This window comes from Acartia tonsa, chromosome 11 (assembly GCF_053477335.1).
Source record: "Acartia tonsa isolate MP-2025a chromosome 11, ASM5347733v1, whole genome shotgun sequence".
Lineage (NCBI taxonomy): Eukaryota > Metazoa > Arthropoda > Copepoda > Calanoida > Acartiidae > Acartia > Acartia tonsa.
Genome location: NC_137270.1, coordinates 3754797 through 3826885, shown reverse-complemented (window position 1 = coordinate 3826885; position 72089 = coordinate 3754797). Strand labels below are relative to the sequence as shown.

At 33.2% G+C, this 72089-nt stretch overlaps 3 protein-coding genes and 1 long non-coding RNA gene across 5 annotated transcripts; 3 read left to right on the top strand and 1 right to left on the bottom strand.

Annotated features, from left to right (window-relative positions):
• Positions 1-4881: 4881 nt before the first annotated feature.
• Positions 4882-6631, top strand: LOC145332472 (uncharacterized). The gene is made up of 4 exons (XM_080177473.1): positions 4882-4893; positions 5100-5341; positions 5847-5906; positions 6511-6631. Exons 1-4 carry the CDS (start codon positions 4882-4884, stop codon positions 6629-6631), a joined length of 435 nt encoding a protein of 144 aa, XP_080033599.1.
• A 4345-nt stretch (positions 6632-10976) lies between these two features.
• On the top strand, positions 10977-20370 carry LOC145332471 (uncharacterized). Its single transcript, XM_080177472.1, has 7 exons — positions 10977-11027; positions 11362-11447; positions 15629-15685; positions 16618-16701; positions 19242-19314; positions 19855-19909; positions 20237-20370. The coding sequence occupies exons 1-7, from the start codon at positions 10977-10979 to the stop codon at positions 20368-20370; spliced, it is 540 nt and encodes a 179-aa protein (XP_080033598.1).
• A 4654-nt stretch (positions 20371-25024) lies between these two features.
• On the top strand, positions 25025-26688 carry LOC145331927 (uncharacterized). The gene is made up of 2 exons (XR_013883958.1): positions 25025-25118; positions 26246-26688. It is a non-coding gene; the product is annotated as an uncharacterized LOC145331927 (long non-coding RNA).
• A 1354-nt stretch (positions 26689-28042) lies between these two features.
• On the bottom strand, positions 28043-53767 carry LOC145330991 (uncharacterized). 2 transcript variants are annotated; one of them, XM_080175582.1, is made up of 14 exons: positions 53649-53767; positions 50939-51034; positions 45398-45505; positions 44808-44847; positions 41610-41721; positions 40911-40968; positions 39550-39581; positions 39136-39190; positions 38716-38795; positions 38149-38280; positions 37439-37567; positions 37123-37165; positions 35763-35912; positions 28043-32947 (listed from the first exon to the last, which is right to left on the bottom strand). In XM_080175582.1, the coding sequence occupies exons 2-14, from the start codon at positions 51032-51034 to the stop codon at positions 32879-32881; spliced, it is 1104 nt and encodes a 367-aa protein (XP_080031708.1). In that variant the 5' UTR covers positions 53649-53767; the 3' UTR covers positions 28043-32878. The 2 variants fall into 2 exon arrangements, with proteins under 2 accessions (XP_080031708.1, XP_080031707.1); XM_080175581.1 differs by lacking the exon at positions 39550-39581 and having other exon boundaries at positions 39136-39222.
• Between the last annotated feature and the right edge of the window lie 18322 nt (positions 53768-72089).

The window sequence follows — 72089 nt, the reverse complement described above, 5'->3', positions numbered from 1 at the left end:
TGTGCAATGTGATCCTAATGAAAAAAAGTCAGTTAGGAATAGTTGAATTCCTTAGGATACAGCTAGCTTTTGGAAAATTATGTTATTGAAAAACTTCGTCGCTGGTATCATTAGAAAGAATCATAAACATAAATAAAGGTGTTTTTCAGTTGGAATTTCCTTTTTATATTTGACTAATTTTTGGGTTCAGATGGACCATCTAGATATATTACGTCTATTTTTGGGTTCAGATGGACCATCTAGATATATTACGTCTATTTTTGGGTTCAGATGGACCATCTAGATATATTACGTCTATTTTTGGGTTCAAATGGACCATCTAGATATATTACGTCTATTTTTGGGTTCAAATGGACCATCTAGATATATTACGTCTATTTTTGGGTTCAGGTGGACCATCTAGATATATTACGTCTATTTTTGGGTTCAGATGGACCATCTAGATATATTACGTCTATTTTTGGGTTCAAATGGACCATCTAGATATATTACGTCTATTTTTGGGTTCAGGTGGACCATCTAGATATATTACGTCTATTTTTGGGTTCAGATGGACCATCTAGATATATTACGTCTATTTTTGGGTTCAGATGGACCATCTAGATATATTACGTCTATTTTTGGGTTCAAATGGACCATCTAGATATATTACGTCTATTTTTGGGTTCAGGTGGACCATCTAGATATATTACGTCTATTTTTGGGTTCAGATGGACCATCTAGATATATTACGTCTATTTTTAGGTTCAGATGGACCATCTAGATATATTACGTCTATTTTTGGGTTCAAATGGACCATCTAGATATATTACGTCTATTTTTGGGTTCAGGTGGACCATCTAGATATATTACGTCTATTTTTGGGTTCAGATGGACCATCTAGATATATTACGTCTATTTTTGGGTTCAGATGGACCATCTAGATATATTACGTCTATTTTTGGGTTCAAATGGACCATCTAGATATATTACGTCTATTTTTGGGTTCAGGTGGACCATCTAGATATATTACGTCTATTTTTGGGTTCAGATGGACCATCTAGATATATTACGTCTATTTTTGGGTTCAGATGGACCATCTAGATATATTACGTCTATTGCTACAGGGAACATATTGAACTGGACAATTGTTGCTGCCAACCTAGTAAACACAGTGAGAAGTAATGTTGACAAAGATGACCTCTGCTCCTTTGCCAAGCCTGGTGCAGTTGTACCCAGTGCTATAAGGAAATGGATATTAAATATATGTGGATATATTGACAGGAGAAAATTTGTTGTCAATTCAAGTTGCTAATATGGGTCTCATTTATTGGTCAAGGGGATGTTTAAAAGGGAGTTGATGAAATGTATCGCTGTAAGTATTACTTTGTTAAGGCACATGAAAGTCTGGTGTAACATCCAAATAATATTATATCGATTATTAGAGAGGAGCAAACCTATGAACTTCACACGAGGACATGCTTGCAGTTTGGAGGTAGGATTTTGTAGTCACCCCTTGCCACTATAAAGAGTGGAGGATCTCTGGGAAATAGCTTAAAACCAACCTTAAAGACATTGATAAAGCTTACCTTTTAAATCAATAATAATTTTACGAAAATAGCAACCTAAATGAATTTCTTATGATTTTTCTGAGCGAATTATAAGGAAATATTAGAAATTGATTACAAAATAGATGTTTAACAAATTAACAGAAGGAAAAATTGAGTTTAGATGTACAATAGTTATTTATCGCATAGTATTATAGACAGCTTTCCGCGGATATTAAAATAAGAAATTAAGATTAAAACCAGTTATCCCCGAGAGACTGAAGGCACGGGCTAACAAAACTGGTATTAATTTTAATAATTGTATTTCATTATTCGCTAAACATTTTCTGTATTACGTTGGTATACATGATTTTTTAGTCTGTCTGAGAACCGGTTCTGATCCAGCGGATATTAATCGGTTTCGAAGCGATACGGAAAAGGTTTTCCTACACAAAATATTTTCTGAGTAGAAAAAAAAGAAATAAATCGAATTTAAAGTTGAGGATCAGAAATTGATCAAATGTTCAAGTTTTACTTCAAGTTTGACTCGTGCACTGAATTCCCCATCAAAATGGATATAGAATACGTGGATATATTGGAAGGGGAAAATATTTCTTTAATTTAGGTTGGTAATACAGAACTCAATATTTTAGAGTATATTAAAATCTGGTTAAACATCCATTAATAATATATCGATTTTCAAAATATTATTTTCTAAAGAAACTTACTGTCTGAACTCTAAATAATTTTATTTTGGTGATAAAATTACCCACCCAACCACCCCTCCCTCATTCTTTTCACTTTTTTAAGGTAATGTTGGATATAGAGTTGATGTGATTAATAAAAGATAATGTGCAAAAAAAAACAATCCACTGTATAAATGTACTAGCGGCTTCGCCCCTAGCCTCTAGGGGCTTTGCCCCAAGAGGTGATAAAAAAATTAAGGCGAAATTCGTTAAAGTACCAAGGAAATCTTCTACAAAACCTAAAGCACCAAGGAAATCTTCTACAAATCTTCTACAAAACCTAAAGGACCAAGGAAATCTTCGGCAAATAAAAAAAAAAAAATAATAAAAATGGGGGGGATTTTTATTTTTGGGGGGTTGGGGGTGTCCCACCCTCCAAGAAAATAGCTTAAAACCACCACAGGACCAATAGGTATATACCCTGAAGAGTAGAATCCGATCGGTTCAGTGGTTACCGAGATCTTAAGCTTCAGACGTACGGACGGACGGACAGACAGACAGACATCAAGCTACTTTGTATTATAGATATACAGAAAACTACCTGCCCTCCTTTTCCCAGGACCTTTTTCAGATGCTAGAAAATTGTTATTCCCAACTTTATTGGTTGCTTTTCACAGACCCACTTGAGAGTCGTCATAAGGTCCTTGAGATGGGGACAGTAAGTTATTTAACTCCTCCCCCCTCTAGTGTTTTTATTCTAATGTGCAAACGCTTTTCTGTCTTTAATGTGTAGTTAGTTATGTAATCATTGTACTCATTTCTGAAAAACCTTAAATTTTTACCTTTAAGCTAACGCTCAGTAAATATCGACAAAATTATAATAATTAATGAATGTATATCGAAATAGTTATTTCTCGCATCGTATTTTAAAGGCTTTCCGTGGATATAGAATGTAAAATAATGAGGTTAAAACTAGTTTTTTTCGGCATCGGCTAAAAAAACTGGTTTTAATCTTATGATTGTACATTTTTATATTTGTAGAAAGCTGGATATAATACGATGTTAGACATAGTTTTTTCGTATGGATAAGAACCGGTTCCTATCCACCGGATTTGAATGAATACGAGAAATAACTGTATAATAATTCATTCAAATAAGTTATTTTTGTCTCAGTAATTTAAAAGTAAAAATTAATAGAGATATTTGCACGTTCGAAATACGTAAATTATATTAGAATGTGGATTATTTCTTGGATCTTACATCAGATTATCATGTACTCTAATAAAGTGAAACTCGTAGCTTGCTAAAATACCGTTACCCTCAACCACCCCCTTACCCCATCCTTTCTACTCTAAAAGAACTGACCAATAAATCATGTCCATTTTAGCAACCTATATTGAAGATAATTTCCCCCTGTCATAATATCAATGTATATTCTAAATCCATTTATTAGACATAATAAGTAAATTTTATTTGATTAATAATTTTCTAGTCCTTATACTTATGTTAAAAATATAATTTATGATAATTTTTAAAGGAATTCTTTTCTTGAATATATTCGAAACCAATTAATATCCGGTGGATTAGAACCGGTTCTCATCCATACAAATAAAAAAACTATGTCTAGCATCGTAATATATCCAGTTTTCTACGAATATAAAAATGTACAATAATGAGATTAAAACCAGTTTTTTTCACCCCTGCCTTCGGCATCTCGGAGCTAAAAAAAACTGGTCTTAATCTTATAATTATACATTCTATATCCGCGGAAAGCTGTATATAATATGAAATAACTATTATTAGATTTAGAGAAAATTATTAAACTTCATATAACTTTGATACAAAATGTAATACCTTAATAAGTGTACGTACTCTATGACTAGTATATGTCTGTCTGTCTTTTAGTAACAACTTAAAAGAAGTATAGCTAATAAGGTTCCGTGATTTTTTAAACATGTATTATTTTTCATTCTGCTATATATTCTTAATTTTACCAACTGTCATTTTTTAAATAACAGTTTACTCTTCTTTTTTCATCCAACCCAAATTTGTCAATACAATAAATGTATAAGTATAGATGTATAATCTAAACAAATACCTGACCCAAGTGGAGGAACCATTTTCGTCTGCTAGCAAATTTTTTTTTTTTTTTTTTTTTGTAGGGATTTGCCTGTGTTCATATTTTTCCAACCAAATACAGAGTCGGCACCGGGTCCCCACCCCGTGGGCAAAGTTACATATACCTCGTGCCCCCTCTATTCTTTTAGTTTAAAGTCAATTCTGCGCTACTTAAGGATTTTCCTTGTTTTAGGATTAGAGTAAAACACTAGAGCGAGAAAGGATTAAATAACTATATCTCCCTATCGCAACCGTCTTGTGCAACCTTCCTATTGGGTCATTGAAAATCAACCAACAGTGTCGCTTATATTAACACAGCCAAGTATCAGAAAATAATTTAGAAGCAGACGAAAGAGGGAGTTAGTTGTCTCTATATACATCTATAATATAGATCTGTTGTTATAGGAAGCAATTTGGCAATTGGCAGCCAAGACATGATTAGCAGAGTGGGAAATCTGACATTGGGCAACAGCTGTGGCAAGTATGTCTGGGCCGGGTTCACGGATCAAATTCAGGAACAAAATTATTATTTATAAAGTGAATTTATCCTTATGTATCCAATTGCCGGTAAATTGATGTAAATCCCCAATGATGATACACAAAATTACCCCTTCTGTAGATTAAAATTAGTGGTTGAAATGTTACTTAATCAAAGTTGTTAAGCAAACAAATAATAAAACGTTATTAAAAACTTTGGGGACTAGTGTTATGAACATCCCATTGTCCCATTCCTCATGCATGTAAATTCAAATCAATAATCTTTGTTCAGGAAGGAGTATTCGTAGATTTAGATAATAACAACCTTGAGCTTCAAGATAACTGGAGACTAGGAGAACCTAACGGTGAAGACATAGAAAATTGTCTAGCACTAGATCTTGCCACAAGGAAGTTTGTTGATATATCGTGTGAGGCCGCGCTTTGTGGATTCTGTAACTTTGAAGCCTTGCTGAAACTCAAACTAAGAGGAGATTTACATAAATTGAATATTGATAGAGAATACTTTTGGACCAGGCACATCATTTAAACGTAAAATATTTTTCAAGCAATGCCTTTTTATACCTAGGGTCGGGCCGTACGTCCAAATGTACGTCCGTAACAGATAGCTCCTGTCTGTTATTTAGGTATGTCAAGTCATGAAACAGTTAGGTATAATTTATAAAGCATATCAATTCTAGAATCGTTACCAGCCCGTAGGTTTATTTTTATAAATATTATTTTTTTAACTATTTTGACAACAAAGCATCTCTATAATCAAGTAATGCAAATGTAAGTGTGTCTTTATAGAGTATCCCGTAATTACACAATTTTGCAACTAAATTACTTACAAATTTGTTTAGACTTTGGGCTAATTCAGTTATGACACTCTACTCTAAGTGTAAATGTTTGTTTATCTTACTATTTGATTTTAAATCTTTGTTTTTGTGGATGTTGTCATCCTTGTTTAATCTAAATTTGTTGATTTTCCTTTCCATTTTAATTGATAAAATTGTAAGTTGTAAGTGATGTTGATATTTAGAAATTTAGCAGAAAATAGATTCATTCTGGAAGGCATTCAGAGGAACAGAATTATCGCAAGGTATGATTATTTCCAATTGTGATACTCATCTCTCATGGACTAGGGATTAAGATTTCCCTCCAAAAAATATCCAACTTTTAATTAATTTCTAATGGAACTTATTTGCAGAATCACGGTCCCTGGTGACTCGATATTCTATTGTTAGTTGTGTCTGTCTGTTCTTTCTTCTGTCTTTTTTTTGCCTGAAATGCTGCTCTAGAACTGGTTCTCTTACTCGTATAGATCCATGCAATGTAAATATTACTAAATATAAGTAGAACAATGTTTTTTCGTCTGTCCTTTAAAATCGCTTGCACATTACTGCCCCTGATATCTTTTAAGCTATTTTTCTAAAGTGGTGAACACCCCATTCTCAAAAATTTTTAAGTGACAGGGGTGAAGCCACATCTATATATACTTTCCTCTTATTTTGTAATTTTTTCTTTTATAAATTATCTTTTTTTCTTTCCCTCTATTTCTCTTCATATCACTGTCTGTTTTTAATTTATTATTATAAACTTTCTATCTTATTACAACTAGACAAATGCCCTCTGTAAGTTTGTCAATTCGATGTTTTTTTGTGCTTCGCTACTTATGGATACTGTCATCGTTGTTTATTTTTAAGTGGTAACTCTACCTGGGAGCTGGTGAACACCCTAACCAACCAGACCCTACTGAGCACCCACATAACAGAAGAATCTCTGTATCCGTTTGGGAGTAGATCCTGGACTAAGGAATGGATATAATATATATCTTGGATGTTACACCAGATTTTCATGTTCTCTAATATAGTGAAACTCGCAGAGGGCTAAAATAAGAATACCTCCCATTCAACCCCTCTATCCAATCACCTGCCCTCATACTGGATGAATGAACTGACCAATAAATGAGATCTATGGTACAAAATAGATTGACGACAATTTTTCCCCTGTCTTAATATCCACGTATATTATATATCCATTGACTAAGGTGGAATCTAACGTTGTTCTGAACCTAACCCTGGATGCCTGTAATGAAACACATTACAATTGTAAAAATGGATTATGCATTGATAAATCATTAAGGTATTTATACATTACAGAGGTGAACTCTTTAAAAAAAATACGGGTCGCTGCATCGCTGCTTGAACAAAATTGTTTTTTTTTGTGAAAAATTCTCCAAAATCATACAAACAAGGATGACAACATCCATAAAAGCGAAGCACTGAAACTGTAGGACAAACGGACATTAACACTTGTAGAGTGTCAGAACTGAATGATCATAATATAAATGTATAAGAGTTAAAGCAAAATTGTAAGTAAATTTGTTGAAAAACTGCTTGATTCAGGATAATGTTTATGGACATACTAACATTATTAGAACTTGATTATAGAGTTGCTTCGCTGATTAAATTATACTTTGTTGTCCCAGGAATCAATATACCAAAAAACAGATCAATCGGATGATTAGATCACATAAAAATTTGTTGTTAAAAAAGTAAAAAAATCAACATGTTGAAAATAGACGTACGGACAAGCTATCCGTTACGGATGGACGGACGGACGTACGGAAGGACCGACCCTAATTATAGAAAAGCTTCGCTTTTAAAAATCTACAAAATAATTAAATAAAATCATAGGGTTATTAAAATAAGGTTTTTATTTAATTTTTGTAGATTTTTATGTGATTTGTAGGATTTTTAGAAAATTTATGCAGCGACCCTAATTTTATTCCACCTCTGCTTTCACTCAAACCTCTTTTGGAACACCAAACCTAACCCCTCCAGAGTTCTAGACCCTGCAGATGGCTCTTGTCCTTCTATCCTCTTCTTATAACTATTACTTTACCTAACCTAGCCTCAAATTCAATATCAAAACCACATTTCTGTCTAAAATGTTCATTTGTGTTCCACATACAATTAGAGGGCTAAACGGTCGTTTAGACGAAGTTCTTTATAGGCACTCTAAGGAGCTTACGTACGTTTGGACTTTTCATTATGATTTTTATAATATAATAAAGTGTTTCCTATTTATATTACTAGTTGCTTTGCCCCTAGCCTCTAGGGGCTTTGCCCCAAAAAGTAATTAAAAAATAAATAAAAAATTGTAGGTGCCCTCACTAATTTGAACTTTTAGAGAGAGAAAAGTTTTAGAGGTAATTTTTGTTTTTTGGGGGAGTGGGTGTCTCTTCCCTCCCAAGAAAATAGCCTAAAACCACCACAGAACCAGTAGGTATATTTCCAGAAGAGAAGAATTCAATCAGTTCAGTGGTTACCTAGATCTTAAGGGACAGACGGACGGACGGACAGACAGACATCAAGCTACTTTGTATGATAGATTGTCTAATAAATAAACAAAACTTGATAATAAATATAATCATGTAAACCGAAGGATATAACAATGGACGGTAAATAGATATACATCCCCAATTATTATAAAGAAAATTTTCTTTTCTGTAGATAAAATTATTGGTAGAAAAGTTTGTATATTACTAGTTTGTAATCGACAAATTAAAATACAAGAATAGTTATTTCTCGCATCGTATTATAAACGGCTTTCCGCGGATATAAAAAGTACAATTATGAGATTAAAACTAGTTTTTTTAGCCCCGAGGTGCCGGAAGCACCGGCTAAAAAAACTGGTTTTAATCTTATGATTGTACATTTCTATATTCGTAGAAAGCTGGATATAATACGATGCTAGACATAGTTTTTTCGTATGGATGAGAACCGGTTCCTATCCATCGGATTCGAATGAATACGAGAAAAGTAATTAAATGTATTAAGCAAACTAAAAAGATAATGTGGTTATAAAACTATGGTTACTAGTTTTATTTACATTCCAATGTCCTCATGTTCCATGTGTAAACCATTCTCGTGTACTATTTTGTACTATGTAATGATATATAGAAGAGCAAGTAAATATCGGGGCTCGGCGGCCGCGCTTTAGCCGCCTGTAAGCCTTACGGAAATCAATCTTTTACAATTTTAACAATCAGTTAAAAGTCTAACGAGACCCATATATGGGAATCCATCTTTTCAACAAAATTTTCTAAGCACCCAACTTGGTTTTAATTTGAGTCTTAGTCGCGGCTGACGCGCGGTTGCTGAGCCCTGGTAAATATACAGCTCTCCAACACTCAATAAAATATGCAATAAATTGTGTATAAGCAAACAATATAAATCAGAAACCATAAACATATTTTTTCCAGCATGGCTTCGAAACCGATTGATATCCGCTGGATTAGAACCGGTTCTCAGCCATAATGCAATATCATGTATATAAGAATCGTAATACAGAAAATTTTCCACGAATATTAAATTAAAAATCATACCAGTTTTGTAAGCACAAGCATAACAAACTGTATTTAATCTAATAATTTTTCATTTTGTTATACGTTAAACGATGTCTATAATACGATGCAACAATAAATAACTATAATGGTATCATGTATGTACTAGGTTTAAATAAATTATAGACAAGGATGACAGCATCCTTAGATAATAAAGCGGATCTTGAAAAAGCGTCTAGATAGACGAACATAGCATATAGAGCACCTGCGCTATTAATGTTAAAGAAATAGAATATAATTTGGAAAATATTTGACTATAGTGATGCATTGCTTATCATATTGTACCTAATCATTCTATGAATAGCCAAAACATTACTGTTAATACAAATATTCCCTCTGCTTTTTTTTGTAATTATTGAAAATAAGGGGGGAGGGTACAAGGACGTCCAAGCTTGACAGGTGGTAATCTAATGTATTTTTTAAAACTTTGAGGGAGATAAACGAGGGTTTTCAATCAGTGAGGGAGGGGACATTGGGCTGTTTATTTCACTAGCCATCAGTCTTATTCTTATTCTTTATTCGTTGGCTTTAAAACATTTTATCAAATTTTGGCTCATTTTTTAGTCTCCAAACACCTAACCACTAATTGTAATCTACATAAGAGGTAATTTTGTGTGTCATCATTGTTAATGTACATCAATTTATCGATTAATGGCTTTAGATCCCTGAATTACAAGTAACTTTTTTTTAGGGTTGGGCCGGATATCCGGTGTGGCCGGATATCCGGCCGGATAGTTTCAATGTCCGGTATCCGGCCACACCGGATATCCGGCCCAACCCAAACTTTTTTAGATGTGACCAAAAACAGGACTGTGATGACAACTCAGATGAAACAGATTGTGATTTGGTTGAAACTCCCAAAGCTTACATGAAGGCAAGTGAAAAGAGATTTTTAACCACTGAACCGATTGGGAAAGCCTTTCCCGGGTCCTTTGATGGAATTATCCTATTTTTAGGTTGTTTTATTGCTTTCCTCCCAAAGATTAAAATGACTTACATAATAGTAAAATTTATCAAAAATTAAGTAAATAATTATTTTTCTCGTATTCATTCGAATCCGGTGGATAGGAACCGGTTCTCATCCATACGAAAAAACTATGTCTAGCATCGTATTATATCCAGTTTTCTACGAATATAGAAATGTACAATCATAAGATTAAAACTAGTTGTACATTCTATATCCGCGGAAAGCCGTTTATAATACGATACGAGAAATAACTATTAAAGGTTAATTTGATGGTGTTTTGCATTTTTTTCAAATATTTACTTTTTTCAGAATTATGAATAAATAATATTTTAGTATGGCTTCGTAACCAATTAAAATTCGGTTTTCAGACGTACGGAAATATCATGTATATCATCATATTAGAGACAATTTTCCACGAATATTAAAATAAAAAATAATTCCAGTTTTGTTATCTAGGGCCTCCTGTCCTTAGAAACTTGATACAAATTATAAAAAAAATAGTTTCTTTGCACTTTTTCTTTAAAATATTTACCTGTTAATGTGTAAATGATTAAAATTTAATATTTAACCAATTCTCTAGAAATAAACTATATTGGAAAATACTTTAAGGCGTAATTTTGCGAGGGAGTTAAAATAAAAATATAAATCCATTAAAAACTTTTAAAAAGTGAAAGTGTTGATAATTAAAAAAAATATTATAACTTGGATGTTGCACCAGACTTTCATATACTTTGGTGATTGATGCTCGCAGCTGGCTAAAATAAAGATAACCCCTATCCAACCCCCTTTAAACCATGCCCTCTCCTCCAAATGGAGGTATATCTAATGCTTTACTTAAGTCGAAGGTAAACAGTAAAATAACCAGGATTTGGCAGCCACACTTCAACTGCGACTAAGCCTCAAATTTAAAGCCGTTTGGTAGATTTAAAAAAGAATTATGAAAGAAGGATTGGCATTTTTGGTTTAGGTTTAGAAATTTTTTTTAAATTGTATACTTTTGGTTACCGGTGTCATTCGAATCCGGTGGATAGGAACCGGTTCTCATCAATACGAAAAAACTATGTCTAGCATCTTATTATAAACGATGAAAGAAATAACTATTCCCTGTGGCTTACAGGCGGCTGACTTGCAGCCGTCGAGCCCTTAAAAATATCTTCTAACATAATTATTTTTTTGCAGGACAACTCCCCCACCCCACCAGTCGGCGATAACTTTCTTCAGATAAAAATATCAAAATTCATCCTTGCAATTAATGAAATTAAAAGGTAAGAATAATCAAATTTACCCCTTCTGATGATTGGTTGAAATATTGAAACAATCAATCAAGGTTTAATAAAATCTACAATGATTTGAAGCCAAAGATTTCAAGAACATGTCTTTAATTTAAATTACAGCCTCGGTGTTATAACTTATGCGTTCTGCAAGGGCATGACAATACATGTAGACGTAGTTTTGATTTTTAGGATCTTTAGTGATAAGACAATGAACAATATATTGATACAACGCTTCAATGATGAAACAAAATTACCCCTTCTTCAGATAGAAAATTATTGGTTGAAAAGATTGTACACTAATCAATAAGAATTAAATAAAGTACCCAAAGTTTTAGAGCCAACGAATAAGATAACCTGGTTATAAAACTTTGGTTACCGGAGTAATTTTAAGTCCATGCCCCTTCCCCCTCCCTCCTTTCCACTTTGCTTTTTAAAGTAGAATCACCACTAAAGTCAAAACGAATATTTATTTTTTCTGATAATTTTTTTCTAATAAAATACATTAAACAAATAGTTATAAATGTACAAAAATAGTTTCAGTGTTTAATGAAATAAGGAAAGTTATAATCATTAGCAAAAAAAATGAATACTTTCGCAATAGAAAACAAATAACCAAGTTTTATGGGGGATAATTAAAACCCAGGGCTCGGCAGCAGCGCTTCAGCCGCGACTAAGCCTCAAATTCAAACCCTTTTGGGTAAGATAAGATAGGTACAATATGTTAATATTATTTTATTTAATTGGTACAACATATATGAATAAATTACTATGCGGTTTCTTTGAATTCTTTGAGATATTAGTTTCTTGTGATGCACAATAACATAGTAGTAAATTAACAAGATGGCACCTGGCACAGGATTGACCGAACTACTTCTCCACCTAGTTCTGTGTCATAGACTATGCAGCTTAATTATTAATATAAACCCCGAACCACTTCATTATGCAATCTACATTTTCCTGGATATTTTGTCTACGGTAGACCATAAGTGTACAGCTTTACAGTACATTGTTTCTATTTGTTAAAGCAACACATATGATAAAAGAAAAAGATTCTGTTTAAAGTAAAATGCTTATATTTCAATCAAAATCTATATTTTTGTATTTTTTACCGATCCACTTCATTATGCAAATCAAAAGAAAATCAATGAGAAAACGTTTGTTTTGCCCTTTTCTCCACTTTTAAAAAATAATTCTGATAAAATAACAATTTTTTAAGGGATTTATGCATTAATTATAATGAAAAACAGTTTAAGGTAGATTTTATTGATTTTTCTAAATAAGAAATAATTGAAAAAAAGAAATTCTATCCCTATCACTTTAGAGGACAGCTGCCGACCCCCAGTCTTATGGATGAAGCTAAATACATGTAAAAAATATAAATTTGCCTGAAAAGTATACAAAAATGTTTTTTGATGTGTTAAAAAAATCCATTTTAAAATCTTGATTTTGAGGATGATGGCCTTTAAGATGCTCTTACTGGTGGTGATGGTGAGCTAAATGTTATCAAAGTGCATGCCCTTGAAGAAAACTTATATATTGAACTATGGTCCAATTTTTGTAGTCATAGCAGCCTCCAGCCAGGCAATATTAAAAAAGAAAAAAAATGCAATTTTAATTACTAAAATTCATAAAGTAAATAATGTAGTTTTTAGATAATGGTTATATTTCATGTCGAGAGGCTCCACTGGAGGCTGCTATGACTACAAAAAATGGTACATAGGTTAATAGACAAGTTGTTGTAATGGTCATGTACTTAGATAACATTTAGCTCACCTTCACCACCAGTAAGAGCATCTTAAAGGCCATCATCCTCAAAATCAAGATTTTAAAATGGATTTTTTTAACACATCAAAAAACATTTTTGTATACTTTTCAGGGTAATTTTTATCTTTAACATGTATTTAGCTTCATCCATAAGACTGGGGGTCAGCAGCTGTCCTCTAAAGTGATAAGGATAGAATTTCTTTTTTTCAATTATTTCTTATTTCGAAAAATCAATAAAATCTACCTTAAACTGTTTTTCATTATAATTAATGCATAAATCCCTTAAAATATTGCTATTTTATCAGAATCATTTTTTAAAATTGGAGAAAAGTGCAAAACAAACGTTTTCTCATTGATTTTCTTTTGATTTGCATAATGACGTGGATCGGTAAAAAATAAAAATATATAGATTTTGATTGAAATATAAGCATTTTACTTTAAAAAGAATCTTTTTCTTTTATCATACGTGTTGCTTTAACAAATAGAAACAATGTACTGTAAAGCTGTACACTTATGGACTACCATAGACAAAATATCCAGAAAATGTAGATTGCATAATGAAGTGGTTCGGGGTTTATTTTCTTGCTGAATCCCATGCGACATTGTACCAGATAGGTGGCGTAACCCTTTAAGGGTTGTTAACCCTCTGGTGTACTTGGCGCTTGCCAGGCCGATACAATGTCAGATAATTGATAATAATAAATCAACAATGGATCAATAATAGATCAATAATAAAACATAATATAGTGTGCTGTGTGCAGATATCCTCATACCGTTGGTTGCAATGTCTTCAAGCGTAAGTTTAGAACAATTAAGCAGCAGCGAAAAACGGCAGCAATGGACTGCAGACGGTGCTAAAAAATAATGTCGAAGTGAGGGATTGCCATATTTAGTTTAGTTTTATACTCCCAGCTGATTTTTAAATTTGTAAACGGTTGATTTTCCTGATGTTTACAGCCGGCTGGCGCGTGGCTGCAGAGTCCTAATAAAACCCTCCTGATGTGAAGTGTTTATATTTTCTTATTAAAATGTATAAAAAAAAGTAATTATGATACAAAATAACAAAGCACTTTAGCTCTAATAAAAAAAAAGGATTTAATTATTTTGTAATGTACTTTTTTCAGTTTTTAATATTTATCCCTGAAAAAAGTGTGCAAAAAATACAATAATGTTAAAATTATTATTGTTAATTTGTTCATTTTCTTTTTTTTAATTCTTTGCTGCAAAGTGCCTTTTGAATACTGATATCCCCCCCCCACTCTTTTTTTTTTAAATTAAAAAGGATGGGTTAATTAATTAGAGAAACAAACTAAAAACTTTTCCCCTTCTTATCTTCTATTTATTTCAAAAGTAGAAAGTTTAAATAATTAATTTAACAATTATTCATAAATACTAAATTTTTTAGACATAAATAATTTTTTGATCAGACATTATATTTATTATTACCTACTATGAAAATGTTTTAATTTTGAATACAGCTGAACTTGTTATGAATGTATTCATGAAATTCATACTTTATGCAATTCTTGCATATTTATTTAGTTAATAGGAAATATCTACTTAATTATTATGTACAAAAAAGAAATTAAAAGTTTTTTTTACAAAAAATGAATAACTTTATATAAGAGGTAATTTATAAGAAATATAAACATACCCTATTGATAAAATATATATGGATATGTACCTATATCATCGTATTGTTAAACTAGTTACTCCCCCCTCCCTCCCCACCCCTAGCGGGGCGGGGGAAGTCAGGAAAATAGCCTAAACCAACCCAACCAACTTATTAAGCACAACTAATTTGAACCAGCAATTTTTGAGATCTTTAGCTTCAAGCCAGGAATAAGGTATAACCAACAAGGGAATTAAATCTAAAATAATATTTGGGGGGCAAATGGAGAGGTCGTCAATTTTACGATGTGTTGCCCCCCAACGACAGCTGTAAAACACGTATAGGTTTCGTGATTTTTTTCCGAATTAATTTCGTTATTGGTATGAGCTGGCTTCAAGCAAAAAACCCGTACTACTTTATATGAGAGCTCTGTATTTGAAGGGACACAGAGGGGGTAGAAAAATATCTTGAAACCGCCCCAAGACTTTTTTTACCACTATCTAAGATATAAATAGACCCCTAGAATTACTTGAACACTTTCATGAAACCTAAAGGATCTGAAGGGATAAGCCAATGGCCGTTAAATTGATGTACATCCTCAATGATGATACAAAAAAATTCACTTCTGTAGATTATAATTAGTGGTTAAAACGTTTAGACACTCAACTTAATGAACCAACTAAAAGTCCTCAAAGTTGTTAAGCCAACGGATAAGAAAACGTTTTCATAAAACTTTGGGGACTAGTGTAATAAACAGCCCTTCCTTTCTAGGAACCTAAACATGATTATTTTACAGGTATGGTTCAGATCTAAATATCATCCTGTTAATGAATTCTGAATGGAAAGATTCCAGGTAGCATTTATTGTAATTTTTAAAAAATAGAGTAAAACACTAGAGGGGGAAGGGGTCAAATAACTGTATCTCCCAATCGCAATACCATTGTGCCGACTCTCAATTGGGTCTTTGAAAATCAACTAATGGTGTGAGGAATATTAATACAGCCAAGTAGCAGAAAACAATTTGCTAGCAGACGAAAAGCGTCATTGGAAAACAGGAGGGAGGTAGTCATCTGTATCTACATCTATACTACAGAATCATTGATGGTCTCTTATTCATTTTACCAGGGGGCCCTTGGGAGGTAAAAAAAAGGGGAGGCAGGCCTCATTTTAAATTTCAAGGGGATGTTAACCTGTACCCAATATAACCTAACCTAATCTGACCTTTAGTAAAACATAAACACACAAAAAAATAATTCGAAATGAGGAGATTGTGGGGGTTTTCTGTGCTCAACTTGGAACTTTTAGGGAAACAACCATGTTTTTTTAATTCAGGAAAACATCCATAAATCAATCACTAAATATGTATCATTATCATCACGCGCCTGACATAGTATCATTAAACACCAATTAAATAATATTAAGGTATTGGATATAGATTATTCATCGATATTATGACAGGAGAAATAAAGGTTGATTTTTCCCTTGTCGTTTATTGTTTAGTTCGTTCATCCAGTAGTAGGGGAGGGGATAGGGTAAAGGGGTTGATTGAGGATATTGCTATTTTAGTCTGCTATAAGTTTCATTTTATTAGAGAACTTGACAATCTGGTGTAAGTGTGGTAGATGTGTAGACAATGCCCAGAAAGGGGCTGGACAGAATTGTGATAAGCTGGGATTAGTGCCGGGGTGTTATTTGATAAACACGGAGCATCGCATACTCTGGAAAAGGCTTGTCCGTATGCCGCCTACCACATAAGATCCAAGTAATAATAAACCTATTTTCAAGGTTGACGTTCTATAATCTGAGGACACAGCCCTATATGGGAAATTTGATTCCATTCAAGAATCAAGACCAACTCTGGCTACCAAAGTAAGAGTTTTACTAATGTAGCTAAAGGGTGTGCCAAAAATGCGGACTTTTTTTTAAATTGAAATTGCGCGGCTTGTGTTATTAGCAGAAAAATTTTACGCATACCTTTAGAACCGCTAAGAAGTCTATTTTTTGGAAATATAAGAACGATTTTTCTGCTACGTATAGTTACGGAGCTACGTGTTCCAACTGATGTAAAACTTGACTTGCTAGTAAATTTTAAAATAAAACTAAAAATTAGAGAAGATATTTTGCAAAAAGAGATGCCTACATTTTTTAATTTCAAATTGCGCAGCTTGTATTAATAGTAGAAAAATGTTACGCATACCGTTAGAACCGCTATGAACTGTATTTTTTGTAATATAAGTACGGTTTCTGTGCTACAAATAATCTAGGAGCCAGATGGTAAAATGTTTTTTTTGCAGAGATTTTTCTGCATGGTTCATGAGGTATATTATGTGTGAACCGGTATATGACGAGCAAAAAAAGATTACGGGGCGGGGGGTGGATTTGCTAGTTTTGTTTTTTTGTATTTAAAGTTACAGTTTATTAATTCTATTTATTTTTAAAAGTTTTTATTACATTTTATTGCAAACTTCCAATGCTTCGCTGTCTATGGATATAATTATCCCTGTTTAGATATACTATGTGGAAAACCCGGAAATAAATGTACATAATTATCCCTGTTTAGGTATACTATGTATGTGGAAAACCCGGGAATTTATGTACATAATTATCCCTGTCTAGGTATACTATGTGAAAAACCCGGGAATTTATGTACACAATTATCCCTGTCTAGGTATACTATGTGGAAAACCCGGGAATTTATGTACATAATTATCCCTGTTTAGGTATACTATTTGGAAAACCCTGGAATTTATGTACATAATTATCCCTGTCTAGGTATACTATGTATGTGGAAAACCCGGGAATTTATGTACATAATTATTCCTGTTTAGGTATACAATGTGGAAAACCCGGGAATTTATGTACATAATTATCCCTGTCTAGGTATACAATGTGAAAAACCCGGGAATTAATTATGTCCATAGATTCCCGAGATGGGTTCTTAAAAGATAATGCCGCGCTTTTTCGACACTTTTTACGCTATGAATAACAAGCGCGGCATTTGCGAAATCTAAACAGAGTATAAAACTATTTATTTAATTATTTCGCTTTTTTTGGTACAGCCTTTATAAAAGAGAAACAAATTATCTTAAATCCATTTTTGCTGCATATTAATTAATATATCTTTTTAGAGCTATATTAGACATTATACAAATTGCTAAAATAATAATTTCAAAATTTTGAATTCTTAAGTTGTATACTCTGTTTAGATTTCACGAATGCTGCGCTTGTTATTCATAGCACAAAAAATGTCGAAAAACGCGGCATTATCTTTTAAGAACCCATCTCGGGAATCTATGGACATAATTATCTTTGTTTTGGTATACCATGTGGAAAACCCGGGAATCTATGTACATAATTATCCCTGTCTAGGTATACTATGTGGAAAACCCTGGAATTTATGTACATAATTATCCCTGTCTAGGTATACTATGTGGAAAACCCTGGAATTTATGTACATAATTATCCCTGTCTAGGTATACTATGTGGAAAACCCTGGAATTTATGTACATAATTATCCCTGTCTAGGTAAACAATGTGGAAAACCCTGGAATTTATGTACATAATTATCCCTGTCTAGGTATACTATGTAGAAAACCCTGGAATTTATGTACATAATTATCCCTGTCTAGGTATACAATGTGGAAAACCCGGAAATAAATGTACATAATTATCCCTGTCTAGGTATACTATGTGGAAAACCCGGGAATTTATGTATATAATTATCCCTGTTTAGGTATACTATGTGGAAAACCCGGGATTTGATGTACATAATTATCCCTGTCTAGGTATACTATGTGGAAAACCCTGGAATTTATGTACATAATTATTCCTGTCTAGGTATACTATGTCGAAAACCCTGGAATTTATGTACATAATTATCCCTGTCTAGGTATACTATGTGGAAAACCCTGGAATTTATGTACATAATTATCCCTGTCTAGGTATACTATATGGAAAACCCGGGAATTTATGTACATAATTATCCCTGTCTAGGTATACTATGTGGAAAACCCGGGAATTTATGTACATAATTATCCCTGTCTAGGTATACTATGTGGAAAACCCGGGAATTGGTGTACATAATTATCCCTGTCTAGGTATACTATGTGAAAAACCCGGGAAATGATGTACATAATTATCCCTGTCTAGGTATACTATGTGGAAAACCCTGGAATTTATGTACATAATTATCCCTGTCTAGGTATACTATGTGGAAAACCCGGGAATTGGTGTACATAATTATCCCTGTCTAGGTATACTATGTGGAAAACCCGGGAATTGATGTACATAATTATCCCTGTCTAGGTATACTATGTGGAAAACCCGGGAATTTATGTACATAAATATCCCTGTCTAGGTATACTATGTGGAAAACCCGGGAATTTATGTACATAATTATCCCTGTTTAGGTATACTATGTGGAAAACGCGTGAATCTATGTACGAAGATGAGGCCTATAGAATTTTGGAAGCCCTACCACAGGTAAAACATTGTTAGGCAGCGCCGCTACTTTACAAGTAGCTGTTTGGTTATAATCTCCATTTGTACAGAGCCAGGTAGAAGTTGAATTGGATAAACTACGACTGATTATTAAAATTTTTAGTCAACATATGGATACTTGAACTCGACATCATATCACTATAACAATGGATATAGAAAATGTGGATATTGTGAGAGATTCTCGCAAATCCTGTCAACATTTTCTCCCAGCTGGCTAATATAGTAATTATCCATTCCCCTCCCGTTACCATGGAAGATCATAATGACCAATATCTGAACACCTAAATTGAAGACAAAATTAACCTTAATTGATCACATTATCCACGTATTATATATATATTACAGAAGCTAAGCTAAGCCTAATTTATTGATTCCTGTGACGTAATAAAAATGAGGGATTCTCCATTTTTTTTTTAGGGGTTTTCTTTCCCATTTCTCCTTTCATCTCCCTCATTATATGACGTCACAGGAATCAAAAGTGGTACAGATTGGGCTTCGTCAATTAATTGAATTTTCTTGCAGGATAATGGAACAAGTTCATCTGATGATTACCAACACTTGAATACAATATTTGATGGTATGGTTTCAATATTTTGATTATGGCTACCGAGGACATCCAAGCTTTTTTTGTAGAATTTTTTTAGGGAGGGGGGAGGTAAAATCAGGATTTTAATTTTTTTTGAGGGGGGAGGGGGGAATTAATATAAAGTATTTCCCTAAAAAAATATTTAGGGAGGGAAGAAACCCAACCCCCAACTTCCCAAATGTTAAATTATAAAAAAAATTCTGCAATTTATATTTTAGGGGGGCTAAGAACTTCTTTACATACAGGGTCTGTCCGTATTACATGCTTTATTTACCCCTTTTATCCGCTATGAATATAATTTATCAATTATTCTCACAGGTGCTAATGTAGGACTGCGGCTCAACCAGCTGTTCAGAGGAGAGGCTATCTGTGAAAATAAGGGGAAAATCTATTTTTTTAAATTGTTATTTATCGTAACGTATTATAGACAGCTTTCCGCGGATATTAAATAAAAAAATATTATACTAAACCATTTTGTTGGCCCTGAGGGGCCGAAGGACCTTGCTAACATTTCACAAAATAGTTACAACCCTCCCTAAGACCTATAAAAAGCATAACTATAATGAAGAACCATATTGGTCTAGCAGTTAGCGAGATCTTTAGCTACAAACAATCATCAGGTTACATATAAAAAAGGATAAGTATATTTTCCCACGAAACAGGATCTGCAGTTGCTGCCGTTTGACGAATGTAACTGCAGAATAAAAATCATCTTTGCTAACTCAGCTAGCCTATACAGGGATGTTTACATACAGATTAATATGCTTACAGACAGACAGATTGATAGACATACAGACAGACAGATAGATAGACAGTCATTCAGACTGAAAAACATAATATAAGTCATTCACACAGGGACATCAAGACATTCATCAAGACATTAAGACAGAAATTGTCATATAGTTATTTTGAAAGAAAGACTATCATATATAGTCATTCAGACAAAAACTGGCAGATAGTTATTTAGAAATAAAGACTGTCATATATATAGTTATTCAGGCAAAAACTGTCAGATAGTTATTTGGAAAGATAGGCTGTCATATAGTCATTAAGACAGAAAGACTGTACAATAGTTATTTAGGCAGAATGACTATCATATAGTTATTTAGACAGAAAAACTGTCAGATAGTTATTTAGACAGAAAACTGTCAGATAGTTATTTAGAAAGTAAGACTGTCATATATAGTCATTCAGACAAAAACTGTCAGATAACTATTTTACAAAAACTGTCAGATATTCATTCAGACAAAACTGTCAGATAGTCCTTCAGTCAAAAACTGCTAGTTATTTCGGCAGAAAGACTGTCATATAGTTATTTAGACAGAAAGACTGTCAGATGGTTATTTAGACAGAAAGACTGTCAGATAGTTATTTAGACAGAAAGACTGTCATATAGTTATTTAGACAGAAAGACTGTCAGATAGTTATTTAGACAGAAAGACTGTCATATAGTTATTTAGACAGAAAGACTGTCAGATGGTTATTTAGACAGAAAGACTGTCAGATAGTTATTTAGACAGAAAGACTGTCATATAGTTATTTAGACAGAAAGACTGTCAGATAGTTATTTAGACAGAAAAACTGTCAGATAGTTATTTAAACAGAAAACTGTCAGATAGTTATATAGTTAGAAAAAATTGTCAGAAAGTTATTTAAACAGAAAGACTGTTAGATAGTTATTTAGACAGAAAGACTGTTAGATAGTTATTTAGACAGAAAAACTGTCAGATAGTTATTTAGACAGAAAGACTGTCATATAGTTATTTTGACATAAAGACTGTCATATATTTATTTAGACAGAAAAACTGTCAGATAGTTATTTAGACAGAAAGACTGTCAGATAGTTATTTAGACATAAAGACTGTCACATAGTTTTTCAGACATAAAGACTGACAGAAAGACAGACAGGCTTACATACAGAAAAACAAAAGGTTAACAAACAGACATCCAAAACACTGAACGATTGGCATACAGACAGACTATAGACTGACAAGCAGTAATCCAACAAAAACAGACAGATAAAAACAAACAGTTAGACAGACAAAAACAGTGACGGACAGTCATGCAGACAATTAAAAAATCATGCAGACAGAAAGACTGACAAACAGTCCAACAGACAGAAAGACTGACAAACAGTCCAACAGACAGAAAAAGACTTACAGACAGAAAGACGGACAAAGTAAAAGATTTAAGACTAACAGTCAAACAGACAGAAAAATTAAGGACAGTTTTAAAAAGTAATATCTTACATACAACATAGATTGACAGACATGCCTACAGACAGACATAGATGTATGTATTGAAACCAATGCAGAAAGAAACATGATATGGTGTTTGATCTTCAAACTAAAATGACCCTCTCAGGATTTGAAGTCATGAGCTTTTGTATTAGGAATCAGGGTCCACCCCCCCCCCCCTCCCGCTAAAATTTTTGGAAACATTATATTTTATTCGGAGTAAATATTTTTTTTTTTTTTTTTTGGGGGGGGGGAAACAAACTTTTGGCTTGCTTCTTGGACGATTTTACACCCCGATACTTCCTTATAAGGGGGGGGGGGATAATACAACAATCTCGTAATCAATGATTAAATGGCACTTAGAATCCGAATTTCTTTATGAAACTTGGCAAGAGTAATCCTTGGTAGGTCTATTTTCCCTAAATTTAACAAAAAGTTGAAAAAGTAACGGCTAACAGCTCAACCGTTTAGCCTTTTTGGCTATTTTTAGGGCAAGTCTGTCATAAATTACGTAAGAATCAACTTTTTGAAACATATTTTTGCTTTAAATCATGTGACATGATACAAAAAACTATTTTTTTAAATTTCTAGTACCAACAACTACCGGCTAGAACCGTTTGAAAATGTTTTGGAGCGGCAAAGAGTATTATGTGGAGATAGGTTTTGTGAAGGATTTGCTCTAAAAATAGCCAAAAATGGCTAAACGGCTGAGTCGCCAGCCTTTAGCCGTTTTTCCGTTTTCCAACTTTTGTTAAAGGATTACTCGTACCAAGTTTCGTAAAGAAATTCAGATTCTATGTGCCATTTAATCATTTATTACGAGATGGTTGCATTAACCCCCCCCTCTTTAAAATATCCAAGATCCAATGATGTACAGGAAAAGCTTGACTGAAGAAAACCCGCATAAAATAGGACTTTTTGTGCATTTAAGTGCGCTAAAAGATAACTGTGCATTAATGAGTAATAACTATTCCAGATTATTTATAGGCCTTCTTTTCTTGATAATTTTTACATTTAGCCGTTTGAACTTTAGAAGCCTTTAAAGTTAATAGATTTCTGGAGATATTCGATACCAGGAATATTTCACCAAATCTGTATTAATAAAGTGACTTCAAATACTGGTGTACAGGAGTTGATGAGAGTAGTGTGGAGATTTATGAATATTCTTCAGAGGTCAGCGAATATGGAAACATCGAAATAGGAATTTGTAACACTGTAATAACATCCTACCATTATTTGTTTACTGTCTGTCAGTCCGTCTGTAACGCCATGAGAGAAACGCAATTTTCTCAGCTGCCCTTGAAGATAGACGGCTGAAATTTTTGGTTAAGATACCTGTGTCAATCAGAATCAGGTGTATAATTTACTTTGTCAGTCAATCCTTCGATCATGCATTAACCTTATATAAAATAACAGAATGTCTTTCTGTGTGTGTGTGTGTGTGTGTGTGTGTGTTTAGCAAAGGAACTCCTTACCCGCTAAACCGATAGGGTTCTCATTTACTGAAGCTTCTCATGGGTCTTTGGAAGTTTAAAATTTTTTTTGAGAAGGTGACTACTTCCCTCTCAAGAAAAAGTATTTCATTGAAATTTTTGCTTACTTTTTAAAAACAAAAATCAATATTGTAATTTATAGTGTTGACATATTACTTAAGTGCTTTTTTGAGGCCTCTAGGGGCATATCCGCTAGGAATACATAACACGACTTCTAAAGTATATCTACTTCAAGTATGTAAGTGTTTGACAAAATAAAAACTAGAGTTAAAGATGAGAAGACGATTTCACGGAGTGTTTGTTCAGGAAATGGATATATTATTACTTGGATGTTGCACCAGATTTTCATTTACTCTAATAAAGTTATATTCTCAGCTGGCTAACATAACGATACCCCTTATCCAACCCCTTTACCATATCTCCTCCCCTATAACTGAATAAACAAACTGCCTGATGATTGAGGTTCATTACCTAAATTGACGACAAATCTTTCCCTGACAATATATCCATGTGTTCTATATCCATTATTCAGGATGTTCTACCCTCTCTTCTCCTATCCATTATTGTCTTTTCTACTAATTTTTACTTCAAGAAAAATTTTGAGGTGAAAATATTATTTTCAATTGTTTATAATAATAAACTTATCATTGCTTGGATGTTGCACCACTATATTTACATGTACTCTGATCCCATCCCCTACTACTGAATGAATGAACTGACCAATAATTGAGGTCAAGTAAGATTTAGGATAATATTCACAAATATTCTACATCCAGTATTCTAGTGAAGTGGCGTGCGGTGATGGGGTTTAGATTGGTGTCCTTCTTGAAATTGGGAAGACCTACCTCCCTCTTTTTTTACCCTATAATTGATCCACACACCCCTAGTGAATAATTGTGCACGCCATTGTACTAGTTGTTAGTTTATACTTATCAATTTATTTATGCTGGCAGGTAGCTGCCACTGTGAATGTAACCTGTATCCTGGCAATGTCAAATTTCTTCATTGCTATCTATACCAACCTACCAAGAACCTCACAGCCGAAGATGATTGACATCATTCAGGAACAATTCATAAACAATCTATTAGGGATCTACAGGGATAAGACAATGGCATCTAAACTGACGTACTTCCTTTTGTCGATTACAATTGGTGGTTGAAACGTCAGAAAACTCAACTTAGTGAACTAACCAATCAAAATTAAATAAAAGTCCCCAAAGTTGTTTACTGTTTAACCAACGAATATGAAGACGTTATTTTAAAACATTGAGGATTTTTGTCTCTTTTTTATGTAGAAAGATGAAAATTTTTACTTTTAAGGTTACTCTAGAAATAGTTGCTTAAAAAGATATTTTGAATTGATCAATGTTAGATAAAATCCATCCTTGTAACAACAATGATAGCCCTGCAACAAACTGTATATATTTACATCAGAACCAGAACTAACACTAAGGCCTCTATGATATCAAGGTAATGATAGCTCTGCAACTAACTGTATATATTTACATCAGAACCAGAACTAATACTAAGGCCTCTATGATATCAAGGTAATGATAGCTCTGCAACAAACTGTATATATTTACATCAGGACCAGAACTAATACTAAGGCCTCTATGATATCAAGGTAATGATAGCTCTGCAACAAACTGTATATATTTACATCAGAACCAGAACTAATACTAAGGCCTCTATGATATCAAGGTAATGATAGCTCTGCAACAAACTGTATATATTTACATCAGAACCAGAACTAATACTAAGGACTATATGATATCAAGGTAATGATAGCCCTGCAACAAACTGTATATATTTACATCAGGACCAGAACTAATACTAAGGCCTCTATGATATCAAGGTAATGATAGCCCTGCAACAAACTGTATATATTTACATCAGGACCAGAACTAATACTAAAGCCTCTATGATATCAAGGTAATGATAGCCCTGCAACAAACTGTATATATTTACATCAGAACCAGAACTAATACTAAAGCCTCTATGATATCAAGGTAATGATAGCCCTGCAACAAACTGTATATATTTACATCAGAACCAGAACTAATACTAAGGCCTCTATGATATCAAGGTAATGATAGCTCTGCAACAAACTGTATATATTTACATCAGAACCAGAACTAATACTAAGGACTATATGATATCAAGGTAATGATAGCCCTGCAACAAACTGTATATATTTACATCAGGACCAGAACTAATACTAAGGCCTCTATGATATCAAGGTAATGATAGCCCTGCAACAAACTGTATATATTTACATCAGAACCAGAACTAATACTAAAGCCTCTATGATATCAAGGTAATGATAGCTCTGCAACAAACTGTATATATTTACATCAGAACCAGAACTAATACTAAAGCCTCTATGATATCAAGGTAATGATAGCTCTGCAACAAACTGTATATATTTACATCAGAATCAGAACTAATACTAAAGCCTCTATGATATCAAGGTAATAATAGCTCTGCAACAAACTGTATATATAAAAAAAAGATTTGCAAAATAGTGGATATTTGATGAAAATGTTACAAACCTACAGATAGACATAACATACAAATAAAAGTTTTTTTAAATTTAGACTTCTGAACCAATTCACTATGTTTGTGTTGCCCTGTATCAGCCTTGTTGGTGACGCAATCTTCATATTTCTGGGAGTTCTCTATGAGCTCAAACTATTCTCGTTGGCAGTTCCGAGCCCAGTTAAATCTGAACTCTAATAGTTTTTAATTGCATCGTATCATAGACAGCTTTCCGCGGATATCAGAATGAAAATTTATAAGAATATGACCAGTTATGTTAGACCCCGAGGGGCCGGAGGCCCGGACTAACAAAGCTGGTAATAATTTTATGATTTTTATTTTAATATTCGTAGAAAATTGTCTACAAAACATAATTTTTCAGTATAGCTGAGAACCGGTTCTAATCCACCGGTTTTGAAGACATGCTGAAAAAGTTGAACCTGTTTTTAAACAGTGTATATTTTGGTTATAATTTTGGAATACTTAATAAATAAAAAGATTTTCTATATGATATCTGTTAGATAAACAAGGATGAAAACATTTATAAAAGCGAAGCTCTCAAACGGTAGGACAAACGAACAATAACACTTGTATAGTGTCACAACTGAATAATCAGAATATAAATGAATAAGAGTCAAAGCAAATTGTGAGTAAACTTTTTGAAAAACGTCTTGATGCAGGATGATGTTTATGGACAAAGTGACATTTTTAGGAATTAATTATAGAGTAGCTTTGCTTATAATATTGTACTTTGTTGTAAACCAAAAATCAGAACAATAGGATAATAAGAACACATAAAAATTTTTTGTTAAAAAAGTAAAAAATCAACGAGAAAGCCCAATCTGTCCCGATTTTGTATCACTTTTAGTTTTAAAAGTGCGATTCCAGTTACGTCATATACGTTTCGGGAATTAAAAAGGGAAGGGGGGAAGAAAATCTCTTCAAAAGAGATGGGAGAAAAGGGAAGAGATTTTCTTCCCCCCTTCCCTTTTTATATGACGTCACAGGAATCGCACTTTTTAAAAGTGATACAAAATCGGGACAAATTGGGCTTTCTCAAAATCAACATGTCTAAAAAGGGACGTACGGACATTCTGGTAATGAGTTGGTACGCTTTCTAGATCTAGATCGTACCTATTAACAACAAGAATCACCATGCAAAGTTTGAAATCGATAGGACAATTCTAACATGCTTAAACTAATTTAAAAATCTATCCGTCTCGGACGGACGTACGGACCGACCCTAATTATAGAAAAGCTTCGCTTTTAAAAATCTACTTCATAACTGAGGTATTATAATCGGTGAACAAAATAAAAGTTCAAGGATTAGATACCTCCGATGAGCTAAAAAACATATCTTTAGTAACGAATATACTCTAGAATTCACTTTTCTGTCTGTAAGTCCGTTACGCTATGGGGAAATGTGATTTTCTCGGCTGCCTTTGAAGATAGACAGCTGAAATTTTTAGTAACGAATCCTTATACATTTGCACATCAATGCTATATATTGTTTTGTCCGTCTGTCTGACGGTCATGCTTCAAAAGACCTAAAGACCTTACTTTTAAGAGATTTTGTCCATTAGCTACTTTTGGTTGTTGGCATCCTTTTCTTATTTCGAAAAGTTATGTTTTTTCGAAGGGTGGAGGATATTGACCACTTATACATACTATAATTAAAAGCTTTTAAAAAGTTTCATAACACAACATCTACGCAGTCTAGTGGTCTCTACACACCTACAGTCTAGATTCTAAAAATAAAAAATAACATAGTCTAGACGATAATCTAAGCAGAGTATACCCTTACAAACACGATCAAATTGAATTCTGAGCAATCAGCAGTCTCTAAATAACAAGCATTAAAAACCATTATAATTTATTACCTAATAATGATATAACATTATTTACAGTTTGATAAAATATCACATGAAAAAAAATATCAATTTTCGTACATTTCTAAATTTAAAAATAATTCTATACTAATAATGCTGATTTTAAATATTAAAGAAAACGTACTATTTACCTAGGCTGAAATATAATTGAATCAGCTTTTTCTAAAAATGAAGAATCTACTGGAATTCAAACTTACGTAATTGTGCAATGTCATCAAGACAATTTCAGGGCTCGGCAGCCGCATGTAAGCCTCAGGGAAATCAACCTTTTACAAATATAAAAATTTGCTACAAGTTTAACAACCCAGATATGACAATCCCTCATTTTAAAAAGAATTTCAAAGTATCCTAACGGTTTTAAATTTGAGGTCTAGTTGCGGCTGACGCGCGGCTGCAGATCACTGGCCAAATTCTAAAAAATATTTGCATTATGTAAAATAAATATAACATAAAACTGGAAGACAATTATAAAACTATCCAAAATAGTTGTCTTTGTAGCGAAACTACTTTTTTATTCGTGAATATCCGCCTTGCATTCCGTTAAATTAATAGGTAAAAAATGATATATTTTAATTGTCATTTAAATTTCAAAAAAAAAAATTTTTCAAATTACAGTTTTCAATTTTTTGCTATAATAAATTAGTGTTTTTTAAACATTTTAAAACTACTATTTAACAGACAAATTAACTTGTAGAGTAGTTGAGCTAATAAATATAGATATAATATTGAAATATAATATAATAAGATATTTTGGCGCTAAAAAAACTAGATAGCTAATGCGAATAAAAACAGCAAAAAAGGTACAGTATTTACATATAATACACTTTCACAAAAAAATAACAGCTTGTGGTCAAAAAGATGTACAGTTAAAATATTTTGATATAAGATTTTTTATTAAAATTTATTGAAGATTACTTCAAACGGGAAGTTTCTTAAAAAAGTATTTAACAAAAGTGAGTGGTGAAAAATTAGATATTTAGTTTATGGAATCAATTTAATTATTTTCACAATTTTCAGGAAAGTTTTGTATTTGTCTAGGGAAGGTTTTAGGCTATATAAAAGTATGTATACGTTATCCCCATATTTCTATAATAAATAAGAGGGCTGACAAATTAGGAAGGCTAAATAAGTCTAGTTAGATACTCTTTATGGAACTTTCTTTAACCCTTAATCAGTCGGGGGGGGGGGGGGGCGTTCAACGCCCCCCTCATTATCTCAGTTCCTATTAGAGCTAGAGGGCTAAAAATTTTTGTGCAAGTCCCCTGTGTTATGGTGAATTTCCGACCTTAAGTAAGTCAAGGTCAATTTCCGCTTCCTTCACCCTTTTATTTAACAACCTTTGTTTTTAGGTCCTTTTTTACTTAAAAATTTCAAACGGCTGTATTTTTTTATTTTTAAAGCTGGAAGAAAATTTTTTTTTGCAGAAAATGTTTTATTTTATTTCAATTTTATATTTGAAATATCAAAACATAATTTTCAGCGGCCGCAGCTGTACTTGGCAGCTGCCAGCCGCCGCAGTCGGCGGTCGGCGGGAAAAAGGCGGCGGATCTTTATGAAATTTTAATACATTATGTAGACATGTAAGAAAAGCTTAAGTTTAAAATTTGAAGTCTCTAAGTAAAAAATTGCGGCCACAGGAGCATTTTAAAGATTTCTGGAGACCTGGAGGATCAGGACCTGCAGGATCATACCTGGAACCTGAAATTGACTTGAACACCTGTATTTAATATGAGGATGTACTACAAGAGGATATTTTAGTATTTTGGTAAGATAAAATGCTTTGTTTAAATCAAAAACAAATTTTTGTTCTTTACCTGGATGACCCTGCCAGGTTTGCTGGCATCCTGTGCCCGCCAGGATGGAGATATTCAAAAAATTCCAACTCTCAGTTATGTGTCATACCCATACTTAAAAAGTCAAGCAGTTTGGGCTCTTTATCTTTCACACACAGAAAATGAGATAGAAAAAACCGGATGGGGGGGCGTTCAACGCCCCCCCCCCCCCGACCGTTAAGGGTTAAAGTGTAATCAAACGCTTTGTTCTTATCAAAAGTACATTAATTAAATGAAATAAAATAGTAATTTGAGCTTCATTTTTATCTATTACTCTCTTAAGAATCCACTTGATTCAAGTAATGATTTCTTTAACATATAACTGTATGTATAGCATATTTACAGATCTTTAAGAATAATTTTTAAAATACATATTTAAGCAAAAATACAAAGTCAAGAAACTTTTCATAGTGCCTTTAAAAAATCAAGTCATACTGGCCTACCATAGGTCAATTAAAATAAGTATAGACCAGCCATTGGAAATTTATTCTGTGTATTAGCCTATCATTGGTCATTTGTATTGTATTGTATGACGTTATTTTCTTATAGGCACTATAAGAAGCTTCTAAAATTAAACATAAAAAATGCCCTATTTTTCTAAAATAAGGATGAGACTCATAAAAAGGCAAGTTTTTATAGTTAAAAATATAATAAAATTATCCAAATAAATTGTAAATATTTAAAAAAAAAGATATTACTTGATTAGCATAGCAATGAAAAAATAAAAAAATCTGAAACTGTTCGACAGAAAAAAAATTACATTTATCAAATCTAATTCTGTTATAAAAAAAGTAGTAAGTTTTTTGTCTTTAGCTTAAGATTTCAATAACTAATGCACCGATTGAGTTCTCCACTTGTGTAGGGATGGTTTTAGGCTAGTGTAAGTATAAAATATTTGGCCCTTTCTAAAAGAAAATTTGCTGTCGTATGGACGAACGTACAGAATTCCTAGGTATAGAGTAGCTTCGTTAAGATAATATTCAATTTATGTTTAATGTACAGCCAATTAAAAATTGTATGACAAAAATATTTTGTTATGCTAGACCCCAATTAAAGATTTTTAATATCAGATAATCGGATAATCTGTTTTTAGCAGAAAAGGATAAAAATTTGTCAATATTTTTAACTTTTAATTAAGACGCTAATGATGAAATAATACGTCATTAAAAAACAAGGATGAAAAACAGAGATGAATGGCGAAGTAATAATAGTTATTTTTCGCATCGTATTATAGACAGCTTTCCGCGGATATTAACTGAAAAAATAATATTATCTTAAAACAAGTTTTGATAGCAATGAGGGGCCGTAGGCCCATACTAACAAAACTTGTATTTATTTTATGTTTTTTTTTCAATATTCATGGTAAATTGTCTGTAATACAATGCTACACATGATTTTTCAATATGACTGAGAATCGGTTCTAATCCAGCGAATTTTTATCGGTTTCGAAGCCCAAGTAGAAAAAAAACTTCTAAAAGAAATGAAAATTAATAAACATATTAAAAAATTTTCAGCAATATAGAATTGCAACAAAAAAATCATTAAAGTAGTTATATGCTTTGCTTTTAACAATACATAATGCACAAAATGATAATAAACTAATGTATAATAATGTATTTTTTTGTGACTTATGTGATTTCTTAAAATTAAATTATTAAAATACGTATAAGTTTCAATATAATTGTAAGAATATTTCAACATATAAAACATTTAATACAAGCAAAGGGTGACAAAAAAAAGAAAAAGATTTAACACTGTAAGAAAATTAATTTTGAAGTAAATTTTTCCTATAATCATTAAAAAGTGGCTGTGTTTATTAAAATTTTAAGAAAAATCTACATCATTTTGAAGGGAACGTTTCTTTGCGAAAAAGGCAAAATATATTTTCTTTGAGTGCAATATCTTTATTAGGGTTGGGCCGGATATCCGGTCGGGCCGGATATCCGGTCATTTTCAATATCCGGCCGTATTTCGGATATTAAAACTATCCGGTTACATGATATCTGGCTGATTTTTGACGCCGGATATCCGATTATTTAGCCGGATATCGAACGTTGGCCAGATATCCGGCCGGAACCGGATATCCGGCATTAGAAATCTGTCGGATATCCGGTATCCAATATCCGGCCAAAAAGTATCCAGCCAAACCCTAATCTTTATCTGTGGTAACAAATATATTTAACTTTCTATAGATACCCAAAAGATTATTTTTTCCAGCATGGCTTTGAAACAGATTAATATCCGCTGCATTATAACCGGTTATCAGCCATACTAAAAATGCATGTATCGTATCATATTTTACACAATCTTACACGAACAATAAAACAAAAATTAGTTTGCCTGGGCCTTTGGACTCTCAGGGCTAAAACAAGGGTTTTAATCTAATTTATTTTTTTCATTTTATTATCCGCGGAAAGCTGTATATAATACGATGCGATAGATAACTTTATCATTTTAGTTTAAATAAGTTATTTTTAACAGTTAAAAACAATTTATATAAAGATTTGTTTGCGTTTTTTCTTTTCTTAAAAAGAGTAAATAACATTAGAAATTGAATAGATTATAAATCTTTAACGCAAGCATTACATGACTAATATTTTATCTTATTTTTAAAATATGATTTAATATCCTAATAAATAATCACCTATCTTTTTTGATATGTTATGAGTAAAAAAACGGCGATAAAATCCGTAAAAAAAATCTCCATACTAAAAAGGTTTTTATGGTCTAGTAAGAAAAAAATAAATTTTGCCAAATTGCTTGATGTTTTAAAGATGCAAAGCAACTCTGTAACTGTTTTTGTTCTTCACTATTAGATTGACTAACTGATTCTTGTACCAGATGAAAGGTTGCGCGACTTTTTTGTGACCTCATGTCTTAATTTTGCTTTTACTTTTGGTAGATTTACTCTTTTTTTTATCGAATTATATTCTTTTATTTCTGAGATTTCATATATTTTAAGTCCTTTTTTTCACGTGATATTACAGTTTTTCTTTTCATCTGAATTCTCCTCAGAGTAGGACATTGAAAAATCTTCTTCCTAAAAATAGAAACTATTATCCTTATACTAAAGTAACAGGATGTCTTTGTGTTTGTACCGAAGGATCTCGCTAACCACTGAACCGATCGGGTTCTCCTTAATAGGGTAGCTTCTCATAGGTCCCGGGAAGGTTTATAACTATTTTGGGGGAGGGTACCACCACCCTCCCAAGAGAAATGACAAAAAAATCGAAAAAAAATTTAATATTGGGGAGACTTCAACGTTACATATGGTAGGTATCGTAACATAAATAATTAACATAGACTTTAACAAACAAAAACATTTAAAGTGCCACTAGAGGCCTCTAGGGGCGTAGCCGCTAGTGTTCAGATAAAGCAATTCAATGGCTATAGAAGATGTGGATATATTGACAGGAAGAAATTTGTCGTCATTTAATATGAACATCATTTATTGGTAAGTTCGTTCATCAAGTAGGAGGGAAGAAGATGGGATAAAGGGGGTGGATGGGGGTTATTTTATTGTTAGCCAGCTGAAAGTATCACTTTATCAGAGTACATGAAAATCTGGTACAACATCAAAGCTATCATATTCGATTGTTAAAGTCAAACTTCTATACAATTCGGATGTGTCCATAGGATTGTCCACCTTTGATAATACCTGTTAGTTCTGCTAAAATATTAAAGAATGTTAAAATTGTTTTTAAACGGAATTTATTAATAAAGTTTTGACATTTCAAATCAATCTAACTAACTTTTTATATAAAATAGTGAATTTTTATTCAAACACAAAAAAAATACGAATTCTAATTCACAGTTGGTCCCTTTTCTGATTAGTTAAGCTTCGCTCTTATATGTAGGTATTATCCTTGTTGAAATAAGAACTTAAATAACATCTATTTATTAAGTTCCGTTCTTGCAAGCGATATTCATCTTTTTATCAAAAATCTTTCTATGAAGTTCCTTACAAAACTTTTTAAAAACATTTCTTAGGTAAACATTGAAATATCATTCAGAATATAATCATTTTTCATTTTCAGGTTTTTAGTAGCGGATCTACTACAAATTGTCTCAAAAATCAGCCATGTGACGTGATAAAAATTAGGGAAATGAGAGGATAAGTGGAAAAGAAAACCCATAAAAAAAAGATGGATAATTACTCATTTTTATGACGTCACAAGGCTGAGTTTTTTTTATACACTTTGTCCAGTTACATAATGAACTGTCCGTATGTCACAATGTCACATAAGAGAAATTGCTGTCTTTGTTTTATTAGTCTATCAATTTAACAACCTATTTACTAGTTGGGTTCTCTATGACTAACCCCTGTGGAGCGCTCTAAACCTGCGGGGCTTACCTTACCTAACCTTACCTAACAACCAATTTAGTTCCTTTACTTGCATGAGTGGGTGGGGATATTGGCAATAGCCTTTAATTTCCAAAATTTTGCCACTAATAATTTACAGACAGGGTAATTTTGTTGATCATAACTAATTTATCGACCACTGTCTTATCCATTAGGATCTCTGTATTTCTTAAAAGCTTTACTAATATTGGACGTAACTGTACTTTGTTTTTATTCCCATAGTATTTAGAATGGAAAAGGATATTCGTTTCTGGCTAAATAAATGTAGAAAATAAGCCCTTTCAACCGGGGAGGGAGGGGATATTGGGAGTTTTTATTACACTAGTCACCTAAGTATTATAATTAGATTTTCTTATTCGTTAGCTTAACAACTTTTGGACTTTTAAGAATTTTGATTGGTTCGTTTATTAAGTTGAGTGTCCAAACGTTTGAACCACTAATTGTTTTATACAGGGTAATTTTATTTATCATCGTTGGGGATATGCATTAGTTCAAAGGTCATAAGCCCAAATCACGAACGAAGATAACATAGACGTCCAAGGGGGGGGGGGGGTAAAGAATAAAAAAAATGCCTCTATGAAATAAAGATGAACCCCCCCCCCCCAAATAAAAAAGCTTGGACGCCCCTGGAAGATAAGGGTCCCTAATGGTATTTTCTTATGTAAGGCTTATGTGAGCTTTTAGTTAAGTATTAAGAGATATAAGTTTTCCGGAATTTTAATGTAGGGAGTAGATTTGAAATCTGCATCAAATTTTAAGGATTTTTTATAAAATTCGTTTTTTGTAAAATTCTTTATCTAAAAGCGAAAATACATTTTAAGTTAATTAATTTTGACCAATAGGATAGGTGGATTTTAAACTACCTGCGCTCTAATTGGTTGAATGATGTACGACATCCAATCAGAGCGCAGATTTTTTAAATCCACCAATCACAGATGCCAAAATTAATTCACTTAATTTGTATTTCCGCTTTTAGATAAAGAATTATACAAAAAACGAATTTTATAAAAAATCCTTAAAATTTGATGCAGATTTCAAATCTACTCCCTACATTACAATTCCGGAAAACTTATATCTCTTATTAAGTATCCCTATGAAGTTTCTTAGTTATTGTTAAGTATTAATGTGTAAACCCTTTAGATTCTTCAACACATTTGTTTCACTCAAGGAAAAAAAACGAAAATATGTACTGTACAAAAAAATTTGAATCATTTGAGACAAACTTATTTTTTTCATAAAATTTCCTTATAGTTGCACTTGACACAACTCAATATTTAAACATATATATTTGTAGCATATTCGAAAAAAATAACGTGTCAAGCTCAAATATAAGGAAATTTTATGATAGAAATAGCAGTTTACGGCAAGAGCTACGGTTCCTCCGCCGTTTCTTCGCAGTTCACAATACACCTCTTATTAGCTACCGCCATGCCAAAGTTCGCATTGAAATCGCAGCTTCTCTATAACAAACTAAATGTTGAGTACTGCATACCTTGCTGGGAGACTTAGAAAGCGCTGATTTACTGCCGCCGCCGGCTGTGGATCCGACTGGCGGCTTTGGCGCCGGCTGCTTCTTGACGGAGTGGCGGCTCTTATCAAGACCTAGTTGTGGAGTAGCACCGAGTCTACCCGACACAGTCGTCTAAAAAGATACATCAGTTAAAAACAGAGCTCGGCAGCCGCGCGTCAGTCACGACTAAACCTCAAATTTAAACTCGTTTGGATGCTTTGAAAAATTTTCGATAAGAGGAAATGCTATATTTTATTTGGTCTGGTTTAGACTTCCTGTTGATTTTTAATATTGTAAAAGGTTGAGGCTTTCCGCTCCTGGTTAGAAAGTCTTCAAAAACAGGTTACAGAATTAATGTACCTTTTTAAAAACATGATTCTCTGTGTGTCTGTCTGTCAGTATGACTGTCTGCTGGACCAATATTAAGATATATAAGTTTTCCGGAATTTTAATGTTAGGGGGAGATTTGAAATCTGCATCAAATTTTAAGGATTTTTTTTATAAAATTCGTTTTTTGTATAATTCTTTATCTAAAAGCGGAAATGCATTTTAAGTTAATTGATTTTGACCAATAGGATAGGTGGATTTTAAACTACCTGCGCTCTAAATGGTTGAATGATATATGCCATCCAATCAGAGCGCAGATTTTTTAAATCCACCAATCACAGATGCCAAAATTAATTAACTTAAATTGCATTTTCGCTTTTAGATAAAGAATTATAGAAAAATGTATATTTACCTTAATTACTTTTGTATGTCTGCCTGTATATCTGTCTATATGTCTGTCTGTAAGTACGTATGTCTGTATATCTGTCTGTCTGTCTATATGTCTGTCTGTATGTCTATCTGTCTGTATGTCTGTATGTCAGTATGTAACTACTTGTGTTTACCTTATATGGTTTGAACCCAACTGTATGTCTGTCTATATGTCTGTCTGTATGTACGTATGTCTGTAAGTCAGTATGTAACTACTTGTGTTTACCTTATATGGTTTGAACCCAACTGTATGTCTGTCTATATGTCTGTCTGTATGTACGTATGTCTGTAAGTCAGTATGTAACTACTTGTGTTTACCTTATATGGTTTGAACCCAACTGTCTATATGTCTGTCTGTGTGTACGTATGTCTGTATATCAGTATGTAACTACTTGTGTTTACCTTATATGGTTTGAACCCAACTGTATGTCTGTCTGTCTGTCTGTCTGTATGTACGTATGTCTGTATATCAGTATGTAACTACTTGTGTTTACCTTATATGGTTTGAACCCAACTGTCTGTCTGTCTGTCTGTCTGTCTGTATGTACGTATGTCTGTATGCCAGTATGTAACTACTTGTGTTTACCTTATATGGTTTGAACCCAACGTCCTGTCTTCTTGTATGAGATCTAAAAAAATTAGGTTATTAACGTAAATATTTTTTGTTTGTTTAATACTTAATGTCAGGTTAGGTAAGGTTTTATTGAGTGCCAGGTCGCCCTGCTGGGTTAGTGCACAGCATAGTTAGGTCTGCCCAACTTAACAGGCGTAAAAGCACCATTTTTTTAAAAACAAGTTTGGTTTTCAACAACATAATTAAGTTTTAACAAACAAGAAAATTGTAATAAATCAATAAAAAAAACAAGATCAATGTTTTTTAAAGAATATTGATAGAATCGTACCTAGTAGTTTTTACCCTGGGAAGTGTGGAGTATAATTTCTCTGAACTTGACGAGATTTCACTGAAATTGTCACCCATGCTGTCTCTTGTTCGGTGATGTCGTTTGGCCACCAGTGCGTTTTGATATTGTCTGAAATAAGAATGGATATAGAATATGTGAATTTTGTGAGAGATCCTAAAACAATGCTTCTCCCAGCTGGCTAATATAACGATACCATCCATCTCCTCTTTATGACTTTACTGCATCCCATCCTCTTGACCATGGATTAACGTATTGACCAATCTTTAAGGACTATATTAAAAACCTATTAGTTATGAAGTTTATACTGTGTATGGTAATGAGTTGCGACTGTTTTTTTTTTGCCAAAACGTCCCCCCTACTCTTTCTATCAAAATAGCAATAGAAACCATTTTAACACCAAATGATTAGACATCGATCATAAGAGATTAGAAACCATTATCCAACAGACGAATTAATTTATTAAATTGTCAAAATATAGTAAATGTGTATGAAAACAACTCCTCTTAAAGAAGTGAAACAAGCAACAAAGCTTGGTCGGTTTAGACAAATATGGATGGTACACGCCTCTTATTGAAGTGAATCATACAACACTGCTTGGTCAGTTTAGACAATTATAGAACCACACCTCTTAATGAGGTGTAATAAGCAGGCAAGGTTTTAAAATAAATATTCTTTTGTAACAAGTATACCTCGTATCCATAGAAGTATGGAGACTTGAAGTTCTAAGCTCAACAAGGGTGGCACCGCCCCTCTCACCACCCCCACCTCCCCGCCTTGCTCGGGGGGGCTGGGGGCTGTAATCTGAATCAGGATCGAAAATACTGAAAAAAGAGAAGATAGATAAATGATATGTAATAAATTATAATATATTTTAAGTGTTGGATAAAATTATTTAAATAAATACAAAAATTTGATATAAAAGGTAAGATAAAAACTGAATTGTCAGTTTAGTAGAAAAGTGAATAAATTGATAGAATTGTAAATATAAGATTGACAGATATAATGGCTTACAAATTGACAGATTGATTCATAGTTAGACAAATGAATAAACCAGACTGACAGACGTACAGACTGACATTTGGAAAGACCTAGACGGACATACTTACAGTCTGAAAGACTAACATACTTACAGACTTACGTATAGAAAGATTGACCGTTGGACAGACTAACACACGTACAGACGGAACAGACTTATAGACTGACAATCTGACAGACTGACCAGACTGATAGACCGACAGACTAACAGATAGACAAACCTGGATGAATTTTCCGTTTGTGCTTCGTGCCATGACATCGTCATTAATGCTCGCTGATTCTTACCGCCTTGCCGGCGACCCTAAAATTTTAAATAAAGCTTAAATTTTAGCGTTTTTTCCTCATAGTGCCCTGTTAAGCATAACCCCCCCGCCCCCCCCCCCCACTTTGAAATTTAATTAAACGGGGAAAGGGTGGTTTTTCTTTTGCTTGCTTATTATTTTAAGTTATACTGGGTTCTGAGTAACCCCAATAATTTCCTATTGAATGTATTTTTGTTATAGACAAACATTCGTTGGCTTGTTGGTTCAAAGTAGCAATCCACAAAAGAGGCAATTTTGTTTAAAATCATTGTGATTGTACATCAATTCATTGTCTATTGTCTTATCCCTTAAGATCCCTAAATTGTTCCTTTGTTTTACCTTGTATATAACTTCTTCATCCTCTGATTGGCTCAGATCATTCATTGAGACAGACCTTTTCAACGTGGTAACAATTCCTCCTCCACCCTAGAATATAAATTTCATAGAGACAGACCTTTTCAACGTGGTAACAATTCCTCCTCCACCCTAGAATATAAATTTCATAGAGACAGACCTTTTCAACGTGGTAACAATTCCTCCTCCACCCTAGAATAGAAATTTCATAGAGGCAGAACTTTTCAACGTGGTAACAATTCCTCCTCCACCCTATAATATAAATTTCATAGAGACAGACCTTTCAACGTTGTAACAATTCCTCCTCCACCCTAGAATATAAATTTCATAGAGATAGACCTTTTCAACGTGGCAACCATTCCACCTCCACCCTAGAATAGAAATTTCGTAGAGACAGACCTTTTCAACGTGGTAACAATGCCACCTCCACCCTAGAATATAAATTTCACAGAGACAGACCTTTTCAACGTGGTAACAATTCCTCCTCCACCCTAGAATAGAAATTTCATAGAGAAAGACCTTTTCAACGTCGTAACAATGCCACCTCCACCCTAGAATATAAATTTTATAGAGACAGACCTTTTCAACGTGGTAACAATTCCTCCTCCACCCTAGAATAGAAATTTCATAGAGACAGACCTTTTCAACGTGGTAACAATTCCTCCTCCACCCTAGAATAGAAATTTCATAGAGATAGACCTTTTCAATGTGGCAACCATTCAACCTCCACCCTAGAATAGAAATTTCGTAGAGACAGACCTTTTCAACGTGGTAACAATGCCTCCTCCACCCTAGAATAGAAATTTCATAGAGACAGACTTTTTCTAAGTGGTAACAATGCCACCTCCACCCTAGAATAGAAATTTCATAGAGACAGATCTTTTCAACGTGGTAACAATGCCACCTCCACCCTAGAATAGAAATTTCATAAAGACAGACCTTTTTAATGGTATTACTTTTCCAGTATGGCTTTGAAACCGATTGATTACATCCAGTTTTTACGAATACAAAAATATACAATCATAATATTAAAACCAGTTTTTTTAGTCCGTGTCTTTGGCATCTCGGGGCTAACTAAACAAGCCTTAATCTTATGATTGTACATTTTTTATCCGCAGAAAGCTGTTTATAATACGAGGCGACAAATAACTATACCTTCCTTAAAATTACAATTTAATAATGGATGTAATACGTGAATATTGTGAAAGAGGAGAGAATTGGTCATCAATTTAGGTTTCTATTTCCCCTGTCATTTATTGTTCAGTTCGTTCATCCAGTACGAGGGTAAGGCATTGGGTAAAGGGACGGGGGGATGAGAAAGCTTGTTACTTTCAAACAGACGGTCCTTTTCAATATTGTTATTTATCCTTTTAAACAGAACATATTTTTATTAATTTTCAAACAGAAAGACCTTTTTAATGCCACCCCTCCCTTTTAAGAATTGGTTGCAGGCCATTGTTAAGAATATAAATATAAAAAATTCTTTCCGACAGACCTTTTAAGTGTGGTTACCTAAGCTTAAATATGAATATTCAGGAAAATATACTTTGTTGTAAACACAGCAAAAAAACTGCCATGATAGACATTTTTAAAAGATTTTTTCTTTGTATTCAGGATGTGTTGCAATAGTGGATACTATGACAAATTATCGCATACCCTGATAAAATATTTCTCCCGGCTGGCTAACATAACGATACACCCCATCCTCCTCTGTGAAACGTAGAATGGCTTGATATGTAAAGGAAGGGAAATATTTTTACCTTAATAGCAGTTTCTATCATTGCTTTAGTCACTTTTTGAGCAGCTAGCCTCGCGTACCTATGTAAAAAAAAACATGAATAATTTTGTAAAAGCAGCGTGGATTATACAACAATATAAGTAAATTTTTTGGAGACCAATGTTTTATAGGTTCCAAGGGCCAAACAAGAAAAGGACGAGAAAGCATAAAAAAAAGTAAGTTTAAGTATGCTAAATCTTTTTAAAGAAAAGCACTGATTAATAAATAAATAATATTTAAATCTTATATTGTGTTACAAATTTATCATTTAAATGCATAATAATAAAGTTAAGTTATATTTTTTCAGGGCTCGACAGCCTCGCTTCAGTCTCAACTAAACCTGTTTGGATGCTTTGAAACTTTAAAAAAAAGAGCAATTGCCATATTTGGGCGTCAGGTTTAGACTTCCTGTTGAAGTTAAAGGAAACCTGAAAGAAATACACCAAAAGGTTACCACAAGTAGACCCAATACTCCAAATTTGAAGCCTTCAAAGTTATAGGCATTTCAATATGTGTTATTTTAGGTATGTAAAAATTTTGAAAGTTTTGGAGTATTGGGTCTTCATGTGGCAATCTTTCAGTAGTTAGATCGGTGTATTTCTTGCAGGGTTCCTTTAATGTTGTAAAAGGTATATTCCCTTAGGCTTACATGCGGCTGCCGAGCCCTAATTTTTGTACTCACCGTACACTGAGGGAATATGTTTTGTCGATCATATCAGTGAGATACTGGTCTATATCTTCTTCATGGTTCACCAACATCGGGTGGATCAGACCTCGGTATAGGACTGAAGAACCTAAACAAAAGAAAATACAGGTAAAGGGCAATTGATTTATTATTACTTGGATATTGCACCAGATTTCCATGTACTCAGATAAAGAGATGCTCAAAGCTGGCTAAAATAACGATACCTCTCTAATACACCACCTTTAACCCACCCCCTCTTCTCCTTCATATAAACGAACTGACCAATAAATGGGGTTCATATAAGCAAGCTCAATTGACGACAAATTTAGCCATAGTAATATATCCAAGTATATCCTATTCGGAGATCTTAAGGGATAAGACAATGGATAATATAAATGTCCATTGAAGAAAAACAAATTATCCCTTCTGTAGATTAAAATTATTTGTTGAAACGTTTGGACAACACCAATCAAAATTTAATATAAGTACCCAAAGTTTTTAAGCTTGCTAATAAAAAAAAGATTATAAAACTTTTGAGACTAGTGTGATTAACAATCCAATATCCTCTCCCTCCCTGACTGTATTACAGTTTATTGTTTTTTTCATAACATAAAATTATCAAAGATATTTTCAAGATATTTTCAAGTGAAAGGTTTCGTGATTTTTCCTATCAGATTTTTAATATTTGAAGAAAATACTCTTTCCTTTAAAGTAAAAATTTGTAATGTTATCTTTTTAAAGCGCAACTCCTCTACAGAGGAAATATATTGGTAGATTCGTTCGTTAGTGTATCTATAATACAAAGTAGAATGATGTCTGTCCGTCTGTCCGTCCGTCCGTCTAAAGCTTAAGATCTCGGTAACCACTAAACCAATTGGATTCTACTCTTTAGGGAATATATCTACAGGTCCTGTGGTGTGTTCAAGCTATTTTCTTGGGGGGTGGGACACCCTAACCCCCCCACCCTCCAAAAAAAACCAAAAAAATCCCCCACCCCAATTTTTATTTTTTTATATTTTGAAATTGCTCTTTGAAATTTTACCTCTTTGGGCAAAGCCCCTAGAGGCTAGGGGCGAAGCCGCTAGTGATATTCAAAAAGTATTAATCATACATTTATAATCACTAACATGCAAGGGAATGAAATGATAGAGCGATAGCTCATCCTCTATTTTACAGACATTTAAAATTTCAATATATATTTTAAAAATCCGGGAGAAAAAATTAGTAAAGGTTTCCGGAATAGAATTAAAAATGTCAAAGGTCTCTGGGTGATAAATCGAATTTTTAAAGGGTCTCCGGAAAATAAATGTGTATTTTTTATCACTAATTTTGTGGTAGATCATCTGTGAATGAATTTTCTCTTTTCTTGCAAAAGATTCAATACATAAGATGAATAAAGATAAATAAGGAAATTTTGTTGTCGGTGCGCTGTTTAATTACCTTATCGTCCTTGTTATGATCTTTAAACTTAGCAAGAGAGAATGAAAGTTAACTGCAGAGAAACAGGAACAAGACAATGACAATGACGCCTCTAGGGGCATTTGAGTTTTTTTTTGGATAAGTCGACCCATACCCGTATTGAATTATAATTTTTAAAAAAGTTTTTTAAAAAAATGGGAGGGGGTAATTTTTTTATAGGGGTGATTTCTCTTAAGAGGATGGCTGTTAAAGATATATAATATACCTTTCCTGGACCTAACAGAATCTACATTGAAAAGGAGAACCATATCGGTTCAGCGGCTAGAGATATTCTTGAGTACAGACAGACAAACTGACATCCTGTTACTTTTTCATAAGTATAAATATTTATCAGCCAAAAACACATCAATTGGGGGGGTGATTAAATATAATATGATGTCCATTGTAATATCCCGCTATGCCTGGTTAAAACCTTATTGTAAGTTAAAAGTAGAACATTAATAATTAAAATCTACACAGTGAAGAAGAAAAATATGGATATGTTCTTCTTTACAGTGGCGTTCACAGTATTTGGCCGAAATTTTAAAACACCCTCTAGATAAGAACACAGTAATAGTGTCTGACTGATTATGACGTAACAAAAAAAATTAGCCAATGAGAGGCCGTTATTGACCAATGGTAAAATTTATAGTGGCCTCTCATTGGCTAATTTTTTTTGTTACGTCATAATCAGTCAGACACTATTGCTGTGTTCTCTAGATAAACATCGCAGGAGGGATGAGCTGTATAAGAAAGGTGTAATACAGACAACAAGAGAGGTGTCATTTTGTGTAAACGTATGTCTTTTTGGTAATAATCACTAAAATGCCTTAACTCTTAAGGTTCGCACCCCCCCCCCCCCTCTCTAGAAAATTTGGGCTATGGTGAAAACGACCCCCTCTCTCACCCTGACTAACTTAGCTTCTATCAGAGCTAAAGGTCTTAAAGTTGCTTAATGGTTTCATGAATAAAACAAATGATTTTTTTTACTTTTCTCACCCTTTTATTTAGAAATTTAGCTGTTTTAAAACAAATTAAAACAGCTATAACTCATTTTTTATTTTTATTTTTGGTGAAATAATTACTTTTTTAAAGGTCAACGATTTGAAAACCTTTTAGAAGTTCTTAGAAATTAAAAATAACTTCAAAAGTCAAAAAATTTAAGAATAGTTGAATCTAAAAACTTTAAGTTGACGTAGACGTCCTTGCATCGTTATTAATTTGTAAAAAAAGTTCTACTTTGTAACTTTAGAAGGGAGGATTAGCCAAAGTAACTTATCAAAAGTAGACTTAATCATATAGGTGTGTTTTTATTTGCATTTAAGATCTCTATAACGGCCAATATAGTAAAAGTCTGTGTATTTATCCTATTGGCAAATAAAAATCATATCGTTCCAGCGGTCAGCGAGATCATACGCAACAGACAAAACCACGCTGTATAAGATGATTGTTGTAAAACTACCATATAAAACGAAAAACACATTTTTAAATTACTTTGACTTTAAGACTATTAAGAGATTATGTGTTATTTTAATCCTTTTTTTACAAAGTAATTTTGTTTAACATTTTTCAAACTTGATATAAGTGCAAAAGTATAACTACTACAAAGAGCACTTTTTTTTACGAAACAAGGGTTTAACAAGGACAATATTTGAGGCATGTAGAGAAACCTTCTTAAACAATGAAAATAGGATATATCATCTTGTATTAACCTTTCCCTGAATTAATAAAACTAACCTCTTGTTGTTGGAGAAACCAGCCAAAATAATATTAGGATCTAAAAATAAAATTAATGATAATTATTTTAATCACATTTATTCTGCTACTAGGGTATCCAACCCCACAATCGTGGTTTAACACGTAGCACGTAACAGGGAGCATGTATACAATACAACTCAACTATTTATCATCTATAATACAAAGTAGAACGATGTCTGTTTGTCTGTCTGTCTGTTTGTTTGTTTGTCTGTCTGTCTGTCTGTCTGTTTGTTTGTAGCGAAGGATCTCGCTAACCGCTGAACTGATCGGGTTCCCCTTTACAGGGTAGATTCTCATAGATCCCGGGAAGGTTTATAACTATTTTCTTGGGGGGTGGGACACCCCCAACCCCCCCCCCCCCCAAAAAAAAAAAAAAATAAATAAATTTTTTTTTAATTTCCTTCAAATGTAAAATACGAAAAATTGGTTTGATCAAACCTCCTGGGGCACAGCCCCTAGATGCTAGGGGCGAAACCGCTAGTAATAGAAAAAAATAGTACTTCCGTAATTTCTACGGAGACACGCGGACAATGGAAAGCGTAGCTCCACTATAACTCAAGCAAGCATACCTTAATTTCATAGTAAAGAGGAAGCCAGTAGGTAAGTACGTCTGTAATTTCTTCTATCACTGTATATGTTGAAAACACGATCCAATAAATCATCCATTTCACATATTCCTAAAACAAAAACATATTTTTTAAAAACAAGGAAAATTATTTGCATGGGCATGCGAGAGGAGGGCGATGTCACCTTCCCACCCGCGCGGCTAAGAGAATCCTCAAAAATCAGCCTCGCGGCTTTCTCAACCACTGCGGTTAATGGTTGCTGAGGCTGCGGCTGCCGACTCCTGAAAAATACCCTTTTGAAGGGCAAAATTATAAGTGAAAAAGTTTGTAAACTGGTATTGTATAACCCGACAACTAATAGTAAGAGAAAGTAACCAAAATTTCATTTAAAAGTATCCAAAGTTTTTAAGCTAACGAATGTGATAGCGTGGTTATAAACTTTGGGCACCGTTGCATTGTAATTAGCAATCCTGTCCCTTCCCTCCCGTTTCGGTATCTCTCTTTGGGAATAGTCCCTTTCGTAACATCGCTCCATAAGGGGCGATTCGTCGTATTTTAAAAATGGCTTTTTATAGGTTATTTTAGGTTAAGTTAGGTTATATTGGGTTAGGTGATTGCCCCAGAGGGTTAGGCAATTGGCCCCGCAGGGTTCGAGCCCCCCGCAGGGGCTAGAAATAGGAGAAAAGCTACTGTGAAAAATACAAAGAATCGCCCCATAAGGTGCGATGTTACGAAAGGGACTATACCCCTCTCTTTCTCTTTCTGTGAGTCGATGAATTTCATAAATTTAATGGCATTCACTTACGCAAATTGTCACAACAGATCTATAGTATAGATGTATATACAGACAACTACCTTCCTTCATTTTACAAAGACCTCTTTCGTCTGCTTCTAAATTATTTTCTGCTACTTGGCTGTGTGATATAAGCGATACCATTGGTTGATTTTCAATGACCCAATAAAAAGGTTGCAAAAGACGGTTGGGGAGATACAGTTATTTAACCCTTTCTCCCTCTAGTGTTTTACTCTAATATTGTCACAATAGCTACCCTTATATAAAAGTAACAGGTTATCTATCTGTGTGTTGCTTAGAATCTCACTTATAGTGAAGATTCGGGGAAGGTTAATAGCTATTTTAGAGGAGGGTACCTCAACCCCTTTCAGAGAATTCAACCCTAGAAAAAAAAATCCCCCATCTGACGGTTTTTACTTTTTGTCTTTAAAACTAAAAATTTAAGTGGGTGGTCGACTAACCCCCTTCCCCCTTCAATAAAGTGCCCCTACAGGCCTCTTGGTCTTAGCCAATAGAAGTTTGAAGTATTTCCACATTCCAAAGACCTTGTGACGACTCTCAATTGGGTCAATCAACCAATATAATATTAACACAGCCAAGTAGCATAAAACAATTTGCTAGCAGACGAAAAAGGTCCTTGGTAAAGGGAGGCAGGATGTTATCTGTATATACATATATACCATAGATCTGTCGTTAGAAGGATAACAATAGTAGGTCAGAGGGGAAGATTTGCGCTTCTGAATATTTGTGATACACATGTGGAGGTAAAGGTACACCAACAAATTCTTATGAAAAATGACAACAGCATGCTTTGATTTTAATAAAATATAACAAGGGCAATCATCTTATAGGACAAACATACAAACGAGCAAATATCAAATTGCTTTTCAAATTGTGTGTTGTATAAACAGGGGGCAGGGAACATTGACTGTAAAATATACTGGTACCCAAAGTTTTATAAACGCGTTCTTTGATAGCAAGTTAGCCTAAAACTTTCTTTTTAAATCGTAATTGGTTGGTACAAAATAGCAGTGTCCAAACTTTTTCTTTTTTTATCATAATTTGGGGTGTAGATAAATTTCTCGTCCTTTGACCTATCCCTGAAGATCACCGGTAGGCAAGTGCGGTGTTTTATTTTGCAGGAAGAGCGAAGACATTGATCTGTGAGGTACATTGATGCCCAAAGCTTTATGATCAAGTTATCTTATTCGTTGGGTCAAAAAGTTTGGATACTTTTATTTAACTGCGAGTTCCATACTCTTCTACTTGTAATTTTGACGTACAGAAAGGGTAATTTTCCTAATTGACATTGAAGCTTCGCCCCTAGCCTCTAGGGGCTTTGCCCAAAGAGGTTTAATCAAACCAATTTTTCGTATTTTAGATTTAAAAGAAAAATTTGTTAAAAAAATTTTTTGGTGGGTGAAATTAAATTTTTTTTTTGGGGGGGGGGGTAGTCGACCCCACTATTTTAATTTTATTTTAAAAAAGAAAATTTTTGGAGGGGGGGGGGTAATTTTCATTTTTTTTTTTTGGGGGGGGGGGTTGGGGGTGTCCCACCCCCAAAGAAAATAGTTATAAACCTTCCCGGGACCTATGAGAAGCTACCCTGTGAAGGAGAACCCGGTCGGTTCAGCGGTTAGCAAGATCCTTCGCTACAAACAGACAGACAAACAAACAGACATCATTCTACTTTGTATTGTAGATTGTCCATTGGAGAACACCCTCAAGTAAATACACGTCCCTGAAGAAAACATTTTGTAGATAGAGTTAGAGAGTAGCTTTGGAACTAACAACAAGCCTTCATTTAAAAAAAAGAATTATAACATGCAATTCTTTCTCTGTCTCTCTTTGCACGCCGTCGCCACGTATAAATTGGTCTTCTTTATTGATCTCATGGTTTATTTGCTCGTCAATTGAATAACTTATACAGGTACTGTCCATGACACTTAAGAACCAGGTAAAAAAAAAAGCCAAGAAATAACTAAGAAAATAGACCCGTGGGTGTTTCCGACAAATAACTCATTCCCCCTAGTCCTAGTCTAACTTTTAATGTCGTGCATTTTACACAGCAGCAGTAGAAACCATTTCAGCCTTGAGTCATGACGCATTGTTGAGCCGAGAATCGAACTTATCACCTCCCCGACGAAGTTGGTGGAAAATATTTCGTTTTGAAGTGCATTATCGTTGTCCTTGATTGAATGAACTATTTGATCATTGGATATAGGTATACGTGGATTTATTGACAAGGGGAAATTTATCGTCAATTTAGCTTGCTAATATAGACATCATTTATTGGTCAGTTTGTTCATCCAGTAGAAGGGTGATTGTGTAAAGGAATGGATGGTGGGTATTGTTATCTTAGCCAGCTGCAAGTATTACTTTATAAGAGTACAAGAAAATCTGGTGCAACATCCAAGTAGTATTATATCCATTACTATTTGATCAAATACAGAGTGTTCACAACTATTTCCCGTCAAATAATTTGCAAATAAAAAACAAGGATGACTACATCCTTAAAAACAGCGGTTGACAAATCATACAATGGGACAATTGAACATATTTTCATTTAAGAGGTTATTAATCTATGCTATATTTTAAAATTATTATAATTCATATTCGTTCTAAATTATGGTAGAAAATCTAGGGACCTAAAGTGAAAAGACAATAGCCGATAAATTGATGTACATTGTAGTGTACATCCTCAATAATGATAAATTAAATTACCCCTTCTGTTGATTACAATTAGTGGTTGAAATGTTTGGACACTCAACTAAATTAATGGACCAATCAACATTCTATAGAAGTCCCCAAAGCTGTTAAGCTGAGAAAATAAATGTGCTTAAAAATGGATATACAATAGTTGGGTATAGTTCTTTCCACCACATATCTCCATAAGGAGCGATTCTTCGTATTTTTCACAGTAGCTTTTCTCCTATTTCTAGCCCCTGCGGGGCCAATTACCTAACCCTGTGGGGCAATCACCTAACACAATATAACCTAACCTAACCTAAAATAACCTATAAAAAGCCATTTTAAAAATACGAAGAATCGCTCCTTATGGAGGGATGTCGTGGAAAGAACTATACCCCAATAGTTTTTTAACACAGCTACTACCAAAACCATCCCGGGACCTTTGTGAAGCTTTAACAATATGAAGAACTCAATCGGTTCTGTAGTTATCGAAATCTTAAGCTACAGACAAAAATACTTTAGTACTTTATATTAGTTACTAGTGGTTGCATCCCTAGTATCTAGGTTATCTTTACTCAAATATTGGAAAAAATAGCATAAAACCATCCCAAGACTTATATTTAATATTAAATATGCTAAAACAACTCTGGGACCTAAATGAAGCTTCCCTAAATTGGAGACCCCCAATCGAAACCTTAAGCTCCAGACAAAAAAAAACCTTACTACTTTATAGTATTGGATTATTATATGTAGGTTACACGCTTTTCATATTCATATATAAGTAAAGAAGTGGGGGGGGGGGAGGACATTTAATATTTTTTTAAATCAAAAAACGTAACAAAAATATTGTGTGAGATATAAACTAATTTTGATGAAAAATATTTTATTTGTAGTGATTCCACCTTTATATTTCCACCCTATAATTTACACATTTTTTTTAGTAGAATAGCAAATCTACTCTACTAACTTGTCGCCCCTGTTTGTCTGTTTCAGGGAGGGAGGGGACATTAGACTGTAAATTGTATTGGTACCCAAAATATATTAAACATTTTATTGTTTAAAAACTTTGGGTACATTTTATTTGATATTGATTAGTTAGTTCAAACTTGCAGTGATCAAACCATTTAATCAATAATTTTAATTTACAGAAGGAGTCGTTTTGTTTGTTAGCATTGGGGATGTACATAAATTTATCGTCTATATTCATATCCTTTAAAGATTATATACATAAAGCTGCATTCAACCATTTTATAGATTTTTTTGTTTATTGATTTCAAATTGCTGCACTACTACTAATGAACGTAATCATATTTGTTATTATTTGATTTTCATGATTTTAGATAAATTATATTGGTTTCAAAATATTTGATATGATATCTACTCTATAATTTATACTGTCTCTGTCTATCCATTTTTGTTAGAAACATCTAATAACTATATCACAACGAAAAAAAAATATGTTGATGTGTGATTATAAGTAATATTTTAATACCTAGATCAAACCTAATCAAAATAAAGACATTAAAATTGTTGTCTAAGCCCTAATTAGGACAACCGCATAAAGGTCGTGCAATTAAAGTTTCTTATTGCAACAGTTAGGGGATGTGTAAATGAACAATAAAAGGACTTATAGCCTTAATTGACATGTTACCGACGCAAAAGGGCTAATTTACCACGACAATACTTATAATCAATGCAATGTTTTGCATTACTTTTATAAACTGGGGGTGTCAATAAACAGAAAACACCCCTAGTGATAAGATATACCCTGCGTTCCCTAAAGATCCCCCTTCATAATATACAAACCATTGTCAAAACCCCTTGACATTATGTTACTACAATATGTCAAATCCGTCTTTTCATATGTCCGTCCGTCCGTCAATGTATGAAAGACAAAATTAATATAAAAAAAATCCATACCTTTACATTTCTGATTTTTACAGCTTTGAATGATGCATATGCTGGATAATGCTGGCCAGTTATTATTAAAGTTTGTCTAACCGTCTGTTCATCCGTCCGTCCGTCCATGCATGAAAGAAAAAATAATAAAAAAATACTACCTTTACATTTCTGTTTTTTACAGCTTTAAATGAAGCATAGGCCGGATATAGCTGGCCAATCACAAGCTTGGTACACGCATACACCACACTACCCATCTGAAAAAATTGCAATAGATTAATGGATATAGGACATAAGTGGATATATGAAAACAGTAAAAGTGTCTGACTATGACGTCAGAAAAAATTAACAATTAACCAATGAGAGGCCGCTATATATTTTACCATTGTTAATACTGGCTTCTCATTGATTAATTGTAAATTTTTTCTGACGTCATAGCCAGACACTTTTACTGTTTTCTGGATATATTGACAGGGGAAAATTTGTCGTCAGTTTAACTTGCTAATATGGACCTCATTTATTGGTTGGTTCGTCCATCCAGTAGATGGAGATAATGATAAAGTGAGAAGGAGGGGGAATTGTTATTTTAGCTAGCTGCTAGTATTATTTTATGAGAGAAAATAAAAATCCGGAGCAACATCCAAGTAATAATACATCGATTGATTTTAGATTTTAGTAAACAACGATGAAAATATCCATAAGTGGCGGAGCACAAAAACATGGTTGGGAATAAGGACAAAGATTTTTAGAGGTCTTAAATCAAGATTAAATTTATTGAGAAAAAAAATTCCCGAAAACTTTTTATTTTATATGTTATTTTGTGTCATAATTGACAGACTGACGGACCATGCACTGGATGCTCAGTACAGACAATTTACACAAAAACAAGGATGACAACATCCATAAAAGCGAAGCACTGAAACAGTGGGACAAACGGACATTAACTTTTGTATAGTGTCAGAACTGAATAATCAGAATAAAAAAGTATAAGAGTTAAAGCAAAATTGTAAGTTAATTTGTTAAAAAACTGCTTGATACAGGATAATGTTTATGGACATACTTACATTTTTAGGACTTGATTATAGAGTTGCTTCGCTAATAATATTGATCTTTGTTGTCCCAGGAATCAATATACCAAAAATCAGATCAAACGGATAATTAGATCACATAAAAATTTGTCGTTAAAAAAGTAGAAAAATCAACATGTTTAAAATGTACGTACGGACATTTATGGTAATGATTATAGAGTTGCTACGCATTCTAAATCGTACCTAACTACTACAGGAATCACCATGCAAAGTTTGAAATCGATAGGACAATTCTAACATGCCTAAATTAACGAATATAAGCTATCTATCTCGGACGGACGGACGTACGGACAGACCGACCCTAATTATAGAAAAGCTTCGCTTTTAGAAATGTCAGCCGTCTATCTTAGATAGCAAATGACACAACAACATTGTCCACATAACGTTACCAGACTTTAACTGACGGACAGAAGGGCAGACAGACAAAGTACATTATTAAGTAGCTTCGCTACTTAATAGGGATTAATGTTCTTATGTTCAAAGAAAAAAGGCATAGGCTTTGAAGTGGTCGTAGGCCCAAAGGATAGCATTTATATTAGGGTTGGGCCGGATATCCGGCCGGATAGTTTCAATATCCGGTATCCGGATATCCGGTGTGGCCGGATATCCGGCCAGATAGTTTCAATATCCGGCCCAAGACTAATTTATATTATAGATCTCAGACTTTCTCTGACGATTCCTGTAAATGTGGGGTACAATCAGCTTTTAGCAGGTATTTAATTGCATCTTAACCCTTACAGATCGGGCCCCTATTCCCACCTTAATAGATCGGGGGGGGGGGGGGGTCATATTGATCCCCCCCCCCTCTATCTCGGCTTCTGTTACAGATAAAGACGTAACATTTTTTTCTGGTGGTTCATGTGTATTTTTAGAGAAAATTACTTTTTCTAGTCATAGCGATCAGGCCGCTCCTTAGCCGCTTTTTAGCGGCCAGCCGCTAAATTTTAAAACAGCTGTAGAGCGGCCAATTTTGCAGCTAGGATGACCAAATTTAGGACGAACTTTTATTTTTCATAACAAAAAAAATACTTTTTCTGATCATCGCCAAAAAACGGCAAATAACGGAAACCGCCATTTTCGGCGGTTACGGCGGTAAAACGGCGGTTGGCGGTGCCAATTAATATTTTTATCTGTTAATTATTGCTCAGGGATTTACCAAAAAAAATTATAGGTCTCTAGCTGTAATAGAAGCCACGATATTCATGATATATGTCTGTAGTAAAAGCCGGACAAAAATTGGTCATAAAGTCGGTCAGAGTGCGGTCAGAGTGCGGTCAAACGGTCATAACACCACTTTTCTCATTCACCAAAAAAATTTTAGGTTTCAACCTTATATACAAAGTCATAATGTAGAAATTAAGATTTATTTAGAATTTTTTTTTAATTTTGGTGCTACCCAACCGACTTTGACCGGACACCACGACCGACACAGACCAGATATCCTAAAAAAAATCAACTCTTGCCGACGTATAATTATTAAACTTAAAAAGTCATGAAGTCACAACTCTCTATCTTACCTACAAAAAAAATGACATTGAAAAAATAGAGGGGGGGGTCAATATGACCCCCCCCCCCCCCCGATCTGTAAGGGTTAAAAGAAGACTACGTCCATTCACCTCATGCCAATAATTAAAAATAATTAATATTCTGATTTATTTTTCATTTTCCGTGGGAAATTGTCCAAAATAAGTTATGATACATGATTTGTAGTATAGCCCAGTACTGGTTCTAAACCAGCGGCGTATTTTAAACGGTTTTGAAGACATTTGAGGAACGTTTTTACCTTTGTTGCTAATTGTTTGTTGGCACACTGGAGCCCAAACTTGGAGGATCTGCAGGATCTGATTTTATTCCATAAAATGATTTTGATCAGACAGGAACGATTCTGTCATTTTCAGATCTGAAATCAAAATAATAATTGAAAATTTGAAACTCCATAAAAAAAATATGTCCAGTATGGATTCGAAAACTGATTGATATACGCTAGATCATAACCGGTTCTCAGCCAGACTGAAAATCATATATGGCATCGAATTACAGACAATTTCACACAAACATTAAAATGAAGATCACTAAATTGATCTAAAAAGACCCTATAAGCTAACAAAACTGGTTTCAATAATTATTAATTTTGAAATCCGCGGAAAGCCATCTATAATGCGATGTGATAATAGTTATATCTCGCATCGTATTATAAACGGCTTTCCGCGGATATAGAATGTACAATTATGAGATTAAAACTAGTTTTTTTAGCCCCGGCACCGGCTAAAAACTGGTTTTAATCTTATGATTGTACATTTTTAAATTCGTAGAAAGCTGGATATAATACGATGCTAGACATAGTCTTTTCGTATGGATGAGAACCGGTTCCTATCCACCGGATTCGAATGAATACGAGAAATAACTAAAATAGCATACAAGTCAGTACACATCTTTTTTTTTAATTTGCCTCTTATCGAAAGTGATTCATTTAAGAGATCTTAAAGAATAAGACTATGGAGGATAAATTAATGTACATCCCCAATAACGATAAACAAATTCGGTTTAAATATGATTAAAACTACTCGGTAAAACGTTTAGACACTCAACTTAATGAACTAACTTATAAAAATTTATTAAAAGTACATTAAGTTTTAGAGTCAACGAATAAGATAACTTGTTGATAAAGCTAGTGAAATTAACAGTCATATGTCCCTTCCTCCATGAGTTCACCAACAAACTTTTTTTAAAACATAAATATTCCAACAAATTAGGGACTTTTACAGACAGAATAAGGAAATCTAAGATTTTATGAAGAGATAGTTGCGTGTTAAAACAAATGATACATCATATTTTATGACATGTCACACTCGGGAAGGGAAGGGACAATGGGCTGTTTATTACACTAGTCCACAAAGTTTTTTTTTAAAGTTTTATTATTCGTTGGCTTAACAACTTTGGTGACTTTAATGAATTCTAATTGGTTAGTTAATTAAGTTCAGTGTCCAAACTTTTCAACCACGAAATATAATATACAGAAGGGTAATTTTGTGTATCATCAATGGGTATGTACATCAATTTATAGGCCATTGTCTTATCCCTTGAGATTGCTGTGTGACAAGACTAATGTGAATATGCAACACCAGGAAACAATTAAAGGAAACCTCATTTTGCAAAAATAAAATATAGGTTTTTGCACATCCAGTAAGATCTTGTAAACGACTAAACTGAACTTTCCGCCGTTTTATTCAATCAAATAAATCTATGAATATATATGTATAACCAATACAACAACCTGGATGCCTCTGTGGGGGACCTTTTTAGTCTGCTAGAAAATGGCTTTCTGCTATTTTGTAGCGACTTGGCTGTGTTAATATTCCCAATGCTATTGGTTGATTTTCAAAGACCCAATTAAAAGTCGGCACAGGATCCTCGGAGTGGGGACATTGTTATTTAACTCCTTCCCCCTCTATTGTTTTACTCTTATGACAAGCCTTTAAAAAAGTTATTTTTAGACTGATAGTACGGTTTACATAGTTTTATGCTTTTAATGCAACCAAATTCTTTTTGGATAGTGGTATGGAAATGATCAGAGAAGAAGTTGTATATGGGGATGATATGAAACAAGGATGACAACATCCATAAAAGCGAAGCACTGAAACGGTAGGGCAAACGGACATTGACACTTGTATATTGTCTGAACTGAATAATCAGAATATAAAAGTATCGAAAGAGTCGAAGCAAAATTGTAAGTAAATTTGTTGAAAAACTGCTTGATACAGGATAATGTTTATGGACATACTTACTTTTTTCGGACTTGATTATAGAGTTGCTTCGCTTATGCTATTGTTCTTTGTTGTCCCGGGAATTAATAGACCATAAATCAGATCAAACAGATAATTAGATCACATAAAAATTTGTTGTTAAAAAAATAGAAAAATCAACATGTTTAAAATGGACGTACGGACATTCTGGTAATGATTATAGAGTTGTTACGCTTTCTAAATCGTACCTAACTACTACAGGAATCATCATGCAAAGTTTGAAATCGATAGGACAATTCTAACATGCCTAAATTAACGAATAAAAGCTATCTATCTCGGACGGACGTACGGACGGACGTACGGACCGACCCTAATTATAGAAAAGCTTCGCTTTTAAAAATTAATCCTACAAAATAATTACTTCAACTTTCTGGACTAGATTTAGATAATGTATGTAAAACAAAGCTCTTTAAACTAGTAATTGAGCTTCTGGATTGTCTCTTTAATGCAATTTCGCAATGACACTATGATGGATCCATAGTCCTTTAATCAAGTGCTGTAACCCTATAAATTGCAGATTATTTAGAGGCAAGGCCATTTCATCTTTAGGATTTGTGTACCATGCTCTTTAAATTACACTGGTACCCAAAGTTCTTTATTTATTGGATCAGACACTTTGGGTACTTATTATAGATTGATTCCAAACTTCCTCATCCAAAAATTTTAATCTACTAAAGGAATATCTTGTTTATCATCAATGGGAACGTATATCAATTTATCATGCCTTGTCTTATCCCTGCAGATTGCTGATGTTGTTGCACTAACTGGCGTGCCATAGGGCGCGCAAAATTGCGGTGTAATGCAGGTTTATTATAAGTTGGTATGGCACAAATTTAGCTACATCTTTTTTGTACTACGGTCATTGACTTGATTCAAGGGACACTTAGTCCGTCCGTCCACCAGTCCGTCAGTTCGTAATGGTATGGGAGGAAAGAAATATTTTTTATCTTAAAGGAATGAGAGCTCGGCAGCCGCGCATAAACCTAAAATTTAAAACCACTTGTCTGCAAGAAAAGACAAAAATTCCGAAAAGATTGATTGTCTGTTTAGTAACAGGTTTGGACATACAGCTAAATATAAAGATCTTAATGGGGCTTACACAAATGTGGCTGATGAGGGGCTTCCAAGCCTTCAAAGGAATATTACCTACCTAAGAGAATGTTAAATTTATCATTGTTATTGTTCTTGTTAGAGCAGGCACAATGGTTCTCCAATTATAGCTTTATTTGGAACCCACAAAAATAGGAATTTTAGAGTCAATTATTGAACTTGCTTTCCTTGTGCCACACCTATAAAAATGATAAGGAAGTTATGCCAAGATTAGCATTCAATTGTTCAACTCTTAGTAGTTTCTTTCATTCATTTAATTGTTGCAAATAACAGAAATATTAACACAGCACAGAACCTGTTGTGAGATGTGACAGTCCTGATTATGTGTGGTTTTAGAAACAAACCTTTTTGACTTTTATCAAGTTAGGCTTCTCTATATCTACCATGTCGGTCAATCAATACCAATAAAAAAGATTGAAAATATCAGGGAAGAAAGGGATATTGGGCTGTTTAATACACTAGTCCCAAAAGATTTATAATATGTTTTCTCGTATTCATTCGAATCCGGTGGATAGGAACCGGTTCTCATCCATACAAAAAAAAACTATGTCTAACATCGTATTATATCCAGTTTTCTACGAATATAGAAATGTACAATCATAAGATTAAAACTAGTTTTTTTAGCCGGTGCCTTCGGCACCACGGGGCTAAAAAAACTAGTTTTAATCTTATAATTGTACATTCTATATCCGCGGAAAGCCGTTTATAATACGATACGAGAAATAACTATTCTTATTCATTGGCTTACAATTTTGGGCACTTTTTAAAATATTATTTAAATGTTATAAGTTAAATGTCCTTCCGTTTCAAACACTAAATGTAATCTGTAGCATGGGTAATTTTGTGTATCATAATTTAGTATGAACATCAATTTATTGGCCTTCTAGCTTAGATGTTGAGAGAAACATAATAAAAGTTTCGTCTCTTTTAATAAAATCATCCTTGTTAACTTTAATGTTAGAACAGCCTGTAAGTGACTAAAACACATTTACTTTAAGATAAAGGTTCATGGTTTAAAAGGCCTGGAATATGAAGAAAAAATGTGTGTCAGGTTCGAATCGCCAATAAAAGTCCTCAAAGTTGTTAAGCCAACAATGAGAAAACGTTATTATAAAACTTTGGGGATTAGTTTCATAAACAGCCCAATATATTCTTTAAATCTGTACCTAATGCTAAACTACTGCATGTAACACATTAAGAATTGCGAAAATACTTTTAAATCATAAACAGACATACAAAAAATATTTAAAGAAAGCTTAGAAAATTGCATTCTGTGATGATATGATAATGATTAAATTTTGTAAGAAATACATACAAAATTACTAAAAATAACTCATCGAATGAAGGTTCATTATTGAACTTATGTCTATAAATTTCTTTAATTATAACATATTACTACTAGAGGAGTTATATTACATTCCAAATAGCTTACCTTAATAGAGAATGTTTTTGTATATTTTAACTGTTGAACTTCTTTATTTGGAATATACCAAGATAATTATGATGTTAGTTTTTAACATGCATTGTGGATTCTATAAAGCTTCGTGAACCTTTCTATACAATCTTGGCAGGGATCTTATAAATAAGACAATGGCTGATAAATTTATCTATATCCCCAATGATGATATACAAAATTACCCCTTCTGTAGATTACAGTTAATTGTGGAAACGTTTGAACACTCAGCTTGATGAGCCAACCAGTCGAAATTTTATGAAAGTCCCCAAAGTTGTTGAGTCAACGAATAAGAAAACGTTACTATGAAACTTTGGGGACTTGGGTAATAAACAGCCCATTGTCCCCTACAATTGAAGATAATTAAAGTCCCTCCACAGATTATGACGTCATACGATAGAATAGCCAATGAGAGGCTAGCTAATTTTACCACTGGTCAATTACAGTGTATCCTGGCCTCTCATTGGCTATTCTATCGCATGACATCATAATCTGTGGAGGGACTTTCATCATCTTCCTACCTTTCTGACTTCTTGGTCTCTCAGTCCATCAAAGAAATGAAATGTAAATTACTTAAATAAAAAAAGACGGCTAATCAATTAATCAAATATTTCGTTGGTCTGTCAGTAATGCTATTAGCAAATAAAATTTCATAAAAAGATTTGCTCATCTATATTTAAAGGAATAAGAGACAGCAGAAAGTAGCCTGAACCATCACAAGATTAAAGGGAGTGTGAACGTAAAAATTTCTCATCTGATTATCAAATCTTAACATATTTTAAGCACATTTCATTACACTGATCAACCAAAAACGTCCTATTAACAAAAATATCAAGGAATAATGCCTTGATTTTATGGTATTTTTGGAGGGAAAAAGGAAAAAACAGGAAATATCTGAATGTTTTTGTTTCTTATAATGTTTGTAGGGATATTTAACTTGTCATATATAGTAAAAACAATTTACTTACTGTTAAGGATTTATTTTATGATATAAAATTGCCAATTAGTTTTTTTTAACGTAATAATTAGGTAATAAAGATCTACTTTAAATTCGTTTTATTGACAAAAAAAAATACCTCACTGTCTACAAAGGGTTGAATCTCAGAGGTTATTTAAAATAATAATATCCTTTTTTATTGTGTTGGACAATAAATAACCCACTTTGGAGAATTAGTTTACACTTTTAGCAGACTGTTTATAAAGAAATATTGCTCCTTTATTATTTACAAATTTGTAATTAAAGGTTGGCGAGAGATGGGCCATATAAAGTTACTTGGATACTAATAAAAAAAACCTGTTACTAGCTTTGTTATTGTATTTGGTTTTCAATAAAAAATATTGCTCATTTTATCAATTTCTAAGTAACTATACACGTATAACCATAAGGAAAAATAGAGAACTTTGTCAAAAAGTTTGGTTTTAGTTATAGAAGGAAAAAAAGACAGTTAACTGTACATTTATATAGTTCGGAATATTTTACCCCAATCTTGGTGCGGAAAAGGCCGTTTTTTAAGGAAACGAGAGAAAGTTTTGCCCTATATTTGAGATTATATGAATGAGATGATGTTAAGGTTTGATAATCTGATGAGAAATTTTCTCGTTTACAGTCCCTTTAAGATAAAAATAATCGCATAATACTAACTAAAACTCCTTTTAAAAAAGTCAATTAGTTCTGTAGTTATTAAAATCTTAAGTCACAGTCAAAAATAAATCTTTTTACTTTATATAATTGGCTAACTTTATAAAACTTTTACTTTTAAAGCTGTCTATTATCTTTATTCTTTTAAATTATTTCTTAATTTGTAATGAAAGGACTAAGTTGATTTAAAACCTTATTATTCTGTGTTAATTAGAATAAGCCTTTTTTGCCATAACGTTTATGTAAAAGAAAAAGTACATATTAATTAAATTCAAATTCAAAACCTTATTATCCGTGTTTATGTTGTAAGTATTTGTTGATGATGACAGAAGAAAAAATCGCCGATTTTTAAAAATTATATAAGTGAAAAAATTAGGTTTTCTGGTTTTTTTCTCCCTGAAAAACAATTTCATTTAAAGGAAAGCTTAATTTTTGCCCAAAACAGATTTTATATAAGAGTATACCCCAACCCCCCACCCACCCTAGAACATAGAGGCGCAGCATTGGTTAACTCAGTTTTGGTAAAATTTTATTTTGGCTATGTTTGGATTAGTAATGTCTTTTCATCCATTTAAGGGCATTAAATTTGGGAAGAGAACTATTATCTGAAAAAAAACTATTTTGCATCCAATTTGCATTTTCATAATATGTAAGCAATGACTGCTTTGTTTAATGCTATGTATAGCACTAGCGGCTACGCCCCCTAGGGGTCTCTAGAGGCACTTAAGGAAGGGGGGAAGTTGAGGGCATGAAAAGCTACAATGTAAAGGAGAACCATTTCATTTCAGCGGTTAGCGAGATTCTTTAGTACAGAGACACATAGACACAGATCCTGTAACTTTTATGTAAGGCCAAAAAGCCATATTGTCTATATAAATCATGGAATAGTTATCTATCGCATCGTATTATAGACAGCTTTCCGCAGATATGATTTTTATTTTTATAATCGTGTAAAATTTTCTACAAAACGATGCTTTTCATGATTTTTCAGTATGGCTGAGAACAATTCTAATCCAGCGGATCTTAATCGGTTTCGAAGGCATTTACTCGAACAAAAATCAACTATCGTAATTTATCTGTTACTAGCGGCTACGCCCCTAGAGGCCTCTAGTGGCACTTTAAATGTGTTTTTTTATATTTAAATATGAAAAATGGTGGTACCCTCCCCCAAAATAGTTATAAATCTTCCCGGGACCTATGAGAATCTACCCTGTTAAGGAGAACCCGACCGGTTCAGCGGTTAGCGAGATCCTTCGGTACAAACACAGACAACAGACATCCTGTTACTTTAGTATAAGGATGTTGTACAAAATTGTTTAATATTAATTATCCCTTTCCATAGATAACATCTTTATTTATGTTTCGTGGTATTTCGTCACTTTGAAAGCTGATACAACTTATTAGAAGCGGAGCTACTACACAGCTAGGCGTTATAAATATGTATGCTGTATGTCAGTCTGTAAATCAGGAAAAATATTTTAGATTATATACCTTTATTTTTTTCATACCTTTAAAGATAAAAGATTGGATAATGGATAATCCCTTGCAAAATAGCTTAACAGCCAATATCAAATATCTAAATTATTATAAATTTTTTAGTTAACTTACATATACACAAATACATATATCCAGCTTCTAGGTATAAAAAATATGCAATTCCTAAAAGAAACCTTATGAAAATTGCTATGAAATTGATACGACATGAGCTAAATACTTCAGGATCTACAGATAGTGAGTGATAATTTTTTTTAAAATATCCCCAATGATTATCAACTAATTTACCTTTTCTATAGATTACAGTTATTGAACAAAAAAGTGAAGTCACTACAAGTTCGGAACCTTTCGATCATAATTTATTAAAATACCCAAAGTATCCAACAATTTAGAGAAATTAATGGCATGCTCATCAGTACACAGGGAATCTTCACCGAAAAGTAAAACGGGTAATATCCTCTAAGAACATTTTTTTTCAATTTCGAAAAATTGAGTTCTCCCCCCCCCCCCCCCGCGACAACGAACAACTCTGGCCGCAGCGCTCGGCTCCCTAGCCTTCCTAGCCGCAGCGCTCGGCCCCATTGCCTGCCTAGCCGCAGCGGTGAGCCCCCTTGCCTACCTAGCCGCAGCGCTCGGCCCCCTTGCCAACCTAGCCGCAGCGCTCGGCTCCCTAGCCTATAACCTAACCTAACCTAAAATAGTTGTTCGTTGTCGGGGGGGGGGGGGGTTACTCAAAGAGGAGAACGCCGTAAAACGTCTTGCATATGTAATTATCATTTACCCATATTAATTTATGATGATACGGATAGGTCATGTGTGACGTCATAAAAATACGTCTTAATCTATCTATTTTTAGGGGTTTCCTTTCCCACTTCTCCTCTTATCCTTCCTTTTTGATAAATTTTAGATTAGCTGGGCTTCTTTCATCATAAAAGAATAAAATGATGCTAAATTTTTGACAAAAATCCGCTTTTGTGCACAATTTTTAATATTTACTAAAGGAATTTTAAATACTTTTTTTCATAATCTAATTTAGTATTTTTAAAAAGTATTAAAATTCTTAATCTTTAAGTAGCTGAAACTGTAAAATGTTAATATATGTATGTAAAATGTTTTGTAAGATTCAAAACTTTTCAGGATAGGTTTGTAAACCAGGGTAGGTTTAGGGCCATTCTGATTATCTTTAGTTTTTTTCAAGCCAACCTAACAAAGAAGTGTTTTCAAACAATTTTCATCATATTAAACCACATATCAAAAGCGTAAAAGATTTTGCTCAAATGCAATAACTCCATCTTTTTCATACGTGCTTTTTAGATTAAAATATTTTTTTCATTTCAGTTTTTTTGTGTTGTTTGTATGTAGAAAAATTGGTAGGTTTCCATAATTCTCAATTGCTCTAGTAATAATATCCCCCATGATATTATACAAAATTTCCCCCGTTGTAGCTTAAAGTTATTAATTAAAAAGTTCGGACACTACTAGTTTTTTTAAAAGTTAGTATGTTTTTCAACCTATTTTTAAAAAAAAGAAGTGAATCAAGCAATACTAGTTTGGAACCAACCAATCAAACTTCAAAGTTTTTGATTCCACGAAGATAACGTGGTTTTAAAACTTTGTTTACCAATGTAATTTACAGTGCAATTTACCCACTTATATGAAGGGAGAGACCTGTATGTGTTCTGCAATAACAAAATTCAGATCTTTATTATCTATGTTATGAAATTGTGTCTCTTCTTCTTTTACGATTTTGAAATCATCAGAAAAATATATAATCCATGTTAAACATTTGTGTTCTTATTATGTCAACAAAGAAGAAAACAATATTTATAAAAAAATAACGACAAAACTTTCTCGTTCAAATTGAGTTGCAGTTGTTTATGGTCAAAGGCATTACCCGACTCATGCTAATAAAATATTCTATCCTATATAAAGTAGTAAGGATTTTTGGTCTCTAGCTTAAGATATCAATAGTTACTGAACCGATTGAATTCTCTTTTTTGAGTAAGATTCACAAAAACCAATGTTTTATAATTTTTAATAAAATAAAATAAGACTTAAAAGACTAAAATTAACCGGGGGCCTATGTAAAGCTTCCCCTAAAAAAGAAGACACTATTGGAACACTAATTAGCTAGCTCTTAAGGGAAAATGAAATAAAAACTCAATATAAGGGATTATACTAAAAATGCTTACAAACATTAACACTTTTTGTAAGTCTATGTCATTTGTAAACTTCCAAATTTTTTCCATGATTTGATTTTCATCAATTTTTAACAACTTTTAACAACTAAATATTATTTTTGCTTGGTTGATCAAAAAAAATAACTTAAAATTTTACTATCAATGATAAAAAATAAAATTACAGCATGCTATTAAAATAAGTAGAAAAAGTAATAAAGAAAAGACCTTTTCCAGTATGGCTTCGAAACCAATTAATATCCGGTGGATTAGAACCGGTTTTCATTCATACTGAAAAATCATGTAAAGAATTGTATTACAGACAATTTTCTATGAATTTGAATATTCTTAAAACAATCTTTAAAATCTTAAAGCCCGGGTCTTCGGCCCCTCGGGGCTAACAAAACTTAATCTTAAAATATTTCATTTTTATATCCACGGGAAGCTGTCTATGATACAATGCGATAAATAAATATTCTGCTTTAAAAGTTAATCTTATTACTAACTATAATTTCAGCTTTGCATTTATTGGACGCAATAGCCCCTGTTTTATTTTTTGTTAAAATATTACTACAAATTTTTTTCCAGATAAATGTACTAGTAAAACGAGTATTAAATTTTTGCTAAAAATACTTTTATGCAACATAAACAATTTATAGAAAAAAAAACAATTTGATGCATTTTTTGTTATGAAGATTGACAAAATTCTTTTGCTTTAAAAAAATTCGTAGCATATTAACAAGTCGCAAAGGGCAAAGTGGGCCAATCCTATAAATTTCCTATGAGTTTGTGCACCTTAGTCTTAAATCCTACAATCTTTATTTTGTAAGCCTAGAAGTTGGGGTTTCCTAAGTCTTACATTTCTCTTGGTAGGGTGGAGATACCATCCCCCAAAATATTTATAAAAATTCCCTTGATCTAAAAGAAGTTTCAGTGTAAAGGTTCAATAGTTAGCGAGATCAAAAACACTATTGATATGTTAAAAGTTCAGCCTACTGAAAATATATATAAATATAAAAAATGCTTATTTTGTAACATCATCAATAACTTTTTTAACCTTTCACGCAACTAATTGCGCGATTATATTAAATTTTGCAAGCTGAGTCCCTTTTCCATCAATGACACTTCAAAACGTACATATTTGTCGCCTGAAAGGATAAATAAACACTTTTAAAAGGGGTCTCAAAGTGCATTCTCAATATTTGTATAGCTCTAAAAACACCAGTCAAAATCGTAACATTTTATAGTAAAATTAGAAAGCTATATCATAGGAATAAAAATGACATGTTACTTAAAGAGAATATTTTAAATACGCTGAAGTAGTGAAAAATTTGTACACAAAAAATATTTATTTGTATTTTATTGTACAAAAATTGTACTCAAATTTTAGCGATCAAACTATTTGTATGTGGACGTGACAAGGCATTTAAAAAAGGCTTAGACAGATTTTAATAAACTTAAATCACATCTACTATGTATTATTTTGAGCTTTACCCTTGTCTCTAGGGGCACATCAGGAAGGGGGAGGGGGGTTAAGTCAACCTCCACTTCACACTTTACACATCGGTTAGCGAGATCTTAATTTACAGACAGACATCCTGTTACTTTTATATCTATAAAAAGCATTCTATAATAAAAAATATTTTCTGAAAAGCTTTAGATTCGGCTGTTTAGGAAATCTTACGAAATAAACATACAAAATCAATAATCTATCATAAAAAAATCCTGACTAGGATTAATTCAAAGCTTCACCAAAAAATTAATGCTTCAAGATTTCATGATTTTTTATGACACGCAACGAACACAGTAATAGTGTCTGACTGATTATGACGTAACAAAAAAAATTAGCCAATGAGAGGCCACTATAAATTTTACCATTGGTCAATAACGGCCTCTCATTGGCTAATTTTTTTTTGTTACGTCATAATCAGTCAGACACTATTACTGTGTTCACACGCAACTTTTTGTTTTCTGAATAATTATCTATGTATCTTTGATAGCACCAAGCGGGTAAAATTAAATTAGTCATCCCCTATTTCAAAAAGATCATTTCATTCAATCCCATGCAATAATAGGATGTGTGTCTGTTTGTGATTTAAAATGAATATAACAGCTTGTTCACTTGTCCTAGGGAGTAACGGATTTGAGTCTTCTCTCTTCATACTAGAGAAGTTTATAAGGATAATGGTGTGTTACATTGTAAGTAACCCTAGAAGAATGCCTTGGTCCTTAAAAATAAACATAAACAAAACTTTAGAGGTCCATATTTGTAAGCTAAATTGACGACTAATTTTCCCCTGCCATAATATCCACGTATATATTTTGTATCTTTACAATCATAGAACAAAACTTGTATAATAAGACAGCTTTGAATATTTGAAATTCTTAGGATAAAGCTAGCTTTCGGAAAATTATACCATTGAAAAAGTTATTCGCTTATATCATTGGACAAAATCGCATAAAACAATAAATAAACATAAGTGTCTGTCTGCTATAAATTCCTTTTTAAGTTTGACGGACTGTGTTGCCAGATTGACCATCTAGATCTTCTATATCTATTCTTAGCGGCTAAGCACCTAAAGTCCTCTAGTGGCACTTAAAATGTTTTTTTTTAAATAATACGTTACCTAACTATGTTGCGTTCAAGTCTCTACGCAAAAAAAATTTCAATTTTTTTATGATTTCTCTTTGGAGGGTGGTGGTACCTTCCCCCAAAATAGTTATAAACATTCCCAGGACCTATGATAAGCTACCCTGTTAAGAAGAACCCGATCGGTTCAACGGTTAGCGAGATCCTTCGGTACAAACATACAAACACACAAACAAACATCCTGTTATTTTATTATAAGGATTAAAGATGAGACATGTTAATTTCAGGTGGATTCTCCACACGTTGTTATTTACAAGTTTTCAAGATGTTTAACTAATGTAATCAAAAATATGATTTTGTAAATCTTGAAGCGCTGAAAAGTGTAATGTGTGACGTCATAAAATTCGTCTAAAAAGGAGGGATGAGAAGAGAAGTGGGAAAGGAAACCCCCCAAAAAAGAGATGAACAGACGATTTTTTATGACGTCAAACATGACACTTTCCAGTGCTTCGTTAATCTGTCTTGCGACCTAGCATTCTATCTAGCATATAGTATTAGAAAGGGATAGCTATTCTAACAATCAATTCTACAAAAAATCACGAAACCTTCAAAGTATGATTGGGGTATATTTTTTATCTATTTGAAGAGACGTGGGTAAGAATGGGAGGAGAGGGGGAAGGGGGTTGTTGGGAAATTTTCCTTTAGAATTGTTTGTCAAAATACCATTCCATTTTCCCTGGGTAGTAAACAATTTAATAGTTAACAGACAACCAACCCATTGATTGAGTTACCTTTATCTGAAAGTAGCAATACTTAATATCAGAACAAACTACATGACAGATATAGCAGCAGTAAGTGGAAATTTTAACTTGTCTGGTATGATACAGTACCATTCAGACTCGAAACCGAAACCTTCCCGACTACAATAAGGCATGTCACTATTCAGCCGTGCAAGGACGTCCAAGGGGGAGGGTAAAGTGGGGATTCCCCCCCCCCCAAACGAATTTAGGGGTGCAGTCAAAATTTTTTTCATTTTAAATCCCCGCCCCTCCCCACTTAAAATTTACCCCTCCAAACAATATTGGGGGGTTAAATAACCCCCCCAAAAAAAAAATTTTAAAAATGCGCGATTTCAGGGGGGGTAATTACCCCGCTCAAGCAAATTTTACATCCCCGGGGTAAAAATTTTTTTTGGGGGGGGAAATTTGCGGCGCGCTTCCCGCGCCATTTTATCCCCCCCCCCTTTAAAAAAAATTGTACCCTCCCCAAATAAAAAAGCTTGGACGCCCCTACAGCCGTGTATCAACAATGACATTATGAATTAGACATATAAATAGATACAAACCCTAGTTGCATAGAATGTAAGATAATATGTTAATAAAAAAAAATGGTTATTTCAAAGGAAACCCCAGATTCGTAACGATTGCATAAAGCTTAACAAATTCCAAAGTTGTTCATATTGCCAAAATTTTGGTGTGATATCGTTTCCTGATATGTATCAAATAAATGTTTTAACGTAAAAATATACCTTCTTGAGAGGGATCTTAAGGGATAAGAAAAAAGACGCTAATTATATGTACATATCCAATTAATAGAAAAAAAGTAACCCCTTCTGTAGATCAAAATCATTGGAGGAAAAGTACGAACATTGCTTGTTTCTAAAACGAATTTTATGTTTGATTGAAGTTGCTGCGCCATTTATGGGTGGATATTTCCTTGTTTGAATAATTTCTAGCTTCCAAATGTATCCTAAACTATTAAGGCTCATTTGGCTTGATCATTATTATAATGCATGGTGACCAATACCTTACTTATGTTTTTGTATGTTTTGTGTGTTTTAGTGTTCAGTATTATGCTGCAATGGTTTTTAAAGTATAATAAATAATTTGATTAAAATTTCTTCAAAAAACTCTTCACTATCTATGTATATCACGATCGGTCGATTCATTTAGTTGAGTTTCCAAATGTTTCAACCACTAATTATAATCTGCAGAAGGGAAATTTTTGTATACCATCATTGAGGATGTACATCAAAGTAGAACCATGCCTATCTTTTCGCCCCGTCCGTCTGTCTGTCCGTCTTAAGCTGATTATCTTAAAATGATTTTGAAGAAAAAGATCTTGAAAAAAATATTGTTCAATTAATTCATTCTTTGAGGGAAGCATCATGTATATCATAAGTTGGTTTTAGACTATTTTCTTTTCGCCTCACTTATATAGATTAGCCCCTAGAAGCAATCTTTCATTGAGACATCCATACGGTTTTTTTTTAATTCAAATCATTAGTGCTAAATAATGATCATCGATTTGCATATTTTGATGATTTATATTTGGACATACAGATATAAATATAAATTCTATTCATCTTTTTAAAAGCGAAGCTTTTCTATAATTAGGGTCGGTCCGTACGTCCGTCCGTCCGAGATAGATAGCTTTTATTCGTTAATTTAGGCATGTTAGAATTGTCCTATCGATTTCAAACTTTGCATGATGATTCCTGTAGTAGTTAGGTACGATTTAGAAAGCGTAGCAACTCTATAATCATTACCAGAATGTCCGTATGTCCATTTTAAACATGTTGATTTTTCTACTTTTTTAGCAACAAATTTTTATGTGATCTAATTATCCGTTTGATCTGATTTTTGGTATATTGATTCCTGGGACAACAAAGAACAATAGTATAAGCAAAGCAACTCTATAATCAAGTCCTAAAAATGTAAGTATGTCCAAAACATTATCCTGTATCAAGCAGTTTTTCAATAAATTTACTTACAATTTTGATTCGACTCTTTCGATACTTTATATTCTGATTATTCAGTTCAGACACTATACAAGTGTTAATGTCCGTTTGTCCTACCGTTTCAGTGCTTCGCTTTTATGGATGTTGTCATCCTTGTTATTCATTAAATCTTTTGATAATCATTTTCTAGTCTTGATATTTGCTTCCGCTAATGTATATAACTAAATCAAATCTACAAAACTGCACATTATTACAACAGAACAAAGAACACAGTAATAGTGTCTGACTGATTATGACGTAACAAAAAAAATTAGCCAATGAGAGGCCGTTATTGACCAATAGTAAAATTTATAGTGGCCTGTCATTGGCTAATTTTTTTTGTTACGTCATAATCAGTCAGACACTATTACTGTTATTACTGTGACACAAAGTAAATGGAATTTAGCTTTCAAAGTTTGGTGATTTTTTATTTTACTCCAATTCAAGGAAAAGGGATTGATATTCTGACAAACAATTTTAAAGGAAAATTTCCCCACATCCCCCTTCCTCTTCCCCCCCCCCCTTCTTACCCACCTCTCTTCAGTTCCAAGAAGAAGAAAAATACTTCCAGATACTTTAAAGGTTTCGTGTTTTTTTTTATGGAATTGATTGTTACAATAGCTACCCCTGACTCCTATTAAAAGACGAAGCCCATTTGTATCTCTTTTGAAAAGTGCGACTCCAGTTACGTCATATTTTTCTTTCCCGAAAAAGGGAAGGGGGAAAGAAAAAAAAGGGAAGGGGGGGAGAAAAAAGAGATGAGAGAAAATGGGGTTTTCCCCATCTCTTTCGAAGAGATTTTCTCCCCCCCCCTTCCCTTTTTCGGGAAAGAAAAATATGACGTAACTGGAGTCGCACTTTTCAAAAGTGATACAAATTCGGAACAAAATGAGCTTCGTCCAATTAAAAGAGAAGCTTTTCTATGATTATGGTCTATTATTACGTCCGTAACGGTTAGCTCTTCTTGTTAATTAAGACATGTTAGAATTGTCCTATTTGAATAGTTTTTGTAATTATGATTCATAGGACAACATGGTACAATACTAAAAGCGAGGCATTTCTATAATAGAATTTTAAAAATGAAATTATGTTCTTATTGTATCATGTATTTACGCAATAGGTAGGTATCCAACCAAACCCTCCAAGAAAATAGCCCTAAACCACCGCAGGACCGGTAGCTATATTCTCTAAAGGGTAGAGTCTAATTGGTTCAGCAGTCACCGAGAGCTAGAGCTCTAGACATACAGACGGACAGGTATCGTTAAAAGAAAGCGTTAAAAACCGTCAAGCAGTATTTACTATAGAGTAGCTTTCATAGTACGAATAATCAGGGATCTAAAGGGATAAGACAATAGCCAATATAATAGTGTACATTTACTTTGATGATACTCAAAATTGCACATTTTCAGATTAAAATTAGTGGTTGAAACGTTTGGATACTCAACTTGATGAACCAACCGATCAAAATCCAATAAAAACCTACAGTTGTTGAGCCAACGACTAAGAAAACGTTATTTTAAAACTTTGGGAACTTATGTAATTAACGCCCAATGTCCCCTCCCTCCGTGACGAATTATCTAAGCGTATCTAAGAAATGATTGATACATTTTTTGACTGTCTGTTAAATTACATTTTTTCATGATATATTTTAAATGAAAAACAAGGATGACAACATCCATAAAAGCGAAGCACTGAAACGGTAGGACAAACGGACATTAACACTTGTATAGTGTCAGGACTGAATAATCAGAATATAAATGTATAAGAGTCGAAGCAAAATTGTAAGTAAATTTGTTGAAAAACTGCTTGATACAGAATAATGTTTATGGACATACTTACATTTTTAGGACTTGATTATAGAGTTGCTTTGCTTATAATATTGTACTTTGTTGTCCCAGGCATCAGTATACCAAAAATTCAGACCAATCGGATAATTAAATCACATAAAAAGTTGTTGTTAAAAAAGTAAAAAAATCAACATGTTTAAAATGGACGTACGGACATTCTGGTAATGATTATAGAGTTGCTACGCTTTCTAAATCGTACCTAACTACTACAGGAATCACCATGCAAAGTTTTAAAATCGATAGGACAATTCTAACATGCCTAAATTAACGAAAAATTAACGGACGGACGGACCGACCCTAATTATAGAAAAGCTTCGCTTTTAAAAACAAGAAACATCTAAATATAAGCAGCGCAACAATAACAAATTAACATTACTAGAGAAAACCTAAATAGTTCATAAAAAGTGTTAAAACTTAATAAGCCGAATATTAATTTATAAATCTAAGCAAAAAAGAATCTGCGATATAAAGGGATAAGACAATGGTCAATAAATTGACGTACATATTCCCCAATGATGATAAACAAAATTATCCTTTCTGTAGATTACAATTAGTGGTTGCAACGTTTGGACACTCAACTTAAAGAACCAACAAGTCAAATTCCGAAAAAGTCCTCAAAGAAACGTATAAGAAAACGTTGGGGAGTAGTGTAATAAACATTGCAATGTGTCTACTTTCCTGATATATACAGGCAATGCAAGAAAGCGTTTATTTTAAGAAGATTAAAAATATCAAATATACACTATTTAATATTTTGTTCACTGTTATGTAAGTAATGCAATAAAATAATTCCAGTATGGCTTCGAAACCGATTAATATCCGCTGGATTAGAGCTGACAATTTTCAACTAATAATAAAATAATAGTTATTTCTTTCATCGTATTATAAACCACTTTCCGCGGGTATAGAATGTACAATTATTAGATTAAAACCAGTTTTTTTAGCCCCGAGGTGCCAAAGGCACGGGCTAAAAAAATGGTTTTAATCTTATGATTGTACATTTCTATTTTCTTAGAAAGCGGTTTATAATACGATGATAGACATAGTTTTTTCGTATTGATGAGAACCGGTTCCTGTCCACCGGATTCGAATGAATACGAGAAAAATGAATCAATGACTTAACATACATTACGTTGATTAGTGGTAAGCACAAGAATTTGATAAAGAAAAGAACACCCATATAAATATTCGATATTAGCCCATGTGAGGTATAATATCCGAAACCATACGGAGCTAACCTGACTTTAAATTAACCTAACCCAACCGAAGATAAACCACTACAAACTGTCGGCCCTGAAGAAAATTGTTGAGAAATTTTTTAATAAAAACTTA

Excerpts from the sequence above, each read along its gene's own strand:
- LOC145332472 (XM_080177473.1), top strand. Across the intron at positions 5,342-5,846 it reads AGAGAATACTTTTGGACCAG|AAATTTAGCAGAAAATAGAT; the intron begins GCACATCATTTA and ends GTTGATATTTAG. Across the intron at positions 5,907-6,510 it reads AGGAACAGAATTATCGCAAG|TGGTAACTCTACCTGGGAGC; the intron begins GTATGATTATTT and ends TTTATTTTTAAG.
- LOC145330991 (XM_080175582.1), bottom strand. The coding sequence starts at position 51,034 with ATGGGTAGTGTGGTGTATGCGTGTACCAAGCTTGTGATTGGCCAGCTA. Across the intron at positions 39,582-40,910 it reads TGATAGAAACTGCTATTAAG|GGTGGAGGTGGCATTGTTAC; the intron begins GTAAAAATATTT and ends TTTATATTCTAG. Across the intron at positions 39,191-39,549 it reads ATTGTTACCACGTTGAAAAG|GTCTGTCTCAATGAATGATC; the intron begins GTCTGTCTCTAC and ends CACGTTGAAAAG.
- LOC145332471 (XM_080177472.1), top strand. The coding sequence starts at position 10,977 with ATGCCCTCTCCTCCAAATGGAGGTATATCTAATGCTTTACTTAAGTCG. Across the intron at positions 11,028-11,361 it reads ATGCTTTACTTAAGTCGAAG|GACAACTCCCCCACCCCACC; the intron begins GTAAACAGTAAA and ends ATTTTTTTGCAG. Across the intron at positions 19,315-19,854 it reads TTTTGGAAGCCCTACCACAG|GATAATGGAACAAGTTCATC; the intron begins GTAAAACATTGT and ends ATTTTCTTGCAG.